This window comes from Pogona vitticeps, chromosome 4 (assembly GCF_051106095.1).
Source record: "Pogona vitticeps strain Pit_001003342236 chromosome 4, PviZW2.1, whole genome shotgun sequence".
Classification (NCBI taxonomy): Eukaryota; Metazoa; Chordata; class Lepidosauria; order Squamata; family Agamidae; genus Pogona; species Pogona vitticeps.
The window spans coordinates 107791234-107863322 of record NC_135786.1 but is presented as its reverse complement, the minus strand read 5'-3'; the positions used below and the strand labels follow the sequence as shown (position 1 = coordinate 107863322).

The 72089-nt window shown below is 42.0% G+C and overlaps 1 protein-coding gene and 1 long non-coding RNA gene across 2 annotated transcripts; one reads left to right on the top strand and one right to left on the bottom strand.

Moving 5' to 3' along the window:
- Positions 1–29972: 29972 nt before the first annotated feature.
- RGS1 (regulator of G protein signaling 1) lies at positions 29973–44282 on the top strand. The gene is made up of 5 exons (XM_020790466.3): positions 29973–30468; positions 31469–31555; positions 34478–34539; positions 41856–42019; positions 43645–44282. The coding sequence occupies exons 1-5, from the start codon at positions 30350–30352 to the stop codon at positions 43828–43830; spliced, it is 618 nt and encodes a 205-aa protein (XP_020646125.2). The 5' UTR covers positions 29973–30349; the 3' UTR covers positions 43831–44282.
- Positions 44283–48241: 3959 nt separating this feature from the next.
- Positions 48242–51416, bottom strand: LOC140706723 (uncharacterized). The gene is made up of 3 exons (XR_012086561.2): positions 51393–51416; positions 49028–49122; positions 48242–48468 (listed from the first exon to the last, which is right to left on the bottom strand). It is a non-coding gene; the product is annotated as an uncharacterized LOC140706723 (long non-coding RNA).
- Between the last annotated feature and the right edge of the window lie 20673 nt (positions 51417–72089).

Genomic DNA, 72089 nt, shown 5'->3' with positions numbered 1-72089 from the left:
ATGGCTATATATAATGTTGAGATTTCATTTATGGTGCTGAACTTTTTTCCCCTCGTCACAGCTGAGCTGTGGCGGGGCAGTTTTTAGTCATGAGAACCCTGGTTGGATGGAGTGAAGGTCATCCAAGCCTGGAGCATCCATAGATTGTTTCCCCCTATGGGAGTGGGAGACAGAGAGACCATATGCATCCCAAGGTTAGGGGCTGTTGCATGCACTTCACCCCCATGTGATAGGTGGGGCCATACAGTATTGTACATCCATGTTGCTATTCCAGGTTGGTTTTACCATATGCAATTATCAGCTGGCAGGTGGGCAGGACTATGGGGAATTCATGTTCCTTGCCAGCACCATGGTTATGCCAGCAGTAACCAATAAAGGTGTGCCCACTGTTGTTCCAATGTTGTGTGCTGTGTTTGTTATCTTGGGGTGTACCAGCCCTTGACACCTTAGCAGGCATATGACCCAAGCACATAACTTAGAATTTGTTACTTCAAGTTACATAGGTCACCACTGTGTCCACTTTAGAGGTGGGAAGACTGAGAGGTAATGAGTTACTTCACCCATACTACTTGCTGTATCCACAGTTTAAGCCTGTGTCTTCTGGGGCCATGTCTAATACTCAGAACTACCCTGGCTACTGTAGTAACAAAAATATTTATGGTATACTATTCACAAGACACTACGTTGAGGACATTGAGGGATTTCAAAGATCTTGTTATCTATTTCTACATGTTACAGTGAAATCATTGTACCAATATGTCTAACTAATGTAGCCGAAGTAACATCATCAGAGATCTTGTAACAATTTTAGTACAAGTATGAAAAGCAGAAGGGCATAGCCCAAATTACTTGTGGTTGACACAGCACAAGCCTATATATGGTGCTCTTGTAGGGTCTTTATTAAATGTAAGCCTCACATTTTTAAATAGGACTTACTCCTAGTTTTTTGGGTACAGAATTATAATTGATGTTCTTCTAAAAGCAAAGGAAGTTTCAGTTCAGTCTTAAACCTATTCAATCAGAAGCAAATCCAATTGGTTTGAACTGGACTCATTTTTCAGGCAAAATTTCATCTTTAAATTTGGTTTAGACATCTTGAAACATTGAACTGAACATTTTTATTTTCAGTGGTGACTCCAAAAGGGTTTAGCCACAAATGTTGGCTGCTTTAAGTGTTAGTATAAATGTTCATTTGTTTTCAAGTTGTGTTAAAATATTTTTGTCTATGTTGATGGAGCATTTTTATTACATGATTTTTCATATTGTTTCATATTGTTTGCTTTTTAAAATACTTTGCCTATGGTGTCAGGTGTTTTCGGCTTCCTTCAAGAGGGAAAAACATGGTGCACATAAATATGATTGTGGCAGATTAAATCAGGGCTAGGGACCCTGAAGACCTCCCAATGTCATTCTGTCATCCCTCACAGATACAGCATGATGGGAACTGGAGTCCAGCAACATCAGAAATAAGTTCCAGCACTGGTTTACTGAGACGACTTACCTTCATTCTAGTTTCCTTGTTCCATTAGTTCAGGATCCCCAAAACTCTGAGGCCCATTTTTAGTCAGTTAAAATTAGAAGCACTCTTCATTCTTCCAGCTGAACAAGGTCTACCCTAGCTTCAGAGGAGCCCCCCCCCATTTGTGTCTGCATGAGTCACTATTTTCTTTGCTGTTCTTTTTGGCCATGTAAGCCAGCTGCTGAAATAGCAACTGAATAATCCACTTGTTGCCCCCATAGCAGAGGAGTGGCAATGCTGCCCAAACTCAGGGAAGGCTGGTTAGAAATAAAGACAAGTGAATAATTCAGACAACAGACATCTTCCTCTGTGGGTGGGGATTTAATTTGTAGCTGGTGGCACATTAGCTGAAGTTACCTTGCAAAATAAAAAAGGTTATTATCCTAGTGCCAGTGGGGTTCCATCTCACTCCCAGCTGGGTAGTCTCTCACCAGCTACCCCTTCTTGTGCTCTCTTTTTCTTTTCTTTTCTTCTTTATTTTCTTTTGCTTTTTCTATTTATGCATAAAATGTGGTGTTACAAAATGCCCTCTCTGGTTAACAGCACTCGCACTAGTTATCTGAATGAATTTCCTGTACATCCGTGCGACAAGTTTCAGGAAACCACACAATATGTCATGTAACAGCAGGTGACATAAATGTGTAGTTTGGCATTCAAGTGTCTTATCATCTTGACTGACAGCCAGCACATCCTTTTGAATGGCATGTCAAAGACTTATTTTAAAGATTGGAGACTTATTGTAATTTGTGATACCATAACATCTTACTTGTGCATAGCCAATAAGATTCTATAAAACCAACATAAAATGATTCAATGACAAAAGAAATACAGTAAAGGAACTCATTGGACAAAGTCATTTTCTACTGAGGGAAGTCATTACTACTTCTCATAGAATTCTATGGATCAGTTTATAGCTGGTCTACATCAATTTCACATATGGTCAGCCATGAAACTGGTCCATATCCTTCTGCGATTTGGAAGCTGAATGAAATATCAAATTTTCATACACAACTTTCCCTTCCATGTTACTGTGTGTTTTTTATATCTCACCCCAATATGGGCCTTTATGTATGCACTTTTCTGAGGTGTGAAAATTGTATTCAAATATTGGGAGCAGTGTGGAATATGAAAGGTAACCCTGAACTAATCTGCGAATTAGCCTGGGACTGAATGCAATTTAAGTTGGTTTGCTTTAAAATGTGGATTATTTTTTAAAAAAAGAGAGCATTGTTGGATCTATCCAATCTTTATATCAGTCTGAAGATTTTTTTTTAAAAAAATATATAGCCCCCCCCCCAAAAATATCACATTTATTTTTGTACTCAGCTTTCCTTAATATACACATTATCTGGAGACCCACAATTTCCTCTCCACTGCTTAAAACAATGATAAACATTTAATGCCATGGGCTTAAGAAACTAGTCTACTAGCATGCCTTTCTGGGAACTACTATCCAAGAGAAGCAAATGCAGGTCACTATTATATAGTTGATATGGACAAACCATTCATGTTTTTTTCAGAGGGAAAGTGACACTCACAGTAGTCACTCCCCAAACTGGGTCTCTCTGCTTGCATGACCAGCGACTCCCAAACACTCACCCATAACACTAGAGGCATGTATGGTGGCCCATTAGGGTGGATTTCCCAGGACTGCAAACAACAGAGGGTTTTTCAAGCATTCAGAGGACCACAACAGCATGGTTCTAAACTTGTCCCTGGCTTAGCAGTCCACATCTGTTGCACAGGTTCAGATTATGGGAATCCACCCTTGGTTTCAAAGAAACCACTACATCTTTCATTTGCCCAAGAGGAAATGACTTTTCAGCTCACTCAAAGGTAACAACCGGGCCTGTGAGAATTTCCAGTTTGCATATAATAACCAAGACAATTTTGGATGCCTCAAACTTAATGTGCAGCTTTTGGGAACAGACAACGGCTGTGAATGTAACTGATTTCTTAGAAGCGCATGTCTGTTTTTCTGGTCTGACCTAAAAAGATAGCATATGAAATGGATGCTTCTTGAAGCAAAATGATTTAAAAGAAACAGAAACTTGTTTCATTCTTACAGGAAAGTACTCATTGAAAAAAAAAACATCATTAATTTCCAAAATGGCTAAAAACCATGGTTATATATGCAGCAGAATAAAGAATAGTGCTGGTTGAGATGCTTTTTTAAAAAAAAAAAAAAATTCCCTCCCTCCCTCTCTCTGTCCCCTCCTTTTTTTCTTTTTTTCTTTTTTTTTGGCAAATCAAAAGTAATGACGCAGTGGGGCAACATGGATCAGAATCCTATGGTGCTACTAGTGGGTCTTTAGAATGTGCATGCATGGGCATATGCATATGTGTGTGTAACTGCATGCATGCCACATACAAACACACAACCCCATATACAATGCCAGGGTGCTATTGAGAGTAGGACACATGGGGTGTCCTCAGCCTTTCACACAAGGCAATCTCAATCTGGAATGGGGCCACACACTTCCCCAACAGTTAAAAGGCAGAGATACATCTTTAGTGTAACATTTAGCTTGGCCCCATGTCTTCATTAGCAGAAGACAGACCTGTATTTGAAGGGCTGCCAGAGGGAGAACCTCTTTTTCAAGATGCCTTCTATATGAAGGGGTATCCAATCCAAGCCTTCATAGCCTTTAAGATTTAATGATAATAAGCAATAAAAAGGGAGATCAGGGATCTTGATGGGCCAGGAGAATGATCAGAAATGTGGCTCACCAGGTCTTCTCTTCTTGGTTGCTGGGCATTATAATTCTGTTTGAATTTTAAAAATAATTTCTCACATGACATCTGTATGTATAAATTGTCGTTTTGTTTTGTTGTTTCGACTCTTTGTGACCCCATGGACCAGAGCATGCCAGACCCTCCTGTCCTCCACTGCCTCCCAGAATTGGATCAAATTCATGTTGGTAGCTTCAATGACACTGTCTAGACCATCTTGTCCTCTGTCGTCCCCTTCAGGATCTTTTCCATCATCAGATGACAAACGTAGGAGACTCAGCTTCAGGATCTGTCCTCCCAGTGAGCACTCAGGGTTGATTTCCTACAGAATGGATAGGTTTGTTCTCCTTGCAGTCCAGGGGACTCTCAAGAGCCTCCTCCAGCACCACAATTCAAAAGCATCAGTTCTTCGGCGGTCAGCCTTCTTTATGTTCAGCTCTCACTTCCATACATCACTAATGGAAAAACCATAGCTTTGACTACGCGGACTTTTGTTGGCAAGGTGAGGTCTCTGCTTTTTGAGATGCTGTCTAGGTTTGTCATCGCTTTCCTCCCAAGAAGCAGGCGTCTTTTAATTTCATGGCTGCTGTCACCATCTGCAGTGATCATGGAGCCCAGGAAAGGAAAATCTGTCACTGCCTCCATATCTTCCTCTTCTATTTGGTAGGAGCTGATGGAACCAGTGGCCATGAACTTGGTTTTTTGGATGCTGAGTTTCAGACCATTTTTTGCGCTCTCATTACAAGGTTCTTTAATTCCTCCTCACTTTCTGCCATCAGAGTGGTATCATCTGCATATCTGAGGTTGTTGATATTTCTTCCGGCAATCTTAATACCGTTTTAGGATTCCTCCAGTCCAGCCTTTCTCATGATGTATTCTGCATGTAATTTAAATAAGCAGGGAGACAATATACAGCCTTGTCATACTCCTTTCCCAATTTTGAACCAATCAGTTGTTCCATATCCAGTTCTAACTGTTGCTTCCTGTCCCACTTATAGATTTCTCAGGAGATAGATAAGGTGGTCTGGCACTCTCATTTCTTTAAGAACTTGCCATAGTTTGCTGTGGTCCACATAGTCAAAGGCTTTTGCATAGTCAATGAAGCAGAAGTAGATGTTTTTCTGGAACTCTCTGGCTTTCTCCATAATCCAGCACATGTTAACAATTTGGTCTCTATTTACTCTGCCCTTCAGCTTGTACTTTTGGGGGTTCTCGGTCCACATACTCCTGAAGCCTACCTTGTAGGATTCTGAGCATAACCTTGCTAGCGTGTGAAATGAGTGTAATTATATGGTAGTCAGAGCAGTCTTTGGTACTGCCCTTCTTTGAGACTGGGATGTAAACTGATCTTTTCCAATCCTCTGGCCACTGCTGAGTTTTCCAAACTTGTTGGCATATTGAGTGTAGCACCTTAACAGTGTCATCTTTTAAGATTTTAAATAGTTCCACTGGAATACCATCACCTCCACTGGCCTTGTTGTTAGCCATGCTTTCTAATGCCCACTTGACTTCCCTCTCCAGGATGTCTGGCTCAAGGTCAGCAACCACACTATCTGGGTTGTCTGGGACATCCAGATCTTTCTGGTATAATTCCTCTTTGTATTCTTGCCACCTCTTCTTGATGTCTTCTGCTTCTGTTAGGTCCCTACCATTTTTGTCCTTTATCATGTCCATCTTTGCACAAAATGTTCGTTTAATATCTCCAATTTTCATGAACTGATCTCTGGTTTTCCCCTTTCTATTAATTTCCTCTATATCTTTGCACTGTTCACTTAAGAAGGCCCTCTTGTCTCTCCTTGCTATTCTTTGGAAGTCTGCATTCAATTTTCTGTAACTTTCCCTTATCTCCCTTGCATTTGGTTTCTCTTCTCTGGTATTTATAAGGTCTCACTGGACAGCCACTGTGCTTTCTTGCCTTTTCTTTGGGATGGTTTTTGTTGCTGCCTCCTGTAAAATGTTATGAGCCTCCATCCATAGATCTTCAGGCACTCTGTCCACCAACCCTAGTTCCTTAAATCTGTTCTTCCCTTCCACTGTGTATTCATAAGGGATTTGGTTTAGATTATACCTGAGTAGCCCAGTGGTTTTTCCTACTTTCTTCAGTTTAAGTTTTTCTGTAAGAAGCTGATGATCAGAGCCACAATCAGCTCCAGGTCTTGTTTTTGCTGACTGTACAGAGCTTCTCCATCTTTGGCTGCAGAGAACATAATCAATCTGATTTTGGTATTGCCCATCTGGTGATGTCCATGTATAGAGTCACCTCTTGTTTTGTTGGAAAAGAGTGTTTGTGATGATCAGCTTGTTCTCTTGACAAAACTCTATTAGCCTTTGCCCTGCTTCGTTTTGAACTCCAAGGCCAAACTTACCCATTATTCCTTTTGAATCCGTACTTTAGCAGTCCAGTCCCCTATAATGAGAAGAACATCTTTCTTTGGTGTCAGTTCTGGAAGGTGTTCTAAGTCTTCATAGAACTGGTCAATTTCAGCCTTTTCAACATTGGTGGTTGGTGCATAAACTTGGATTACTTTGATATTGAAAGGTCTGCCTTGGATTCATATTCAAATCATTCTATCCTTTTTGAGATTGTATCCCAGTACTGTGTTTCCCACTCTTTTGTTGACTATGAGGGCTACTCCATTTCTTATACAGGATTCTTGCCCACAATAGTAGATATGATAATCGGACTTTCCTTTCACTTCCAGTCGAATCCGCAGCTGAGACTCTTTTCAGTTTTGGCCCAACCACTTCATTAGCTTTGGAGCTACTTGTACGTGTCCTTTGCTCTTCCTCAGTAGCATGTTGGATGCCTTCCGACCTGAGGGGCTCATCTTCCAGTGTCATATCTTTTAGCCATGGAGTTTTCTTGGCAAAGATACTGGAGTGGCTTGCCAATTCCTGCTCCAGGTGGATCGAGTTTAGTCAGAACTCTCCACTATGACCTGTCCGTCCTGAGTGTTCCTGCACAACATAGCCCATAGCTTCTCTGAATTACTCAAGCCTCTTCACCAGGACAAGGCAGCAAGCCATCAAGGGGATATATAACTTAGCATATGCAGAATTATACAGATAAAAGACCTCCTTTGGCACCCTAAATTTGGCCCTGAAATGTTTTTGTTCAGTCTCCCATGTCATTCTCATCTTCATTCTGCTGCAAATGCAGATCAGGCCTGAGAGGGAGGACAAAGACTTTACAAAGTGAACCAGAAAATTGTATATATTTTTTATTTTACTTTCTTCTCCTTTTTTAAAAATTTTCTTATGCGTCGTGAGCAGATAATTAAGATATGGAAACATCTCACTCACATGATACCTTTAACTCATCCACACTTAACTTTTTAACTGACAACATTTTGGAGTAAACAAGGCTTTCTCTCTTTCACAGAAGATAAGTTGACTGAGATGGAAAGATGTGGGTAGGATTCCACAGAGAGTCTTCTGCTTGAAGTGGGTGTTTGCGTACATCTGCTTAACTATTTGAGGCCCCACACTCTCAGCATCACTGCTTTGAAAGGAACTATTGCAAAAAAAGTTCAAGGGGGGAGGGACTAGCTATATTATTATGTTGTTGTGAAAACAATTACGAGTCATGTAGTACCTTAAAGATTAAAAAAAACTATGTTTGGCAGTGAAAGGGGTCACCACTGGCACCCTGGGTGGGTTATCTGTCTTGCCCCCCCCCAGCCCCAGAGGAACCTGGGAAAGACCTTGGCTTTCAGGCCATTGGAAGGCAAGAGAGAGGGACAATTGGTGCCCACCAAGGAGCCAGCTGATAGGAGGCAAATGCAGGAGAAAACAGTGGTGGAAATAAAAGAGGATGAATGGGAGGACTCAGGGGCTTTGAGAGAAAGAGTGGGAGAGGTAGAAACCTTGGTGGAGGAAGAGGCTTGGGGAGAGGCCATAGAGGCTTGGGATCCTCACTTTTATACCTCTGGAGAGGTCAAGAACCATTGGGAAGAGAAGCCCAGGGACAAAGCCCCTGAGTTCTGCCAGTTGGACATAGAACGGGCTTGTGGATGAAGGGTCTCTGTACAAGTGCCTTCTGAAGCCCTAGCATCAGACCTTGGCATGAATGACAGCTGATGGGAGCAGCAGTGTGCACTTTGACTCAGCTGAAGCACTGGCTACAAAAGAGCCAGTGCAAAAGGCAGAGGAGACTCAGGGGGAAGAGGGGAGCAGAGCCAGCTACCTCTCTCCTGGTTATACTGGCTGTCACTGAAAGGATTGTGGCTGAGGTCTAAACTCATCCTTCCCTCCTGCCTCTCAAGGCTGGAATTCCTAGGGCCACCCAGACGCTAACAGGGACTTCTTTGGAAGAACATCCCTTCTGGTTTAGTCTGGGGAACTCAACCCCTTATGAAGATCATGGAGGGTATTAGAGCTACAGAATCCATCGTACCCAAACAGCAAGGGAAAGACTGTTTTAAAACATACTCAATGCAAGAATCTATCAGGGGGAAAAATAAACAAGAGCAGGCTTTCATTACATTCCTCCTTTAACTTGATTTTTCCATCCATCTTTCTCCCTGCCACTTCACATATCAATCATCTTGTCTGATACCATTGCCTGGACAAGTCCTGGTATATATATATACCAACTAATATACATAGATAGATACCAACTCACTCAGATTACTGGGCATCTTCCATTTCAGAACACATGCAGTGACTCAAGAGAGAAATATATACAGAAGTCGCTGAGATGAATGAGTGTTAATTGGTGGAAGGCAAATATGTGTAATGGAAAAAGAATCGGAATACCCAATGACGGCCTCTCTTTTTCACCACTGCCCCCTCACTGCTACCAGTTTCATGTGTGTTTAGTCGTTTAGTCGTGTCCGACTCTTCGTGACCCCATGGACCAGAGCACGCCAGGCCCTCCTGTCTTCTACTGCCTCCCGGAGTTGTGTCAGGTTCATGTTGGTTGCTTCGCAGACACTGTCCAGCCATCTCATCCTCGGTCGTCCCCTTCTCCTCTTGCCGTCACACTTTCCCAACATCAAGGTCTTTTCCAGGGAGTCTTTTCTTCTCATTAGATGGCCAAAGTACTGGAGCCTCAGCTTCAGGATCTGTCCTTCCAGTGAGCACTCAGGGTTGATTTCCTTTAGAACTGATGTACCTGCGCGCGCGAACGGCGCCGGGTAGCGCCGTTGAGCTCTGTGCGCCCCGTTTGCTCTCCCTGCCCGGAAGGACGCCGACAACAGCAGGGGCCACGTGATGCCAAGCCCGGGCTGTGACGCTATAAAAGAGCGCCGGCCCGGACGCATTTTCCCTTTCGATTTTGGCAGGAGAAGGAGAGGATCGGTGGCAGAGGCTGAGTCCGGTTTGAGGGAGTGGTTTGGGCGCTTTAGGCTGGATCGGTTCGGGGGGGGAATAGGAGAGTGTAGGAGTGTGTGTGTGTATGCGAGAGTGACTGGGGTTTTTTGGGGGGTGGCGAGCAGTAGTCGGGAGAGGGAGCGAGGGGGGATTGGCTTGCCTAGCCGTGTGTGTGCACGGCAGGCGGGCCTCGCCTGCAGCCCGACCATCAGCTGTTTGGCGCTTCGCGCTTAGGGAGCTCCCTCGCTACGCTGCTCAGGCAGCGTTTTTCAGCTGCTTCTAGGCGGCGGATTTTTGGCTGGTTCCGCTGGCGCCTCCCCCTCCCCTCTTTTGGAGTGTTTGAGACAACGAGGGGAGTGGGTTTGGTGGCGCGGGGGGGGTCGCTTGCGGCGCTTCTTCTTTTGGGGGGCTAGAGGGAATTTACACCCCCTCCTCCTGTTAGGAGAGCAGAGCGGACTAAGGGATTGCCCCCCTCCATGACAAAAAAAAAAAAAAAATTCAGTGGCAAGGGAATAAAGGAGGGTTTGGAAGAATTTCTGAAGGGACCTATTGTGGCACTTCCCCCTCTCACAACCGGTAATTTTAAAGAGGTGGTGAGGTGTTGGTGGGGCTGGTATCTGGCAGCCATTTTGTGCTCTTGTTGTTGGGGCCGCATGGTCTATTCTCGGCAGCCATCTTAGGTTCTTGGTTTCAATTTCATTTAAAAAAAAAATAAAAAACTTTAATTAATAGAGGAAAATTAGACTGGGGGAGTTAGTGGGGGCTATAAAAGTTAGCATAAGCAATAAATAAATAAATAAATAAAGAAAGAAATAGATTTAATAAAAAAAAATAAAAATAAAAAAAATAAAATTTAATTAGAATTTTTTTTAAAAAAAAGTTAAATATATATATATATATATATATATATATATATATATATATATATATATATATATATATATATATATATATATATATATATATATATATATATATATATATATATATATATATATATATATATATATATATATATATATATATATATATATATATATATATATATATATATATATATATATATATATATATATATATATATATATATATATATATATATATATATAGTAGTGTTGGCCAGGGGTGGCAGCTGCCATCACTGGCATATTACGCTGGTCTATTGTATAGTGGCTTAGGGTCTGTTAATAATTACGTTGAGGGTACAAAAGTATAATAAAATAAAGAAGTCAATAAGGGTGATAAATAAAGGAATACAGAATACTTTACAAATACTACCGCCGCTACTACTGCTAATACTGTTAACAGAAATAACAATTAAAGTATATACAATAAGACATAGAGAAAAGCACATGGAGTGGCTGATATATAGGTTGCACGGGCAGGATTAAATTTTATAGCATTCTGAAGGTCTTGGGTTTGCCAGGTATAATGCCACCGAAAAAAGGAGGTGGAAGGAAGAAGGGCAAAAGCCCTGCAAAGAAGACAGCTGTCCCCCAGGTGTCTCCGACTCAGTCTGAGTTTAATGAGGAGGCCTGGGCTGTGATTAAGGAATTGCAAGCCAAAGTAAGGAGCCTTGAGGGCAAGCAGTCTGGGGGACAGGCCGTGGGGGAAGGCGGGGTTACCCCACGTCGCTCGACCAGAGAAAATAAGGGACAACGTAAGTCAGATATGAGAGCTATGAATATGGAATTAACAAAGCGTATTAATGCCATTGAATCTGAGCAGGTATATGATCTCGAGGAACACAATATGGATGAAGAGTCGGAGACAACACCATTAGAGGCTTGCGGGCGTAAGCGCATGAGGCTGGATCCAGCAGTTGGTCAACAGCTGGGAGAAGGAACGTCATGTGGGTATGACCCTTATGACGAGCCTTCCTCGAGTGGTCAGGGGGCCGTGGCAGCTGCAGGACCAGTAAGGACAGTGTATGGTGAGTATGAGAGTTCGCACAACACAGGTAGTTCTGCGCCACAGTGGCCTTGGGTCGGATGTACACAGCAGTCTGTCACAGTCCCTAGTACAAATTCAACAACGGGGATAGCATGGCCGGGTGGTTTCTGGCCCCCGGTGGGACCGCAATGGTTCGGGTGGGGAATGCCATTCGCCACCCCGACGAAGACTGCGTTGGCTGACGATGGTAAGAGCATGGGCACACCTGTGTATCCATCAGTACCCAATACGGGTTATAACACAGTCCCTATAACAGCTATGCCGTATACTGACTACAGTACGCCTCTGGGAGACCATCTGACGCCGGCGGTTAAGGAGAAGATTTGGCGCGGAGATTTCATTGATTTTTATGAATTGCTTAACCGGGAATTTGAGGTCAAGGAGATTGACAAGGATGACGAGAAATTGAAGGAAAAACATAGGCGCAAGAGACCGGATAGGAATTGGACCAATTGGGTTACAGGATTCACAATATATGCTGGGGTGTTGGTGAAAATGCAGCCTTGGAAGGCCTCAGCTTTGTTTCAATATTTTGATATCATGCGTAGGGCAAAGGCAGAATTTGAAGGGCAGGCGTGGTTGAGGTACGATGAGGCATTCAGAATGCGGAGTGCGATTCGGCCAGAATTACGCTGGGATGAAACGCACCCTGGTCTATGGCTGCAGCATATGTCACCCGCCAAGACAAATCTTGGCGATAGATTTGATTGTGGACATCTAAATATAAAATATTCCGTTAACACTGGGGCCCGCCAAGGGGCGGGGCAGCTGGTTCAACCCCGGCTGCCCTGCTTTGAATTCAATAATAAGGGGTCCTGTAATAAGGCCCCATGCAGATTTAGACATGAGTGTATCTCTTGTGGGGGAAAGCATCCAAAAAGCAACTGCTTTAGGTCAGGAGGACAGCAGCAAAACAGGACGGGTGGAACCAATAGGAAGGCAGATGGGGGGCCTCCTGGAAAGGGGGCCCACACCAATTAAAATTGATGTATTACAAAAAGGTTTAGCATTATACCCAAAAAGGGATGATGCTGAATATTTGTATTTAGGTTTTAAGTTCGGGTTTAGAATTCCAGCTTTGGGAGTTAGGAGAGCGTTTGTGGCAAAAAACCTCAAATCAATACAAGGTTTGGAGGACGTGGTCTTGGAAAAAATCAACAAGGAGGTCAGAGGAGGTAGGGTCTTGGGGCCCTTTAGGGAGGCACCCATGGAAGATTTGAGGGTGTCCCCTTTAGGGATTGTCCCGAAAAAAGCTCCGGGTGAATTTCGGCTGATTCATCATTTGTCATTTCCGGAAGGGGAGTCGGTAAATGACGCTATACCGGAGGAGTTATGCTCAGTGCGTTATACCTCGTTTGACGAGGCAGTAAGAATGGTTAGAGCTTGTGGTGTGGGAGCTGAGCTGGCCAAGGCAGATGTAAAAGCAGCCTTTCGGATTTTACCAGTACACCCCGATGATTTTAATTTGCTGGGTTTTCGATTTCAAGGGCTTTTTTACATCGACAGGGCCCTCCCCATGGGATGTTCAATTTCGTGTTCAACCTTTGAAAAGTTCAGTACTTTTATAGAATGGTGGATCAGACAACGTATGGGCTGTAATAACGCAGCGCATTATTTGGATGATTTTCTTTTTTGTGGCAAAGCCAACTCAGGGAGGTGCCAGAGATTTTTAGAGACATTTAGGGAATTAGCTTCAGAGTTGGGATTGCCATTAGCGGAAGAAAAAACAGAAGGGCCAAATACGACTCTGACCTTCTTGGGGATTGAGTTAGATACAATACTACAGACTTCACGGTTGCCTCAAGACAAATTAGAAAACGTTAGGAACGTGGTGCGTACTTTGCTAACAAAAAAGAAGGTGAGCTTGAAGGAATTGCAAGAGGTGGTGGGCCATTTAAATTTTGCATGCAAAGTGGTAGCTCCAGGCAGGCCCTTTTTAAGACGACTTTGCAGCGCCATGTCAGGATTAAAGAGGCCATTTCATAGGACTAGGGTTACGAAGGGTATGCAAGAGGATTTAAGGGTGTGGGAGCACTTTTTGGATCAATTTAATGGGACATCATTCTGGAGGTCGGAAATCAGCTTAAAAGCGGACGTCCAGGTAAATTCAGATGCAGCTGGTACTCACGGGTTTGGAATTTATTTTAAGGGTAGATGGTGCGCAGGAACGTGGCCGGAGGAATGGCATAGGCAGGGTATAACGAAGGATTTGACGTTTCTAGAATTTTTTCCAATAGTAGGAGCACTGTGGCTTTGGGCAAAGGAGTGGTCCAATGCAGTGGTGCGCTTTTGGTGCGATAATCAGGCTGTAGTGTTTATAGTCAACAACCTGACGTCACGTTCAGAGAGGGTTATGAGATTAGTTAGAGCATTTACATTGAGGGCATTGCAGTATAACATCGTGGTGCATGCCCGTCATGTTCCGGGCATCGATAACAGCATAGCCGACGCTCTTTCACGCCAACAGATCCGGCGGTTCAGGGAGTTGGCACCGGAAGCCAGAGAGCTGCCAGAGGTGCTTCCATCAGAGGTATGGCAGATTGGCGTTCGGAGGCGTCGAGAGCGATAGGTATGGCACTTGCCCCGAGAACATGTAAGAAATATGGAGCAGCAAGAGCGGAGTTTGCGGAATTTAGAAGGTTAAGGCAACTGGAGCAGTTGTGGCCCGCACCGGTGGAGCACATTCAGCAATTCATTGTGGCACTGCGATTGAGGGGACTGATGCCGGGTACCATTAAAGGTAAACTGGCGTCCTTGAGCTTTTATGCTAAGGCAAATGGTATTAGGGATTTGTCAGGTGACTTCAGGATCAGGAAGATGTTGGAGGGTTGGTCTCGGGAGATAGGAATAAGACAGGACAATAGAACTCCCATTTCGCCGGCGATCCTGGAGCAGCTGGGCGATATATGGGGCACTCTGTGTAGAGATAGGTACGAGGAGGCTCTGTTTCATGCAGCAGCGTTGTTAGCCTTTTTTGGTGCCATGAGAGTTAGTGAGTTGGTGGCTTCAGGTAAAGGGGACGCATCGAAGAAAGCATTGCAGATGGAAGACGTAGCAGTCGAGGAGGGACAGGTAAAAATTAGGTTGAGAAGATCTAAGACGGACCAGCTTGGGCATGGTAGAATGATTGTTTTGGGGCAATGCAGCATAGGGAAAATATGTCCAGTAAAAGCATTGCGGGAGTTTGTGATTTGTAGGGGGATTACCAGTGGCTATTTCTTTCAGCACAATAACGGAATACCTCTCACTAAATACCAATTTTGGAAGATGACTGACATGGCGCTGGAAAGAGCAGGGATTAGGGATATGAGATTTGGTACCCATTCATTTAGGATAGGGGCGGCTTCAACAGCAGCTGCTCTGGGATATGATGTCGATAAGATTAAGCGGTTAGGGAGATGGTCATCAAATTGTTATGAAAAATATATCAGACAACTACCTAACGTGTAGGCAGTGTTTTTCTTTGTCTTTCAGATGGCGAGATGCTGGAGGTGCGGAGGAACGTCTTGATTATCGGCCATAGTTATGTATATTGGGCAGCGCGTTACGCTGCATCTTCCCGATGGGGAAGTGATTTGGGGCTTGGTGCCCTGGCATCTATATCCTGGAAGGGCATGCGGGGCATGCAATGGGTGCAATTTGGAAGATTAACCGCGTTTGGAAGCACTCCTCCAGACATCTTGGTTGTACATCTGGGGGGCAATGATTTGCCCCGATTGCCTGGAAAGGCTTTGATATTGGATATTTTGAGGGACCTGCGCAGACTGCACATGTTATACCCTGCCATGCGGATAGTCTGGTCAACAATCATACCGCGTTTAAATTGGCGTGGGGCAAGTAATGTGGATAAGGTTAACAAGGCTCGTCGCCAGGTTAATAAGGAAATTTGCAGAGGCGTCAGCAAATGCGGCCTCGGATCGGTGGTGAGCCACCGCAGAATCCATATATACAATTTGGAATATTTCCATGAGGATGGAGTCCACCTGTCGGATGCAGGTTTGGACATTTTTTTGGACGATGTTAGAGGGGGCCTGCTGTTGGAGCTTGGTTTGTCTGATGGGTACATGGGACATAGCTGACGCTAGTCCTCATGCTTTGGCGGGTAGTGCGGGAATAACTGTCACGGTGTCTCCCTTTGGTAATTATCAATAATCAACAACGCTTCAGTCCTGACGGTTTCTGCGGATCGTGCGATTACAGGACCGAAGGCGACTGAGGTGCTTGTACACTTGCGAACCAAAGGTCATCAAATACGATGGCTAGAGGTTCGGGGTGTTTTTTAGGCCTTATAGGTTCCTCCGGTCATCAGACAGCTGGAACCTGGGGCCTGGGACTCGCCCATTGACGATAAGGAAATATTTGGAGTTATTTCCCCGCACTACCGCAGGCCCCCTCAAGTTTTGGAACTGGTTCGTTACTGGTTGAATTAATTTGGCATTAATAAAGTGTGGCCCATAATTTAAACCCAATTTAGTTGTCTGCGTCGTTATTTCCGGGCTTGGGGAGCAAGTACCTGCGCGCGCGAACGGCGCCGGGTAGCGCCGTTGAGCTCTGTGCGCCCCGTTTGCTCTCCCTGCCTGGAAGGACGCCGACAACAGCAGGGGCCACGTGATGCCAAGCCCGGGCTGTGACGCTATAAAAGAGCGCCGGCCCGGACGCATTTTCCCTTTCGATTTTGGCACCCACCCACCCACCCCGACTTCTAGTGTGATTTTGGTCGCCTTATTGGGGCCGGATAGGAATTTTTGACCTCTATCCTGATTGGCTGTTGGATGGGGGGATTTTTCGCCTATCCCACACTGGAAGGGGGTGCTTTGTTTGGGCAAAGTTTGATGGTGGTATTTTATATTCGGTCACACGGGCGGGTAGTGCGGGAATAACTGTCACGGTGTCTCCCTTTGGTAATTATCAATAATCAACAACGCTTCAGTCCTGACGGTTTCTGCGGATCGTGCGATTACAGGACCGAAGGCGACTGAGGTGCTTGTACACTTGCGAACCAAAGGTCATCAAATACGATGGCTAGAGGTTCGGGGTGTTTTTTAGGCCTTATAGGTTCCTCCGGTCATCAGACAGCTGGAACCTGGGGCCTGGGACTCGCCCATTGACGATAAGGAAATATTTGGAGTTATTTCCCCGCACTACCGCAGGCCCCCTCAAGTTTTGGAACTGGTTCGTTACTGGTTGAATTAATTTGGCATTAATAAAGTGTGGCCCATAATTTAAACCCAATTTAGTTGTCTGCGTCGTTATTTCCGGGCTTGGGGAGCAAAGGTTTGTTCTCCTTGCAGTCCAGGGGATTCTCAAGAGCCTCCTCCAGCACCACAATTCAAAGGCATCAATTCTTCGGCGGTCTGCTTTCTTTATGGTCCAGCTCTCACTTCCATACATCACGACAGGAAAAACCATAGCTTTGACTATTCGGACTTTTGTTGGCAAGGTGATGTCTCTGCTTTTCAAGATGCTGTCCAGATTTGTCATCGCTTTCCTCCCAAGAAGAAGGCGCCTTTTAATTTCAGGGCTGCTGTCTCCATCTGCAGTGATCATGGAGCCCAGGAAGATAAAATTTGACACTGCCTCCATATCTTCCCCTGCTATTTCCCAGGAGGTGATGGGACCAGTGGCCATGATCTTAGTTTTTTTGATGTTGAGTTTCAGACCGTTTTTTGCACTCTCCTCTTTCACTCTCATTACAAGGTTCTTTAATTCCTCCTCACTTTCTGCCATCAGAGTGGTATCATCTGCATATCGGAGGTTGTTGATATTTCTTCCGGCAATCTTAATTCCGGCTTGGGTTTCTTCCAGTCCAGCCTTCCGCATGATGTATTCTGCATATAAGTTAAATAAGCTGGGGGACAATATACAGCCTTGCCGTACTCCTTTCCCAATTTTGAACCACTCAGTTGTTCCATGACCAGTTCTAACTGTTGCTTCCTGTCCCACATATAGGTTTCTCAGGAGACAGATAAAGTGGTCAGGCACTCCCATTTCTTTAAGAACTTGCCATAGTTTGCTGTGGTCCACACAGTCAAAGGCTTTCGCATAGTCAATGAAGCAGAAGTAGATATTTTTCTGGAACTCTCTGGCTTTCTCCATAATCCAGCGCAAGTTAGCAATTTGGTCTCGAGTTCCTCTGCCTCTTCGGAATCCAGCTTGTACTTCTGGGAGTTCTCGGTCCACATACTGCTGAAGCCTACCTTGGAGGATTTTGAGCATAACCTTGCTAGCGTGTGAAATGAGTGCAATTGTACGGTAGTTGGAGCATTCTTTGGCACTGCCTTTCTTTGGGATTGGGATGTAGACTGATCTTTTCCAATCCTCTGGCCACTGTTGAGTTTTCCAAACTTGCTGGCATATTGAATGTAGCACCTTAACAGCATCATCTTTCAAGATTTTAAATAGTTCAACTGGAATGCCATCACCTCCACTGGCCTTGTTGTTAGCCAGGCTTTCTAAGGCCCACTTGACTTCGCTCTCCAGGATGTCTGGCTCAAGGTCAGCAACTACATTGTCTGGGTTGTCCGGGATATCCACATCTTTCTGATATAATTCCTCCGTGTATTCTTGCCACCTCTTCTTGACGTCTTCTGCTTCTGTTAGGTCCCTCCCATTTTTGTCTTTTATCATGTTCATCTTTGCGCAAAATGTTCCTCTAATATGTCCAATTTTCCTGAACAGATCTCTGGTCTTTCCTTTTCTGTTATCTTCCTCTATTTCTTTGCATTGTTCATTTAAGAAGGCCCTCTTGTCTCTCCTTGCTATTCTTTGGAAGTCTGCATTCAAGTTTCTGTAACTTTCCCTATCTCCCTTGCATTTTGCTTCCCTTCTCCTCTCTGCTATTTCTAAGGCCTCGTTGGACAGCCACTTTGCTTTCTTGCATTTCCTTTTCTTTGGGATGGTTTTCGTTGCTGCCTCCTGGACAATGTTACGAGCCTCTATCCAAAGTTCTTCAGGCACTCTGTCCACCAAATCTAGTTCCTTAAATCTGTTCTTTACTTCCACTGTGTATTCATAAGGGATTTGGTTTAGATTATACCTGAGTGGCCCAGTGGTTTTTCCTAATCTCTTCAGTCTAAGCTTGAATTTTGCTATGAGAAGCTGATGATCAGAACCGCAGTCAGCTCCAGGTCTTGTTTTTGCTGACTGTATAGAGCTTCTCCATCTTTGGCTGCAGAGAATATAATCAATCTGATTTCGATATTGCCCATCTGGTGATTTCCATGTATAGAGTCGCCTCTTGTGTTGTTGGAAAAGAGTGTTTGTGATGACCAGCTTATTCTCTTGACAAAACTCTATTAGCCTTTGTCCTGCTTCGTTCTGAACTCCAAGGCCAAACTTCCCTGTTGTTCCTTTTATCTCTTGGCTCCCTACTTTAGCATTCCAGTCCCCTAGAATGAGAAGAACATCTTTCTTTGGTGTCAGTTCTAGAAGGTGTTGTAGATCTTCATAGAATTGTTCAATTTCAGTCTCCTCAGCAATGCTGGTTGGTGCATAAACTTGGATTATTGTGATGTTGAATGGTCTGCCTTGGATTCGTATTGACATCATTCTATCATTTTTGAGATTGTATCCCATTACAGCTTTTCCCACTCTTTTGTTGACTATGACGGCTACTCCATTCCTTCTACGGGATTCTTGTCCACAATAGTAGATATGATAATCATCTGAGCTGAATTCGCCCATTCCTGTCCATTTTAGTTCACTGATGCCCAGGATGTCGATGTTTATTCTTGCCATCTCCTGTTTGACCACCTCCAGCTTCCCAGTGTTCATAGATCTTACATTCCAGGTTCCTATGCAGTATTTTTCTTTGCAGCATTGGATTTTCCTTTCACTTCCAGGCACGTCCACAGCTGAGCGTCCTTTCGGCTTTGGCCCAACCACTTCATTAGCTCTGGAGCTACTTGTACTTGTCCTCCGCTCTTCCTCAGTAGCATGTTGGACGCCTTCCGACCTGAGGGGCCCATCTTCCAGCGTCATATCTTTTAGCCTTTTGTTTCTGATCATGGGGCGTTCTTGGCAAAGATACTGGAGTGGCTTGCCATTTCCTACTCCAGGTGGATTGCGTTTAGTCGGAACTCTCCACTATGTCCTGTCCGTCTTGGGTGTCCCTGCACGGCATAGCCCATAGTTTCTCTGAGTTACTCAAGCCCCTTCGCCACGACAAGGCAGCAATCCATGAAGAAGACCAGTTTCATAGCCTAATTTTTTTTCTTTATGTGACTTGACTATTTCTTCTGACTCTTGCATTCCATAAGTATGTGGTGTCCTCCCTCGGTTCTTTTTGTGGACAGTTGCCATTTGAGTTTTTTAGAATGTGAAATGGAAGCTTCAATTAATATCTGCTGCCTAGACTCTGCATTTTTATTCCTGTGAATAAAATGGAACTGCAATGAGCAACACTGGACATAGATATTAGACCTACTGTATGCATATTGATGTATGAGAGCACACTCCTCAATGGCTGCAACTGCCTTGCATTTTAAAATGTTAAATATGCTGTGCTTAACACAACATGTTCAGAAAAAGGTTTCTTGTGAATTAAAACTGATTGCACTTTGAGAAGTTTTTTTTCATGTTTGTGTATTGGGAAAAGCACACTTTCCCCCTCATTACAGAATAATGTGCATGCTTTACTATGAAAGGGTAATTATTACTTCTGGACACTTAGCAACATTCTGAAAATGTCCACAATTTGGAAGGATATTTTATCACAAAATCCTGCAGCGTAAATCTCTGAAGGATGTATAAACTTGTAAATGAAGCATTGCTGAAGTAGGCATCATATCTTCTGGGCTTGTTAACATGACAGCAAAAATTCTCCTGGGGCCTGTAAATTTAGCAGCTGACATGGCTTTTTCCTCTTCTTACTGAAACCAGTGTCTCTGCTTCCTTGAGCTGCTTCTCTCTTTTGCAACCAACAGTCTTGATTTGTGCATATGAAATGTCATCCTGCACTCAGGGAGGTTGGGGACTTGCATTTCTGAACTCTAGTTTCAAGTAAGAAAAAACCTCAAAGGTCTTTAGAATTCAGACTCCCTGATCTAGAAGATGAGCCCCATTTGTTCAGAAAAAGAGCAGTGGAAGGAATAGAGAGAATCTGTCTGTCTTGATGACTCAGCAGTAGCAACAGTTTTACAGTATATAATGAGAGTAACCCTGAAGTGACAGGAGAGAGGTATTGTGTACATGCACGAAGCTATTCTTTCCTCTTTAATACGGTTTTTGTGTTCTCTAAATCAGGCATTCTCAACCTTTTCTGAGCCTCACCCATAAACACAATATGAAGGAAATATAGGCCAAATCAGAATTGCATAAGTTGCATGACAAGCCTTATAAGGTAGTGTGTGAAGAATTATTTCCCATCTATGGCCTCCCTCAAATGTGCCAGCCCCCACCCCAAGAGGGCCATGTGGCTGCTCTAAATCAGTGGTCCCCAACGTTGGGCCTCCAGATGTTCGTGGACTACAACTCTCAGAAGCCTTCACCACCACCTCTGCTGGCCAGGATTTCTGGGAGTTGAAGTCCAAGAGCATCTGGAGGCCCAACGTTGGGGACCACTGCTCTAAATGATTTCCTGGCACTACAGTGGTGAGATTTCTGGTCATAATGGCAGAATGTGATTTTTCCAACCAAGCCTTAACATTGTGCCACAATGGGAATCCTATTGAACATACATAAACATTAAAAGTACTCAAAATGGTACTAAAATAAATTGTCAAGTTTTGCTGCTCATGACTTATTAAGTCACAGACAGTATCAGATGCATGCCCATTGTGATATTTCTTGGTCCAGTCAGTCTACACAGAGCTATTTAATTATTAACAGCCATTGTTACTGTTTTATGTTGTCACAGCACTTCCATCTTAGGGCAACTGTGTAATTATCTCAACAAAGTTCTACCATTTACAACCCTGCTCAGATCTTGCAGCCTCAGGGTTGTGGCTTTCTTTATCGATCAGTTAACAACTTTAGACATTGGTTAATGGGAGCCACTGTCGGAAGGACACCAACAAATAGTCAAAGATGTTGAGGAGAGGGAAAAATGTGTCCTTTGCCTGTGTCTTAGGTCATGTGGGAGAAAAGATCTATAGCATAGTATCTTGGGGGTTACAAAATAAATTGTAAAGAAAATGAAGAGCTTCCAAGGATTGGATTGAACTCAAAGGCTTCTAGTTGCTCCCCTTCTTCGCATAGTAGAGTTAATAATGTAGTAGTATGATTAACTAGTATTCTTTTTTTTTACTTCTGAGGCATGTGAATACATCTAAACAACTCCGTCTTCCAAAAACAGTTAACTGAACATATCTCATGTCTTCTGAACACATTTCAGTTCCCTATAAAAGGGGATGAAGACGTCTGGTTAATAAGCCTGACTTTGTGTGGTTCCTTGTTTACCTAACAATATCAGCACAGACTGCACCGACAGGAAAGCCACCAGACAGATGACATATATCACAGCAACTGTTTGGAGAGCCACTGTGTTCCTGTGGTTGAGCACATCTCAACACAGATGTACTCATAGGATAGCTTTTACATAGTTTTGTGACCGCAGTGTCTCTCCAGCTGCCAAAGTTGAGATTTTCATTCATAAGGTACCTCAAAACCGGATATCATTTCTATAGGTTGGTTATAGAGGTAGTAATAAATGAGTTCTCTGTTATAGATTAGCCAGTGTTATATCCAATCTTTCCCCTTTTGTTCTAACCGAAAAGTTCAGAGGTACCCTGAAAAGAGATGAGGAGGAGGTGGATGATATGGATAGATGAAAGTTCTAAGGAAAATATATTTTCCCAGAGCAGTCATTTCCAAAGCATTTCTCAGAAGACGTTTTGAAATATTTAATAAACAATCCCCCCTTTTTTTGTAAAGGAAGTAGCAGAAGCAAAATCAATGTCATTGCCACAAATAAATTGGTTTGGAAGTAAACTCTTTTAGTTTTCAGTGGAAGTTGGTTCAGTGGAAGGTCTGTTTGGCTGCATAGTCAAACAGTTACTTGTATGGGCAGCTTTTGTTGAAGAAAAATAATAGAATCATAGAATAATTGAGTTGCAAAGGGCCTATGCAGTCACAGAGTCCAACCCCCTGCTCAATGCAGAAATCCAAATCCAAATCTGGTTGTTCAGTTTTCTCCTGAATGCCTCCAGTGCTGGAGTTCTCAACACCTCCTGAGGTCATTGACTCTATTGTTGTACTGCTCTAACAGTTAAGAAGTATTTCTTGATATTCAGCGCCTAAATTTGACCTCCTGTATCCTGAACCGATTATTATGTGCCATGCAGTCTGGAATGATAGATAACAGATCTTGCCTCTCCTCCGTATGACTGCCTTTCAAGTATTTAAAAAGTGCTATCCTACGTCCCTTTAGTCTTCTTTCCTCAAGGTTGAACATGCCCAGGTTTTTTTTCACTCTCCTTATAGAGCTTGGTTTCCAGCCCCCTGATCATCGTTGTTGCCCGCCTCTGAACTTGTTCCAATTTGTTGCCATCTTGAAGTGTGGTGTCCAGAACTGGACACAGCACTCTAGATGAGGCCTAACCAATGCTGAATAGAGGGAGACTAGTACCTCACAGGATTTCGAGACTATACTTCTGTTAATGCTTCCTAAAATAGCATTTGCCTTTTCTGCAGCCATATTACCTTCTTGCCTCATATTCAGCTTGTGACCCACAACATTTCCAAGATCTTTCTTGCTTATAGTGTTACTGAGCCAAGTATCCCCCATCCCTAATAGGTATTCCAGTACTGGGAGACAGATATTTCCCTTCCCTTCCTTTCTTTTTGTTCCTGACTGGTTATATTCCACAGCAATAGACAAGACGTAGGGAGACGTCCCCTCATATGTCATTTCTTGACAAAGAGAAAGGATTAAAAGTGGAGAGAATATTCCTAGATCTACCAATTTTGTCCTTGTGTGTAATGTCTCAAGAACATCAAACTACAGGGATAGTTTACATTTAACATTACATCACAAAAACCTAAAAAGAACTAGATGAAAGGTTGAGACTAATCCTTTTCCTATGGTAGGTGTGAACTTTGGTACTTGAGATTTTTGTAGGACAATTCCCACAGTCTTTTATCATTGGGAATAGAGGCTGAGGATTCTGGGAGTTGTAGTCCAAAAAATCTGGAGTGCAAGAAGTTCACGATGCCTCACCAGTAGGAACCCCACAAGTAGACTATGAGAGCAATTCATCAACATGGAATCTACAATACAGAATCCTGTTTATGCAAAAGCAGCCAATCTACTTTTCTCTTTTGTGAATTGATAGAGAGCTCAGATCATAGACTGAAGAGTCATTCATTCATGCTGCTCAACAAACTGCAGATACAGTAATTGCGAGTGGAGCAGGAATCCCTCGATTTAACCACATATTAACCTAAGCCCTACGAGACCCAAACAAAGAATCAAAGCACAATTCTTGGAATGGAATTTTGTTTTGATTATAGGAAAATGCAGGCATATAGCAATCTGTTACCATCACAAAACCTGTGGCCCTCATAAAATGTTCCGTTTATGTGGGCTTGTCCCTGTAGTAAATTACGAACCCCTACAGAGCCCATTCATTACCTCCTTGCCAAAAGTCCTCTCTCCCATGAGCCCTATATGCCAACTTGTTGCAAACGTATTTCACAAAGTGACTTACAATATTTTTTTTCCAATTCAAAACATTGTGCTTCCCGAAGAACAACATAGCTGCTAAGAAGAAAGCAGAACTGGCCATTCATCAGTGTTCTATTATAATTTTAGACATTTTCCTTGCCTATCTTTGGATATAGTTGCTAGGCAACAACCAAGCCAAAAACAGAGGCCAAGGTCCTACTGCTACTCCCAGCCACAGCAGACCTGCTAAATCATTAATTAGTTTATTCATCTATTCATCTTGCCTTTGCAGACCCAAGAGAGATGGATTGTTACACCATCCCTATCTGCCTGAATCAAAATACATCATATCAACAGCCACAATTTATTGAAGATGAAGATTAGGCGTGGATGGTAAAAAGGTCACAGCTTCTTTAGTTACAAAGTGCAGCATGAGGAGCAGATCCAAACATCAGATGACCCACCTGTCCACTGATTCTCACCAGCTCACCCTGATATTAGGCAGCCATAGACTGACACCTCCTTCAGAATACAACCCCAGATGTAAGAGCACCAGGAGAAGCAGTTTAACAGGCTGTGGGGCCTGCCTCTTCCACACCCCCACTCCATCGTCTCCCATGAAGGGAGCAAATTATTATTATTAGTTTTATTTATATGTCGCTTATGCACAAAAAATGCTCTGCTACCAGAGATGCTGTGACAGAAAATAGCATTGCCTTTACAGAACATATCCCAAGCATGAATCTCCCACCCTATTACCTAATAATAACAGAAAACATCTTCATATACAATAAATACAGAAATGTTATCCACATGCACATGTCTAATGAAGGGAAGGGTAGGTAAGTGGATGAAGCCCTGAGGAAGACTGCTGTAGAGGAGTCCAAGCAGTTGCTTATATACTTGGAGGTCCAGAGATGAGTTTCTTCAGTTTGACAGTCAAGAAGCTCCTCCTTCTCCTCTGGCTGTGCTGCTCCAGAAAGTGAGCACAGAAGAAGTCCTCAAGTGCAGCCACCTGGGAATAAAATGGGGGCTCTGAAGGTGGTGACTGCTTTTTCTCCTCCAAGGACTCACTAGGTAACAAACAGGGCCTCAGAAAGGTCCTGCCATTAACAACAAGAATATGGTTCACTTTATTGAGTCAGTATGCCTCATGTTCAGGAATTTCTCTTTTACTTTGGCCTCCACATTTTTGTCTTTTCCAGAGATTCCTGCCACCTCAGAATTTGTACAAAGTATACAGCAGCATCAGTTCTCTCATTTTTCCTTCTAGTGAGAGCCCATGCCTATTTTTTTCTTTAGAATCCATCTGGATCTTTCATAAACAATTGCAGTCGTACTCAGTCTAGCTCCTGTTAGTACTGTGCAGAAGATGGTGATGATAAACTACTTCCAGATGCTTTATATTTAGAAACCACTATGTTAAGGCTTCAACATTAAAAAAAAACTAAGTTCATGGCCACTGTCCCCATCACCTCCTGGCAAACAGAAGGGGAAGCTAAGGAGGCAGTAACAGATTTTACTTTCTTGGGCTCCATGATCACTGCAGATGGTGACAGCAGCCACAAAATTAAAAGAGGCCTGCTTCTTGGGAGGAAAGCGATGACAAACCTAGACAGCATCTTAAAAAGCAGAGACATCACATTCCCGACAAAGGTCTACATAGTCAAAGCTGTGGTTTTTCCAGTAGCAATGTATGGAAGTGAGAGCTGGACCATAAAGAAGGCTGACCACCAAACAATTGATGCTTTTGAATTGTGGTGCTGGAAGAGACTCTTGATAGTCCCCTGGAATGCAAGGAGATCAAACTTATCCGTTCTGAAGCAAATCAACCCTGAGTGCTCACTGGAAGGACAGATCCTGAAGCTGAGGCTCCAGTACTCCGGCCATCTAATGAGAAGAAAAGATTCCCTGGAAAAGAACCTGATGTCGGGAAAGTGTGAGGGCAAGAGGAGAAGGGGATGACAGAGGATGAGATGGTTGGACAGTGTCATCAAAGCAACCAACTTAAATTTGACACAACTCTGGGAGGCAGTGGAAGATAGAAGGGCCTGGCGTGCTCTGGTCCATGGGGTCACGAAGAGTTGGACACGACTTAACGACTAAACAACAATGATAAGGCTATGCAAGAGCATGGTAGAAAAGGTTTTAAAATATGCAGCATCTCTATTAATTCCCTTTCCTTGACAGCCAATTGGTTATCAAGTTCCTGCTGGAACAGAAATGTCTTTGCCTGCCAATAGACTGACAACAAAGCGGAGTCTGGCCTAGTCTTCCTCAGGAGGAAATGTTGAAGCCATGATGAAGCCATCTGAAAGGCCCTCATGAAATATACTTTCTTAGTATGACCAAGGAAAAGATAAAATCTAAAACACTTAAAACTTGGAGAGGCATATGTAGGGAGATGTATATGGGCCCAGATTATTTTGGGCATTAAAAATCAAGCCAGCACTTAGAAATTGAGTTGGGAAATAGTAGCCAGTGAAGATGTTCCAGCTAGGAATTTTGGTTCTCCTTGTGACCAGCTCCAGGCAGCAATCTGGACTCAGCATATTATACCTACTAATAACTTTCCAGAGGCAGCCCACATAGAGTGCATTACAGTAATGCACACAGGATGTAACTAAGGCAAATGTGACCATCGCCAGATTAGTCAACTCCAGAAGCAAATATAGCTGGTGCACTAGATTTGACTTTAGATATACTCCAGACCACTGCTGAGAACTCAGTGTCAAAGATCAAGGTGTATACCCAACTTCCAAGCGTGAGTTTTCAGGAGTGAGTGTAACCGCCATCTGGCCATCACTGAATTTCTGTTCCTTAGACTGCCTTTCATCTGATTAGGAGCATTTCTATATTGCCTGGATTAAGCTTCATTCTTTTTACCCTAAAGCAGTCTGTTACTGTTATCCGTGCCTGGTTCAAAGCCAAAACAACTTCCTCAAATATAAATGAAAAGATGAAATGGAATTTGGTTTTATCAGGATGCTGATGGCGCTGAAATCCAACTCTCCAGACAATATCTCACATTGGTTTCATGTAAATGTTGGATAGCATGGTAGCAAAATAGAATCCTGATGATGTGAAAGCCAATGGCCAAGGTATCAAACATAGGACCCACAAGAGTACGTTCTGAGCTTATCCTTCCAGTAAAAATTAAAGGCAGTACAAAGAAGTGCTTCTAAATTTATTCCAGACTGACTACTAGATGGTGGATAGTACTGAAAGACACTGAGAGATCCAGAAGAATTATCAGGAAAGCATCCATTTTCTAGAATAAAGTATCCCTCTGATTTGTCCCTCGAGGTGACTAAAGCTGTTTTTGCTCCATTAACCAGGCCAAAAGCTAGACTCAAATGGATCTAGATAACGCATTTCATATAGGAACCACTGAAGGCATGAAGTCATTATGCTATCCACTACCTTGCCCAAGAATGGAATAGTGGGTTGTGGTCAGTAATTATCCAGCAGTTGGGTTGAGGGAGGACCTTTAAGCATAAGTCTTATCACTGCCTCTTTAGGCAAGATGGAACCTTGCTTTGCTATGAGGAGAGCAGAACTCCTGTACTTAATAATTAGAAGAGTGTGGAAGAGTGTATTTCAAAGATGTCACTTGCATGATAAGATACTCAAGAAATTACCTCTTCCAGACAACTGTTCAAGGCACAGATAAAGATAAAAACCCTGTCCTTTTTTTATATGTGGCCTTCCTACCAATGGCACAAACATGTCTCTTTAAAAAAAAACTTAATTGAGCATTCTTCATAATAACACGTTAATGGACTATGTGGTGTCAGATCAGGGTCTGTGACGACCTTTTCATTTTTAAAAAGTGTAGAGTTAAGTACTGTTTTCATTCCACCCTAACTACTCATCCAGGAGACTCTTATATTAAAGGCATCAGACTCCTTAAAAGTTTTCACCATCCTGGACAAGGAGAAGGTTGTAGGTTTGCATACCACAGTTAGCTGTTAGGGGTCATCTTCTTTTCAACTTATAGCCCTCAGTATTCTGTAGCTTCTGGAGGCTATTCAGTTCATATTTGACTATTATTTGCCCCACTTTTGTTTTCTTTTAATTTAAGACAGATTTTTCTGCGTCATGAGAAACCACAACAGTGTGCATCAATATGCTTGCTGAGTGATAAGCATACATTCATTATTAGGAGGCATAATGATAAAGACAGTGATAGATGTGCCATTTAAAGAGAGGAAGAGACACATTTTATTCCCTAGAACACTTTTCTCCGGAATGATGATGTAACACATATTCATCTTCTTACTTCTATGAATAGCAGGAGAGACAGATTCAAACAGTGACACCTTGATGACTGTTCAAAATATTGTGTACGAGGATAGAATTATGAATAGGCTATCCCTAGTATTTGGTTTTCTTTTAGATTTTTAAGAGCAGACAAATATTAATATCTGAATATGTACTTGAGGGTTAGTTTGACATAGTGTTCAGTTGTTGTTGTTGTTGACCACCTTTTTTCTGATTTTTTTTATTTAAAATATTTATAACCTACCCTTGTCCTCAAGAGGAACTAAATATTAGAACAGATAATATTAAAACTTAAAAACAAACAAACAAAAACCAAGCAGCTCTGTTTTTAGGAATTCCCTCTTAATCACTGAGGAAAAGAGCCTAGTGAAGAGAAAGGACTTAGTGTCATTTGCAGTCTGTGGGGGAAGAAGAGGTTGGGCATGATCACTGAAATGTGAATATGTACCTAAGTTCTTGCAGCACCAACTGGATGTTGCTTTAAACATCATCAACTGGCATCTAACTTATGATGACTATGAATGTGTGACTATGTCCTATGATTCAGTGGATGGTTGTTTTTTGCCATGTTGTTTTTCTAGAATGCCACCTTTGTTTGGGAGTTTTCTTAGGGAGAAAAAAATTAAAAACAAAATGGCAGCCATCACCAACCAACTGAAGTTCTAAGGCCTCTGGTGAGCTTGTCCCAAAGTCAAAACAAATAGAGTCCAAATTATCAGTCATAAAGCCATTGTGCAGAAAGTTATAAAACCAGCTGGAGTACCTTCCTTTTCTAAAAGGTAGTCAAGATTAAATAGGAACAGTTTTCACTGAAATAAACTTTGAGTGGAAATGCTACAAAAAATAATAATAATAAAGTTTTATGTTCAGTTCCAGTGTGAAAAGAAATGCTATTCTCAAATTTTGAACTATACAGAAAGAATAGGATAACTAAAATTCAAGAACTTTTATCTAACCCATACTGTTTTCCTTCTTTTTATGAAAACACATTGCTCTTACTTTTTTGTATTTTTTTAAATAAAAATTTATTTCCCAAATCTAGGAAGGGTGCATACTGAAATTATACTTTTCTAGGAATCTACATTTTGTATTAGGGATCAGATCTGTCAAGACTGATTTTCCTCATGTTTCCTCCACTAAGCTCCTGTTCCAATTCCTTGAGAGGGGGGAAGGGCATCACAGACACCCATGCACATTTTTGTAAATGTTTTCATTTCTGTGTGCCTTTTTTTAATTGTATGAATTTTTAGACTCATGCACACATTGAATGAAACACGTCCATGAACATTTTAGAAACATGCACATTTTTCTTTGCCATGTTTAAACATGTGCACAAGTTGCCAAGCTAAGAATGCAGTCTAAGTCCAGATTTCTGAAGCCAGATCGCACTCAGGTCCACACTCAGCTCTGTGGGGAACAGATGAATTTAATATCAAGCAAACAAATACCCTCAACTTCATCTGTTCCTCACAGAAACCTATTCGGATCCTATCCACCTTTTGTGGGGAGCAGGCACGTGATTTGGCAAAAGTTAAACATGTGAAACTTTTCTTGACATCGATGGGAGAACACAAGCAGTTCTTTGATTAAGCCAAAACCATAACAATTCAAGCGACAATTGAACTTGAAGAACCTGTCTGTATTTAAAAAAACAGCAACAACCCAAACCACTTATCTTCTGATATGTTTCTGTCACCCAAGGAACCTGTTCCCATCCAGATTAACCACAACCTCAAGACAGTGTTGTCTCTTTTTTGAAAACAAAACTCTGCACACGTCATTCAATAGCGAAAGAAAAAAAAAGGAAGTTCCTCCAATGGAGTGTGACAAACAGATGTCTTTCGCTCAGAAAGTAACTGACATGCACCAGTATATAAATCCATCCTTGGACGATCATCCAGTCAAATCCATCAGGGCTGTAGCTGTAAAAGGCTGGCTTTCCCATGACAGAAATGCAAAAAATGCCTTGGCTATTCTTGTGGTCAGCTAATTCAACTAAGATGAAAGATGAAGACCATGAGGTTACAGAAGGCAAGGATCATAAGAAGAAGCACAAAGCTTTGTAAGTACACTTGCCCTTCGGAAATGGGTTGTAGGCAACATAAATGTGCATCATCTTCAGGCTGAGGAATAACTTCTTATCAATACAGTTCATTGGGTGGAAAATATACTCTGTGAAGGATCTACCACTGCTAAGCTTAAGGCAACCTAGGATATAAAACATTGATTTTTAAGGATAGGCAGAGTTACAAAATTGTGGAGTTTATGGACTTTGAAAAGCACTGTAACATGCTCGTCTGGATACTTTGAACTAACAGCCATTGAAATTATTTATGGATAAATATGCCTAGGTTGTAATGCTGGAAGTGGTTGAGTGTGTGCCTCACATGCTATAGTAGATGTGTTAGTCTTGAAGGTGACATGGGACCCTTGGTTGATCTTGCTGCTACAGATGGATTTGGTTACCTCTTTGGATATTGTTTCATGTGTCTATCGATGGGGGGATTTAAAATAGTTTTTCACAAGCCTGATAAATGAATATATGATGCTTTCTGAGAGCATTAGTGCATTCTTCTCCCTCCCTGACTTATGAGCAGAGCAGGGTATGAATGTGCTGCCTCAACCAAATCACAGAGTGAAAAAGACCCTGGTTCCCTCGGTTGTACTGAATTGCAGTCTGGAATAGCTTAAATTTGTGTCGTGAAGATTACTTTGACAGATATTGGAAAACATTTTTAGAATGTGAATGTATCTCCAGGGTATCTAAGGCAGAATGTATTAAATCATCTTGCATAGGGAACGAGGCACTCTCCATTCTGTGTTTCACGAAAAGTATTCTAAGATGTAGATGTGGTTGCCTTTTTTAGCATATGACGTGCATGTCTATGGATGGTCGTAAGAGTAAAACATGTCTCTCTTAGTCATCTTCACCGTAAATATATATGGCTGGGATATACTGTATGTCTTTTGCTGGCATACCTCTACAAAAGGTGATGTACACAAATGGTACTATACAGCTATGGTCAAACAAATCGCTAAATGCTATTTTATCCTGGTTTCAGAGGTGTAGAACTGAAAAACTATTTGATGTCACTGGTGCCACACATGGAATCAGCTGAAATAAAATATTCTATCTCCAAAGATGTAATGTAAGTATTACATAATATTGTGATATAAGAACACAGAAACTTATGGATTATTGTTCCTCCCTTACCTCTAGGAAAGGAGATTTTTACATGGAACACATTGTTCCATGTGAACACACATGAGGATTGGAATTTCTATTCATACTGTTATGCTTAAGTAAACCCTGTTAAATTAATCAAATTCATCTTTTGGTGCAAAGAGGAAGCTCTAGGAAAGCCATATCAGTAAGACTGAAAAGCTATTCTCTTAAGAAAGCTGGATCGCTCAGGGGTTTGGAGCTTGATTTCCCAATTGGGCTTCCGTGACAGGGGCTGGAGTCAAATGATCCATAGGATCCTTTCAGCTTTGCAATTCTAAGATTATTATAAGATGTAAGGTCAAACCGATATTAAATGCTATACCTTCATTGATGTCAGAATGGTTTCTTCTTCCTTAATTAACTCCAATGTGAGGACCTTGTCCTGGATTTAAAGTAAGTCCTTTCACCACCACCCCTGTAATACTGAAAGAAAGAAAGAATCTCTCCCCTGTACACCTGGGCTGTAAATAACAATAAGGAAAATAAGCCACTGTTGCCATCTGTGACAGACTCTTCTGTGGTCATTTCCAACACTGGACATTTTATATGTATACTGTATTTATACGTATATGTATATTTTGAGGATCATCAACCTCCACACAAAGCACCACATGCTGTGATCTCAGGTTCCCCCTTCCACTTCGTTTGATGGGATGATGATGGGACTGACGTCACTTCAAGTGACACACTTTGACATCATGTCTAGCTACACCCACAGTCAAATACTTTGTGTTAAAGCTGTACAGTAGTAAATCTGCAATAGAAAAAAATTGTTCTAAGTCCCTCCCTTTTTTTTTTCTTTAAGTGTACATGCTCAGCAGCTTTGCTGGTTTTGGTGTCCTGGAAGCTGTGATTGAATACTGTAATTTCTTCTATCTTTGAATAAAATATTGTTGTCATGTTTGACCAGGCAGCAGCAGCAGTTCAACAGCCAGAAATTCAATACTTTGCTGCTTTTCTGTCTGTCGTGTAGCTTTCAAAGGTATCAGAAACAGAAAATTAAAAGATCGATATTATGTCCTTTCTAACTTATTTAATCAGGGCATCCTGAGAGACAAGTAGAGAACAGAGAAACAAGAGATGGTTTCACCATCCAAACTCCTACCACTGCACTGTGCAACCAGGGGAATTAAAAATGTCAACGGATGTACATTTTTCCATCGTTCCAGTTTTGTGGAAGGGTCTTTCCCACTCCGGACAATCTGTCACCTACTGCTAGACATGATACGGATCATTTCAGCACATTAATTCATTCAAACTTCATATCGTTATGAGTCAGAGAACAGAATCACTTTCCAGATAAGGCAGCAGATCTTCAGAGCCTAGTCATACTTCATAGGAAGTCAGAAAAGGTAGTCAATACCATTCTAGTACATATTGGCCAAAGAGTCAGTCAGTGAATAAATAGTTCCTCTTATCTGGTTTCCCTTTTATGCATAACTGTGCTCATTTGATTCACCTCAGTTCATAATATTTCTGTGTCATGAGGATGACACTGCAATAAATGGACTGTGGAATTAGAACAATCCAGTTATGAGTTCAAATCCTCACTCAGCCATGGAACTTAGCAGAGTAAAACAGAGTCAATAGTGAGTATAGACCATTGCCAAAGGACAAAATAATAATCATCTTAGTACTGCAGAGTCAGAAGGGACCCTATGGATTGTCAAGTCGAGCCCTTGTCAAGGAGCTTCAGTAGGAAGATGACACTTCAGTTGAGATGAAGAGTTTCATTGCTTTCCTCATGCCTGCTATGTCTCTGATTTTAAAAAAATCCTCCTCCTCCAGATAGTCTTGGTCCTGTGGCTTCCAACATCTTGTTTCATTGTCTCCTCCTTTTTTTAAGGAGACCCAGGAAAGAATCTGTTACTCACCAAAAGAGATAATAGCTAGCTAAATAGACCAATAGTCTGATAGGCAGCTTCACCTAATTTTTCTTAAAGAAAAGGTGGAATACACTTACAAGGGAAGGAAGAAGGTGGTAAGGTAGTAGTGCTGTGCACTCAATTTAAACAATATATTAATTCTGAATTCAGCCTACCTAATTTGAATCAATCTCTATGAAGTCTCATTTTAACCAGAATGGCCCAGATTCAGTTCTGGAAGAAAACAAAGCAAATTCACAAATAGTTTCTGATTTCAGAAGACACATTGAATTGGATAGAGCACCCTACAGGCAACTAGGGTTTTCAAAGCAAAGTTTAAAGGTGTCTGATATACTGGAAATTAGCGATCTGAATTTTGTCAGACTCTTTAAGGTCTATCGCCTCTTCTGATTTCATATACATCAGTGCTTTTTTTTAAGTTGGCCATTTTGGTTTTCCAATGCAGGGGCTTTACAATTCTACACATTTATTTGGATCTGAGCCACAAATCTAATCATGGAGGCACAAATTTCTCCAGACCAGCTAGAGATATATTCTGCAACCCCAAAATGGCCTACAAATCAAATTGGGGGATCCATGTGCAGCCTTAGGTAAACAGAGATTAGACTGGCAGAGAGGGAGGTGGACAGAAGGAAAAATAGATTTTTTTTAAATGCTCAGATTATTTTGATATTTTGTGTTCCATATGCATGGAACTAAATCCAACTATTGTTCCTAAACAGGGTTGATGTAATTACTGAAACTTGCATAAGTGTTGAATTGACAAGTGCCTTTCATTCAGGTAGTGCAGCTGGGATTAACAACTGTATTTAGCCCATGATTCATACGCAGGCATCAATACATTTGGGGTGGGGTTGGAATTCTTCCCTCCCTTTGAAGAAATAAAAAACAATTGAGCAATCACTTTTTCCAACCCACTGTAATATACTGCAGCTCAGTCATTTCTGTTGTTGTTTCAGGCTTCATGAAGAAGAAGTTATACAGTGGTCCCAGTCTCTAGAAAAGCTTCTGGCAACACAGTGTAAGTACTTGACTATGGCAGTATCATGAGTTGGAGTACAAAATCTTGAAAGGAGAATCTTGAACAAAACAGTAGAACTGTCACTTTCAGAAGAGATAATTTGGATAAGTAGCATCTTTCCTGGCAGCCACACCATTATTCTGAAACTCAAAGAGTAAACCAAATATCCTGTGCAGTGCATATTTAAAGCAGGGATGGTGCGTGTGCAGCCCTCCAGATGTTTCTACACGCCTGTCCTCTCTCATCATCAGCTATGATGGCTGCAGTCCAATAACATCAGGAGGGCCATTTGCCATCAGTGCAGTGAAGGATGCCTTCTAAACTGTATCCTAATCTTGGAGATTAGAGATGGCACATGTGACGAACACGGGTTCGAAAACACGCGTGTACGCTTGGACAGAGAGCAATCAGGAGTTTGCACATGCTAAAATGAGCTGAAAGAGTCCAATTCAGCCAGCCATGCTACAACACTCCTTCTCACAAGTCTGCCCACATAAGAACACCCTGGTACTCTCAGATATTATTGTGAAAAGGTCAAGTGGGCTTTGTAGTCCTTAGACTTAACTTGCACCACTGACAGGACTCTAAGTAAGCTAGGCCGAGGCAGCACTCTCAGATGACCTTATGGCAAGTGTACTGTTCAGGAAACCAAATGAGTTTTATAATCTTTATTTTATTAAAGAAAAAGCATGTTACTAGATATTCAAAGCCAAATTAAACCAAAACAAATAAACTAGCATTGTGCTGTTTAGTTACAAGGATGTAGTGAGGCAAAGAAAACATGAAAAATAGAAAAGTATTCAAAAACCCAAAAAACCATTAAAAAGAATAAAAACAGTTCCAGTCCAGGAAATCATTAGTAAACAATATAATCCAAGTTGGTTATAACAAGGCTATAGTCCTCAGTGATACTATAGAATAAAAATCCCTAAACAAAAGTAAAAATCCATTATATGTCCCATAGTCCTTAGAAAAGAAAAATCCAGTAAATATTCCATAGTCCTTACAAAATTACAAGAGCATAGTCCATATGGAGTATTCCAAGAAAAGAAGTCCATAAAGAATATTCCATAGGTAACAGTCCATAGAAAATAGTCAATGCACAGTCCTTAGGAAAATCCCATAAGTCCATAAGTAATCCAGCAAAGCATAGAAACCAGTCCATGTAGGTAGGCCACCAAACTCTCTCTCAAGACATCAGGGTAAGTCCCATACGGCTGAAACGTAGGTCACGAATCACTGAAAGGTCGGTCTTGGAAAGACAAAGTCCATAGGTAAAAAGTTCCTTTTTCAAGAGTAACTGGCAAGGGCCTAATGCACCTTCCCACGATGTCATCCAATCAGAGTTCGTTACTAGGCACACAGTCCTGTTACATCACATGAATTCTTTCTCATACACTGCAGATGTTATTTGGGTTTATGGTGGTTTCTCAAAGAGTCACAACAATTTCCATCTATCTTATCACACAGAGTCCTTCTCAGGCCTTCAGAATAACATGCTCTCTGCTCGCCTAGAAAACAACTTGTCAGCATAGCACAGATATTATATACAAAGAAACAAAATGGAACCTCTCTGGCTCACTTCATAATTACAAAACCCATATGCCTTTAAAAGATTTTAACTTAAAAACCCATCTCATCACAAGCCCCCTGAAGATTAACAAAATTCCTAAACAATTTACGTTTTAATTTTGATAACTGAATAAGATGAGATGTCATAATGAAGCATTAACAAAACAGAGAAAGATATTAACATGAGCATAAAGTAATACATTTCAAATATGATTCTAAAATAGCAAAACAATTGATACATGAGAACTATTATAATTACAGTATTTACCATACATGAGAGAAATTTGCGTTAGACACTTCTACTAGTCTGAAAAACAGAAGAACAAACAAGTTAATATACTTAATCAAATACATCACTCTGCATATGCTCAGATAATACTATAGTCATCAAACAGTAAAATAGTGAAACAAGGTTTAACATCATAATAACTTGACAAACCAATATACTGATATGAAGTAATAATAGTGAAAACACTCTATGTATGCTCAGGAACATTGTCATACAGAATATCAAGAAAATCAAACATCAGAGCTTTATCAATTCTAGCCATTTTCTCCCCTTGCATCTGCACTAAGCACTCGAGATAAGCAATGGGGAATTAAAGCCTCTTTTACTGGTAGATGTTTAACATCAAAATCATATGTTTGCAATCTGAAATACCACTGCATTAATCTTGGGCTTCGATGTCTCTGCTTCTCTAAGAATGACAAAGCATTTTGGTCTGCTTGAATTGGATCAGGGCTGTAAATTACAAGGTTGCCTACATAGCCAATCACATAATATAAATCACCAAACAATTCATCAACCAATTTCTGAAAGGTAACATAGGTATTTTCCATTCCAGGTGCTAGTTTTCTGAGTTGGTAAATTCCCTGAGGGCAAGTAAATGATGTATAAGGGCGATGTTCCTCTTTAATTAAAATCTGGTAAAGCCTTTCAACAGTTCCAGACACTAAATTGCCCTTAGACCCTTCTAGATCTACAGGAACAGAAACAGCAGTAAATCCTTCATTGACTGTAATAAAAAGTTTCACCACATCAGTTTCTCCCGGTGAATTCGAGAAGACGTTTTGGGGTTTAGCAAACACAGGCTCCAATATCTGTCCTGGGCCAAATTGATCAATGCCTTCACCCCTGGATCCCTGTATTGCTGAATTAGCTGTGCTATCAGGTTTGGTCACAAGAGGCCGCTGTTGCAACAAAGTTCCCTCGGGAGTACTCTGCATAGCCTCAGAAACAGTATCAGTCTTCTCACCACTTCCTTGGAAAATAGGCTGTTGAAAATAAGAATGGTCCCAAAACTCTGCCTTTCTTTCTGAAGATCTTTCTGAGAAGATTAACTGTGGTACTGGGCCAAATTTTTCAGATATGATTTCAGTCTCTGGAGAAACATCAATACTTTGTAATCCCAAAAAGTTAGCGCTTCCCCCATCGTTGGTTGTGTTAGGGACAGTCTCACAATGTGAAAGTCCATGCTGCAAAACCGCTCCACTATCACCTCCTATGGCCCTTGGCAAAGACTCTGAGAAAACCTTCACTCCTCCAGTTTCCTCAGCCGACTTTTCCGGTACCTTGAGTAGGCCACCCCCTTGGTATTTTTCTTTACTTCCGAACTGCCATGAATTACATGGGGTCTCTGCCAACCTAACAGGGTCTGCTTTCGCTGTTCCCTCTGGGCTAAGAGAAGGGGGGTTGTTTGAGATCTGACATGCATCAAGATCTGCTGACACAAGTCCTGTTGCTTCTAAGCTCTCAGTCCCAGCAATTGCTTTATTACTTTGGAAAATCCCTTGCTCTCCTTCTTCTAGCAAACTCATAGTCTCCTCCCGAATTATTTCAGAACTTCTCACCTGTCCTGTGCTCTGAAAAGGAGCTGAAGATGGTTCTGAGCTGAATTCCAATGCACTGCCATTCTCTGAAGCACTGCAGTTTTCCCTTGGGTCGGCCGATGTTATTCCCCGGCAAACTTTCTCCTGCATTACTCTCTCTGCGCACGGCTCCAGGGCCTGTAAATCCTCTGTTTGGACGGACGATGAATCGCTGTCTTCTCTGGAATGCTCCTTAGCATTCCACTGGGCCTCGTTAACTCTTTCCACACAGGAACCCTGCTGAACTTGGAAAAACCTTTGCATCAAGCCAGGTTCTGTGCTAAGAAAACGTTTTAAAAGGATGTTCTCCTGATAAAGCTCACGTATCAGGAAATCTCTTTCCCTAATTTTCTGCTTGGCTTCCTCGAAAAATCCTGAAGCCATTTCTAAGAGTAAATCCACGGTTTTAGACTGATTTTGCTCCTCCATTCCTGCTGGCACTCTAGCCTAGGCTAGGTCAGCAATAACAAACAAAAAGGAGAGAAAAAAATTTAAAAATCTCCTCTGCACTTCTGACCAACTGCTGTCCCTTCTGCTATCCTAAGATAGGCGAGAGACCAAACAGCTGCCAAACCAAAATAAAATTAAAAATGTCTTCTGCACTTCTGACCAACTGCTGTCCCTGTGACCCTAAGGTCTGTGAGAAGACAGACAGCTGCCAAACCAAAATACTGAAAAATCCAAAAGGAAGAGAAAAGAAAAACTGTGATCACTCTGTGAACCCTAGAGTTACAGAGATGATCAATGACTGAACCAGGTGCAGATAGATACCTCTAGGGCCAGGTCATCCCGACAGATGCTGAGATCATAGGGCATGACTCTAGGCCAAGCCAGATGCAACTAGGTACTCCTGCCAGATCCTAAGATCATATTGGGGAGACCCAGAGCTAGACTGGAACACGGCCAAGTGCTCCGGCAAATCCTAAGATTATAGGAGTACACTTAGGCCAAAAACAAAAACAAAATACTTGGATGCAAGTTCCAAAACAACATAGCCAGAACAAAGTGGCCAGAGTCATTTATGCAATCCTAAGATTGTGAAATGACCTGCTCAACTTGGGTGCAAGCACTCCAAAAATAAAGGACATGCATCTTGGAATTTCTTCACTACAACGTTGTAACAACCTGCACATGCCTACTGCTTAAATTCAATTGTTTCCTAACAGTTTGCTTGTCCCACTGGGAATCTCTTTCTTAAAAGAGCACCCCAGATTCTAACACACATTACCACAGCCTGAAAATTTAACACCTCTCACCACAGCCTTTAGATCTAACTGCTGGCAAACAGTGTTTCCTAGGAAATTACTGTTTACACCCAGGGAAGCACCTAGCTCCTTGAAGCCTCAGTGTCCCACTGCAATCAAAACTTAGCTTGTGGATCAGAGTCACTCAAGCTGTTAGATAGAACAAAAATTGGTCATCCTGAGGTACTACAAAACCCAGCACGTGGTCCATCGCGCAGCTGCCACCATGTGACGAACACGGGTTCGAAAACACGCGTGTACGCTTGGACAGAGAGCAATCAGGAGTTTGCACATGCTAAAATGAGCTGAAAGAGTCCAATTCAGCCAGCCATGCTACAACACTCCTTCTCACAAGTCTGCCCACATAAGAACACCCTGGTACTCTCAGATATTATTGTGAAAAGGTCAAGTGGGCTTTGTAGTCCTTAGACTTAACTTGCACCACTGACAGGACTCTAAGTAAGCTAGGCCGAGGCAGCACTCTCAGATGACCTTATGGCAAGTGTACTGTTCAGGAAACTAAATGAGTTTTATAATCTTTATTTTATTAAAGAAAAAGCATGTTACTAGATATTCAAAGCCAAATTAAACCAAAACAAATAAACTAGCATTGTGCTGTTTAGTTACAAGGATGTAGTGAGGCAAAGAAAACATGAAAAATAGAAAAGTATTCAAAAACCCAAAAAACCATTAAAAAGAATAAAAACAGTTCCAGTCCAGGAAATCATTAGTAAACAATATAATCCAAGTTGGTTATAACAAGGCTATAGTCCTCAGTGATACTATAGAATAAAAATCCCTAAACAAAAGTAAAAATCCATTATATGTCCCATAGTCCTTAGAAAAGAAAAATCCAGTAAATATTCCATAGTCCTTACAAAATTACAAGAGCATAGTCCATATGGAGTATTCCAAGAAAAGAAGTCCATAAAGAATATTCCATAGGTAACAGTCCATAGAAAATAGTCAACGCACAGTCCTTAGGAAAATCCCATAAGTCCATAAGTAATCCAGCAAAGCATAGAAACCAGTCCATGTAGGTAGGCCACCAAACTCTCTCTCAAGACATCAGGGTAAGTCCCATATGGCTGAAACGTAGGTCACGAATCACTGAAAGGTCGGTCTTGGAAAGACAAAGTCCATAGGTAAAAAGTTCCTTTTTCAAGAGTAACTGGCAAGGGCCTAATGCACCTTCCCACGATGTCATCCAATCAGAGTTCGTTACTAGGCACACAGTCCTGTTACATCACATGAATTCTTTCTCATACACTGCAGATGTTATTTGGGTTTATGGTGGTTTCTCAAAGAGTCACAACAATTTCCATCTATCTTATCACACAGAGTCCTTCTCAGGCCTTCAGAATAACATGCTCTCTGCTCGCCTAGAAAACAACTTGTCAGCATAGCACAGATATTATATACAAAGAAACAAAATGGAACCTCTCTGGCTCACTTCATAATTACAAAACCCATATGCCTTTAAAAGATTTTAACTTAAAAACCCATCTCATCAAACTGACGGTTTGGCGGTTCGTGCCAGTTAATTTTTTGGCTGAACAGATGTTTGGCAGTTCCCAGCCCCACCTCCACTGGCAGGTGCCCACTCAGCTTTCTGGCACTTTTATATTCAGTCAGAAAATACCTTCTCTGAAGTTTAGGATGCCTATTTATTACTGTAAAATACTGGAGAGGGATTCATCCCATCAAGTTTCAATCTCCTGCCTTTGATCCTTGGCTGGGTTTTTGTGAAGATCCGTTCATGGTTTTTTGTATATCAGATTTTTATTCAATCACTGATACAATTGCAGCCTAGTGAAACACCATCAGTTTAAAACAACCAAACAAACAAAAGCTGGAGAAGGATTCATCACATCCAGTTTCATCTCCTGTCTGATCAGTGATTTCATTTTGATGATTAACACAACAGGTGATTCTTGCGCCAGTCTGGTGGTGTCATGATGGTATGATTTAGAGAAGTCTAGGGTCATATTCAGCAGAATGAGTAGAAGGACCTCCAAACAAGATAGACTTGGCATTCTACATTTGGACATAAGAAAATAATGCACAGTATCATCCAAATTTGGGATGGGTCAGCTTTAGCCCTTCAAATGCTTTAGCCCATAGTTTCTGCTGCCTTAGCTTTTTCTTCAAGGATTTGAAATCCAGCTCTTCTGGGGTGCTGAGCGTTGCCCACCCTGATTTAACAAGCTCCAGCTCTAACATGATCCTTCAGCGGAAACTATTCCTATAGCATATGGGGTGAATATGATGTGTGGTTACCTTATTTTGACTGCCTTGAACTCCTCGGGCAAAGAAAAAAGATATAAAAAACATTTTTAAGAAAACCTTGTATTAAAATGTGTAAGTTTTAACAAGCCCCACAAAACTGAGCAATGAATTGATCTGGTGGGCCTTCCTGGAGGGGGAGAAAGAGGGTATTCTATAACCATAATGTCCCTGCTGGGGAAGTCCAGCCCCAGTATCATGAGACCTCAGCAACTGGTAAGTTACTGCTTTGAACAGCACATGGTAACTGATTCAACTGTAGTGCCTTTCTTTTTTTTATTTTGACTTTCCTCATTTAGGGCAAGGGCTAAAATATTTTTTTTTCCATTGGCTTTTTTATTCCAGATGGTAGAGATGCTTTCAAAGAATTTCTGAAATCCGAATTCAGTGATGAAAACATTGAATTTTGGCTGGCTTGTGAGGATTACAAGAAAACCCAGGCCGATCATTTACATGGCAAAGCAGAGAAGATTTACAAGGAGTTTGTTCAGTCAGATGCTGAAAAGCAAGTGAGTTGTAAATTCTTCAGGCAACCTCTGGTGCATATAATCGGGCTGCTACGGGTTTTTTGAACTAGTAGAATCAGTTTCATATTAGGAATGTGTTTATTTAAAAGCACCCAAACTTATTTTTATAGCGTTGTAGTGTTTCTACTGCTCCCCTCCTGAATCATAAGATGATATGGTTTCTGATTAAGGACTATGCCACATAATTTTGTTTTGCTTGGTACTCATTGCATGTAAAATCTACTTCATTGAGGGACTCGGCAGAGTGCTGACTTTGCTCCTTCTCCCTCTTCCGTTTGCTTCCAGAGCTGACACTCAGATGGCTTTTGGAACAGTGACTGGTAGCTGTAAAGTAAATCGCAATGTTCTTGCCAATCATTGACAAGACATATTGGAGAATCCCTTTTCCCCTTTCTGTTGGGTGGGAGGAGGCAGAACAAGCAGATTCTTCATGGGCAAGTCTATGCCTATAAGCCAGATTTTCAACTCCTGACTCACATGGAGAGTATGCATGGATAACAGATCCACAGCTCTCCCTCCTTAGACTCTTCATCCACCATATATGGTAAGATGATGAAACCAGAGATGGAGGGGGCAAAGTTAAACTGCTTTCTACTCATGTTCATAACATGTAAGAGAAGGTCATTCATCTCCAAACAATCAGGACAATGCAGTTGATATGTACCAAGGGCAGCTTCATCAGCCATAACATCTCTTCAGTATGGTCCTCATGTGACCATAGGGGGCCTACCCAAGTACAGCAATGAATTGAGCAACCAATTTGAGATGCCAAAATTCCAGTGGGATCTCTCTCACCTATGTACATGTCTTTGTTGGAATGGGGCAGAGAGGGGGGTATATTGCTTTCCATATCTGCCTATGGGAGATGAATAAAAATGGAGAAATATTTGTTCTTTCATATTTGTTGGGATCTCTGGAGTTGACAAATATGAAGGGACAAATATTAAACGAATCAGTGATTTTTAACCAATATCGCAATTCAGTTTTTTATTCATTCCCATATCAGAAGTATTATTCTGTATCTAAAATCCTGTTGTGCATGATTGCTGTACAGCAGCAATCATGTCTTAAGCAGTCACAAATCACCATTGATGAAAACCTTCCTTTGGTCATTTCAAAGAGGACATGACTTTGTCACATTGTAGACAAGTCACATGCACCTCAACATCTCCTTTAAGCAGTGGCAATTCGCTGCCAATGATTATGCAATCCCTGTTGTACATATGGAGCTGCAGAACAGGATTTCTACCTGTGCCTCGGTATGTGTACAGTGAAATAATACAGAAATTTAGGATTGGGGAAGCAGCAAAAAAAAAAAAAACAATAAAGTGGAGCCAACCATGGTTTCCTTTACATTAACAGTTATATGTGGCAAGTGTGCTTGCCACCTGAAGTGTGAAGTGATGGTATTCTTGGAAGATACATATGTTCCATAGAGTTCCTTAAAATGAATGGAAAAAATGGCAAGACTTAAGAACTCTATCAGACATACAGTAGTAACAGTTGCTTAGCGGTGGTTAAAATGGAATGGAAGCCTCTTAAAGCATGGGGATGTCAATGAGATGTATTTTTTAAAACTCCTAAAGCCCTTTTTCCCCATTCCCTAGGTAAACATTGACTTTCACACAAGAAAAAACCTAGCTGAGAAGGCTCAAGACCCAACACCTTCCAGCTTTGATGAGGCCCAGAGACTTGTGTATGTGCTGATGGAAAGAGACTCATACCCAAGATTCCTAAAATCCAGATTCTACCATGATCTGCTAAGTAAAGGTGAATGCAGCGGTCTCAAGTGAAGATGCCAAAGAGAATCAAGAATGGCTCTGAATCTTCATTGGCACTAAAGGCAGTTCAAGTGTGGCTGGGTATCAGCACAGGAAATGGGACAGTAGGGACTGGAGAACAGAGGGGAAGTTGGAAAAATCAGACCATGGTCTTGTCTGCCTGAGATACCCTGTGGAGGGAAAATACATACTGCATGTCTTTAGGCACCTGTAAGCTAAAGATTGCTGCCATCATTATGATCTCTTCCCTCTCAACTTGTCTTGACATTCACATTTGGCAAAGGTGCTGCCATATGGGAAGGATGAAAACTCTTAATGCTGTTGCTGAAAGAAGATTGTGTGTACCAGTGAATATCAACAGTATTTCTTTCTTTCTATCACAGACTGTAAAAGCAAGGAGCTTGTTTACTATCTAATAGGTTGCAATACAAAGGTAGTAAAAAATAACAATTGTATACTGTCAATTCTGACTTGTGGCAGATCTTTCTAGGGTTTTCTAGATAGATAATGCATTGAAGTGGTTTACCATTCCCTTTTCCTGAGGGCATTCTACAGCTTGCCCATGGCTACACAGGCTGGCTCTTCTGCTAGGAGGCACAGTGGGGATTCAAACTGCCAACCTCTGGCTGCACAGCTAGATGAACTTTCCAGCCAGTTCACATAGCTAGTAGATTGTGTTCAATTTAGTGGGCTATATAATGTGTGCACCCAGTGATAGCTTATGATCAGGGCAGAGGACAATCCTTGAAAAAATTCTGGAGTGAAGCATTCTTCTGTCATGGTCCATGATCTGCCCATACCTGCATTCAATACATGCTTATTAAATAGTGCTACTGTGGTTTTAAGAGGCTGTATCTTAAGAATAGAACCAAGGCATGTTCAAATCTACCTTCAGAACATGATTCAGGTTCCCATTATTGTAGCACTGAGATGTGACCAGGCTATAAAGAGCTTCTTGTCAGTTGCTGGATTCTGATCTTGAAGATATTTGACTTCTCCAGGATAGACAAGAGCGTATGAGGAGCTTTGCTCCTGATGCTGAGCTACAGATGCTTCTCACTCAGCCATGACTTACTTGGTATTTTTAACATTGACTGAACATCTGTAGCTATACTTTCCACCTTCTGGAGGAGGGAAACTGGATTTGTTTATGATCTGCCCCCATGAGGCTTCCTGCGTTTTGGAGGAAATTATGAGGAAGTAATAGTGTTAGAGCTTTGAATCGATCTTAATTCTCAGAAGATTGTTTACCTCAAAATAAGGTGGCAAGGTCTGTAGCACCAGGTAAGGATTACTTGGAGGAACTCCACCAGCACCACATTGGGCCTCTATGATCATTGCATGGAAGAATCCCTAAATTCATCAGGTCAGAGTTTCAGTTTAATACAAGAAGCAAAACTGACTGTTCACACTGACAGTCACTTTGAAGCTAAAACAAGTGAGTCTGAGGATGTAAAAAACTGCCTCCATCCTGTCCCTTCTTCCTAACACCTGTGCATCCCCAAAGCCTCTACACAGTTTCTGTATCCTTGGAACAATGTATGAGAGGGCATGGATGAGGACAATCACTCTAAACTGGGTAAACCTCCACCCAATTTTGGGAAAATTCCCCCCTCACAAGAGATTTTAGCTCCCATTCCTTTTTGTTCAAGAGGGCCCTCTGATCCTTTGGAGAGATGATGAAGTGTGGTGGCAAAAATATACATGTCTGCATGGAGACCTCTTTACATTTATTTATTTTAGGATTCAAAGCAGTATGTTTCAAAATCGCAAAGCCCATCAAGCAAAGTGGTGATTGCTGCTCCAAATATAAACCATCTGTGATAATTATGCTTTAAGAAATGTAGAGCTTTAGGAGACTGAGTATACTCTGTGTTTCTTTCAATCCCCCAAAATTAGAATCCTGTAAATAAAAGGTAGCAAGTTAATTATTCTATTTTAGTGGTTTGTGACATAATAATATTTAATTTATTCCAAATTGTAAATTAATTGCATTAAATAGCAACTATATAATAAATGTCTTCCATTTTTGTGACTGTTTTCTCCTTATCAGTAGCAAGTATTTTGAGGGGAGGTTTGAAGCACCTGACATCTGCTATGGTATAGTGGATAAAGTGTTGGTATAGGACTCAAAAGGCCTGGATTCAAATACCGTTTGGGGGATAGCACTGGTAAAATCACTCCTTAAATATTTCACAAACCTTGAAACTCCTACTAGAGTTACCATATGTTGGAATTAACCACATATAACACATTAAAAGCACCTCCATAACCCTAAGTCTGGAAATGCTCCTTTTTGGTTTGCAATCTCTAGACTCCCATGACTAGAAGTAACATATAATCGTCACACCCTGCTTGAGAAAGTAACAAGGTTCGCCTAGAGTGGACGAGTCGCCCAGATAGGCGGGGTATAAATCAAATAAATAAATAAATAAATAAATAAATAAATAAATAAATAAATAAATAAATAAATAAATAAATAAATAAATAAATAAATAAATAAATAAATAAATAAATAAATAACAACAACAACAACAACAATACTACTACTACTACTACTACTACTACTACTACTACTACTACTACTACTACTAATAATAATAATAATAATAATAATAATAATAATAATAATAATAATAATAATAATAATAATAATAATAATAATAATAATTTGCAAAAGGAACATCATTATGCCTTGTTACCCCAAGAAGTAATGTTTCACAGGTAACATCATTGGCTGTTGCATGTTACTTTCAAACTCTGGTTCAGACACTTTCATACTGATGCTTCATGACTGCTCTGCTACCTTCTTAAACTTCTGGTATAAACAGTTTGAAACTCAGGCTGGGATTTTTTAACATGAGGGCAAATACATATGTGCTATTTTTAAAAAAAATGTGAATTCTTTTATGCTTAAAAGTTTAACAAGCTACAGGTGGTAGTGTTGTTGTTTTTTAAGTCCTGTCTCTGGTCTTCAGCTTCCCTAGAGACTACGAACACAAGAGTGTTGTCAAGCCTTTCTGAGCACAAGATATGTTGTTGATATGTGTGTGGCTTGGTGGCTCAGAAGTAAAGAAGAAAGGCCTTCTGTACAACATAACAAAACATAACAAAATCTTCTCAGCTGATGAGTTGCAGGGCTCACCTCAACTTCACAGCCACCATTCACATGTTGTAGTGCTGAGTTGTTAAGGTCTCCACCACAGGGTTTATTTATCAAGAATGACAGTAACTGGTGAGACTGACCAGCAGGCCAGCTCCACACTCCCATGGTAGAATTTTTCATAGAAAAGTGGAGAGTAATTTACAATGGCAACATAAGCATGAAAGGGCAGTTTACATTTTTGGGTTGTTGTTTCATCCTTTCAAGTTAACTTTTGTATTACTCTGGACGGCCTTTGCCAAGATGGCTCACAACGTCTGAGTTCAAAACTACTCAAAATTTTGGCATAATAATTGTTCTTGGACTCCCAAAGTCAAAACTATGGAAGGAGTCACATGGAGTTAGAATTACTGCTGTTGCAGTTGTCAATCTGAGCACAGACCTTTAGTTAGTGTTATTTGTAGGCTGCCTTTCTCCTGATAAGTGGACTCATTTATGCTTTTTAAGAAGTATAAATAATAATGAAGACTGTTGTTGATCATACCTTCCTCTTATCCAGACAAGAAGTTTCTTTTCACACTCTCAATTTTCTCTTTTAATTCATGGTGTGTGGGGTTTTTGCTTTCTGTTTTTGTTTTTCCCTTCTCAAGTTGGAATCTTGATTCGTTTCTATCTACAGCCATTAGTTTCAGCTTATGAGCCAATGTGCAAACTGGATCAAGTAAATTTGGGGGCTGACACATGGGAAACAGGGAGTGATCTTTGGCAAACTTAAGGTCTTTCGTCTAAATCCAATTGCTAGTCCCAACAAGAAAAGTCTCATTGGTGAAATTCAGTAGTAAGTCACTAGAGTAAGTCCATTGAATCAATGGAACTTACAGGAGTTGATTCACTACATTCTCACTGATTCAATAGGCCTACTCTAGTTGTGACTTACTGCTGGATTCCAGCCATTCAAACTGTGGGAATTATCATACATTTTGAGTTACCATTCAACAGTAAATTAAGCAGGCCTATCATAGATGGGACTAATAAATAGATTTGGGCCATCATCTAAAGACATGATAAAAATCAAAGGATAAGGTAGGAAATGCAGACCTTGAATGGAATATGACATGGATTATACCAGGTAGATAAGCAAAAATAGAGTAGAAGTAGAGTTTGGAAAAACTACTTTTGACCTGCAATGCTCAAAGTTTTCCAGCCAGCCACTAGTAATCCAAAATAAACATTTCCAAAATATGAAGGAAAACAAGGATAAGGTAATAGTCCAGAGAAGAACCTGGTTAGATACGGGGAACCTCTTCTTCTAAAAATATGTTTTAAAGTCTTTGGCCTTACTTTCTGTACTGCAAATGGTTCATGTGATTTAGAGCCCTCCTGACTGCCTTATGTCTATGGTATGCAAAGTGGGAGGCAATGTTGATGACACTTAAAGCAACATCAATTTGTGATATGAAGGCTATAGCACAGTTCAGTATCTTCAGATCTTGGTATGTGTCGGTTATGCCGTTGCTTCATGCTAGAGGCAGTGGAAGATGTTAACACTGAAAGTCAAAGGAAGAGAATTCAAATGTAATTTTGAGCAAAATAATTTCCAAAATAAGGGGAATAAATATTCTTCCCATATCATGGCATGAACTTGATAACATTAATGGTCTGTTGTTCAACAGCACTAATCTTAGGGCAAGACAGGGCATTTGCTTTCCACAATGTATCTGACTGGTAATAGAAGTTACCAATAGTTTACCCATCATCCATACAACACTCCCCCTTTCTTTGGTTACAGCAGTGACATTTTCCATGATTTCCTGTGTCTTTTTGTTTCTCCAAAAGGCATTGTTCATTTCTGGTCCCAGTTTGTTCTGAAGGGAATAGTTCAGCACCATGATACTTCACATGCAGTTTATTTTCACATTCATCCTCTCCCAATCAAGCAAACATCAATCAATCAATCAATCAATCAATCAATCAAACAAACAAACAAACAAACAAACAAACAAACAAATACTGGGGGAGGAAGTTCCAACAGGATGGGGAATTCATGCATATTTATGGAACGCTTTCTAAAATTGTGTGGGGAAAAATTGGTTGTCAGAGAAGTACCTTATTAGGGCGAAGTTTGGAAAACCATCGAAGGATACTCTCTGCTCTTTCATGTAAATTAGCTGGGAGAAACGGGTGTGGAATTTTTGTCCCATCTGAAAGGAAAACACATTTTATTTTATACAACATTTTATAAATATTATGGAGTGAAAATTCTTAGGATAAAAACACCTGTCCTGGTCTGCTGGACAGACACAATCCTTTCTAACAGATTTCCAGAGTTTTGAAATGTTACCTTTCTGGACTCTAAAATTTAGAATCCCCTAGTCTGTAGATGGAAGAATCTGGAACTGTGGTCCAAAAAGGTAACTTTTCCAACCTCTGAGGTTTCCTGTTATAATTAGTAAAACATTAAACACAATATTGTTTAAATACACGAAGATTAATGTGTTCTTAAGAGGCAGACATAACAAATTGCATCAAAACTACCCAGTGAATTCTTGGTAGAGCAAGGATTTGAATCTCAGACTTTCCAGTTTACAGTTAGTCACTCAAAGCTGGCTTACTTATTTCATCTTTTAATTTCATCCTTTTTCCCACTGCTACTGCTGCTATGTGAAATACAATAGAATATTTATGAGAATACCAGGTTTTCTCATAAAACCATTTTTCAAATCATGAAAAGGGTGAGATCAGTCCAATTCATTTTTCAAAACTGGTGGCATGTGATATTAATTCAATTTTTAAAAAGTCCACCGTCAGCTGGTAACTGAAGTTAGTTATGAAGTCATGTTCAAATGCCTGGAGAAACCCTAGAAATTAGTGATATTTAATTGTGCATCCCCTTTTGGCACAAATTGCTTTGTGACAAACATCTCGGAATCTTTCAGCTATGATGCATTAAGACGATGAGAACAGGGGCAGAGTCACCTTTGGAAGCCAACTCACTCCTGATGCATTCCAGCCTCCTTAGCAACACTATTGTGCTTTGTTGAAAATTAAATGTAATCTCCATCAGCCTGCCATTATATATACTGTTGCTATAGCAAGACAATACAAACCAATACAAAGTCAGAAAGGCTAGAAGCGCCAGGATTTAAAGTTATGCACACATAAATATATTGAATTCATTGGTGAGAGGATGAGATTGACATAAAGCAGCCAATGAATGTGGTTGAATTGCCAATGGCATATGAAGAAATAACAGCAGCATGTTGAATTTCTTCCATTCCCAACCCTATTTGCCCCAGATGGTAATAAAACACACTGATTTTCATCCTTTGTAGTTAGTATTATGGCAGTGGTACATGGTGTTGGCACTGGAGAGAAAAGAAGTAGTCTTTTACCCATACCTTCCATATTGGACTCTTCAAAAACATCCTGTGAACTATCATTGCAATGGTGTTAGTTTCACACCATGTTTTATAACACACCATCATTGTTTTGAGAAACAACATCCAAAGTCCATATAGCCAGGATGACATCTCTTCTAGGAGAGAAGGAGCAGGAGAAGATGAAAAAGGAGAAGAAGGTTTAGCATCATAACCTTTGCCATTTTCAAGAGGCTCAGCATCATAACTTCTATTCAATTCTTAAACATCCAGGGATGTTAAGGAATCTTGCCAGAATGTCATTTATGACTTTTTTAAAAAAGCTATTTCAACTACAGCAGACTAGTATGTTTCAGTGGCATCTGTATGTATATCTGTTTGTTATGGAGAACTTTGGGAAATGTCCATTTTCCCTGGTGCTGCAGAACAATTTAAAAACCCCACTGCCTCTCCAATGAACCATAAAGCGAGAGCTGAGGATTGTCAGAGGGTGGGAATCAAAGGAAAGGGTTCCGTGGGCTGTGGTGCAGATCAAACCCCATCAGATTTGGAGGCCAATGGGAACACTGGCACCAAAACAATCAGCAGTCTCTGTGTCACCATTTCATTCAAACAGAAGTGCAAAATACTGTAGTCACAGCCACAGAGACATAGAATGTGTTACTCTGTTCCAACACAACCAACCAAGGACTCTTTTGTCACCTTAAAGACTAACACATTTTATTTAGCATTAGCTTTTGTGAACTATAATTCACTCTTTCAAATGTATCTGAGGGAGGTGAGCTGCAGTCCACAAAATTGTGTGGCCAATAAAACATCATAGTCATGAAGGTGCTACTGGTGGGGTAGCACGGGGGCAGGGGGACAGGGCAGTTGTCCTGGGCGCAAAATTCTTACAGGTGCAAAATTTCAAAAGAGAAACAAAATTAAGTACTAATAAGTAAAAGAGAGAGAGAGAGAGAGAGAGAGAGAGAGAGAGAGAGAGAGAGAGAGAGAGAGAGAAAATGCACACCCTCCCCTCACACAGAAAATCTCCATCTCCTCCACCGCCTGGTCCTAGATAGGCTGGTGGGCTCGCTTGCATCCAGTCCCACCTGTGCATGCAGATGTGGTCTGCCTGTTTCTCTTTCACTTCTTCTCCTCCTCCTCCTCCTCTCACCCATGGGGCCCAGCTTGTTTTGGTGCGGCTGGTTTGTGGGGTTCCTCCTCCTCAACAGCCTGGCCAGCATACTCTTGGCACTGCCCCTGAGCCAGCTTCTACTGCCCCTACACTTGGGGCTGGTACGGGTACTGGTGACAGAGCTGGCCAGACTGCTGGGCTTGGCATGCAGCCTCCTGCTCCTGTTCCTGCCCTTGGGCACTGCCTGCTGGCTGCTTCTGGCCCAGGATGCACCAAGCAAGAAGATCCTCACCCAGGGCAAAGCAGTCCTCATCACCGGTGAGGCCTGAGTCAGATATCTGCTGAGAGGGAAGGTCAGAGCGGGATCCGGCTTAAAAGGAGGAGGCAGAATGCTGTGACAACTCTCTTGGGCATGTAAAGAGTGCTTGGGAACAGGGTGGGCCCAGAAGGACATGCTAGAAGAGCAAGGCAGGTGGGGTGGCCATAGAACTGCTCGCTCCGTCTGGCCTGGCCACTGAGAATGGCCACTGAGGAACCAATTTGTCCCATTGGAGCATCACTCGAGGACCCAAGGAGAGCTGCATCGCTGAGCTCTCCTGCCAGCAGGTTAGCATCTCTTGCTCAAGGGGTGCAATACTTACCTTGCCCCAGGTGCTGGCAACCCACTGGGTACCACAAGGCTCCTGGTTGTTTTTCCAAAGGCACAGTTACACTACAGAACAAGTGACATTCTTCTGTGATAGAGTACAAATGTAACATATAAATGTTAATAAAATGTAATAAATAAATAAATAAAATAAATACTACATTTATACTTTCACAAAGAATTCATAGCATAGTAACTTGGTACAAGTCATTTCCAAACCCCGGTCATGTACTACACAAATATGAGCTAGATCTTACAGTTCTGGTATAAGATAGAAATATACCGTATTTTTTGCACCATAAGACGCACTTTCCCCCCTCCAAAATGTGGGTGGGGAAGTCAGTGCGTCTAATGGTGTGAATGCAGCAATTTCGTCGCTGCTGGCCCCGTGGGGGGGAGCGTCGCAAGGGTCCGGGTGAGCCTTCCAGGACCCTTGCGAGGCTCCCCCACGCCCCCACGGGGCCAGCACCGGCGAAATCGCCAGCTTCCAGGTGGGGGGACGTCGCAAGGGTCCTGGGAGCTCACTCAGATCCTTGCAACGCTCCTCCCACCCACGCACCGGCCAGCACTGGCAAAATCGCCAGGTTCTGGGAGTGTTTTGAGGCTTCCCAAGCCTCAAAACACTCCCAGAACCTGGCGATTTTACCCCCCCTGGTCCCATGGGGGGGGTGGAGGGTGGCAAGGGTCCAAGGGAGCCTCCCAGGACCCTTGCCACCCTCCCCCCACCCCCCACGGGGCCAGCCCTGGTGAAATCGCCAGGTTCTGGGAGTGTTTGGAAGCTTGATAAGCCTCCAAACACACTCAGAAGCTGGCGATTTTAAACACCCCCCCGCTCCGTGGGGGGTGGGTGGACGGTGGCAAGGGTCCAAGGGACCCTCCCTTGGACCCATGCCACCCTCCCCCCACCCACCCCCACGTGGCTAGGGGGGGTAAAATCGCCAGCTTCTGGGAGTGTTTGGAGGCTCCCCAAGCCTCCAAACACTCCCAGAACCTGGCGATTTTACCCCCCCTGGTCCCATGGGGGGGGTGGAGGGTGGCAAGGGTCCAAGGGAGCCTCCCAGGACCCTTGCCACCCTCCCCCCACCCCCCACGGGGCCAGCCCTGGCGAAATCGCCAGGTTCTGGGAGTGTTTGGAAGCTTGATAAGCCTCCAAACACACTCAGAAGCTGGCGATTTTAAACACCCCCCCCGCTCCGTGGGGGGTGGGTGGACGGTGGCAAGGGTCCAAGGGACCCTCCCTTGGACCCATGCCACCCTCCCCCCACCCACCCCCACGTGGCTAGGGGGGGGTAAAATCGCCAGCTTCTGGGAGTGTTTGGAGGCTTGGGGAGCCTCCAAACACTCCCAGAAGCTGGCGATTTTACCCCCCCCGGTCCCATGGGGGGGGGTGGAGGGTTGCAAGGGTCCAAGAGAGCCTCCCAGGACCCTTGCCAGGCTCCCACCCACCCACCCCCATGGGGCCAGGGAGGTTAAAATCGCCAGCTTCTGGGAGTGTTTGGAGGCTTGGGGAGCCTCCAAACACTCCCAGAACCTGGCAATTTTACCCCCCCCCGGGTCCCATGGGGGGTGGGTGGAGGGTGGCAAGGGTCCAAGGGACCCTCCCTTGGACCCATGCCACCCTCCCCCCACCCACCCCCACGTGGCCAGGGGGGGTAAAATCGGGAGCTGGCGATTTTACCCCCCCTGGTCCCATGGGGGGGTGGGAGGCTCCCTTGGACCCTTGCCAGGCTCCCACCCACCCACCCCCACGGGGACAGCAGGGGCAAAATCGGGAGCTTCCAGGACCTTTTCTGAGCCTGGAAAGGCTCAGAAAAGATCCTGGAAGCTGCCTATTTTGCCCCCTCTGTCGCCCGGGGGAGGCAGGGTGAGTCTCCAAAGGGTCCTAGGGTGTGTTCTAGGACTCTTTGGAGACTGACCCTGCCTCCCCTGGGGGCCAGAGGGGATGAAATCACCACCTTTGGGGGCTCTTCTGAGGCTTGGGAAACTTCAGAAGAGCCCCAGAAGGTGGCGATTTCACCCCCTCTCGCCCCCGAGGGAGGCAGGGGGAGGCTCCAAAGGGTCCTGGAACACACCCTAGGACCCTAGGGTGTGTTCCATAAGATGGACCTCTCCATAAGGCTCACCAAATTTTAGGAGAAGAAAGCAGATAATTTTTTCCTGTTTTCTTCTCCTAAAAATTTGGTGCGTCTTATGGAAAGGTGCGTCTTATGGAGCGAAAAATACGGTATCTTTCAGTTTTCTTCCACAAAAATAAAAGCTTCTCAGTCATTCTCAGGGAAAGGGTGAAATGAAAAGGAGACACAGAAGCTTTGGTTTATTATTATGGTTTTGAGACACCTTGTGATTTTTCACTAAGCTGCCTCCCACATATCAAGTCACTGAAATATGACCAAAGTTCTTCCTAATTTCAGACACCAGGGGAAGCATGTGACCCCCCCCATGACGTCTTCCCACACTCCAGCAGAAAGAGAATTCAATCAGCAGCATGGGCCAAAAGTGAAAGAAGAAGTGGTGAGATAGAAGCAGAAGCAGTGGAATGATTTTTACTGCAGCTGGATAGCATTCTTTGTGTTTGCAAAAAAAATTAGACCTGCTGCTGAGCAGCCCACTGGAGGAAAATCAGACCCCCGTGCACTCCAGAATTATTTCCCGCTCACTATTTCCAGCGACAGTCCTGAAAGCATCTCAGATCTTCTCGTTGTCCTGAATCCCTTGTCATTTTCCAATCTCTCCCCCTCCCCACTCAGGATGAACCTAGTTTGATTTCAAGAAATAAATAAATATGAGTAATTCCAAAGCAATGAGACAGGAGAAAGACTTCGGGACACTGCATAGGTTAACTTTTTGCCTCCATTATGATTTCTTTAAATTAATTTTTCTAAAGTTACCTCTAGACCAGAGTTCTCCAAACTTTTCAGTGTGAGGGTCACATCATATATTTTACATATTTTTGAGGACTCAAGGAGGGAAGCCTGACAGAAGCGATCCCCCACCCCTGCTGTCTTTGCAAAGGCAGTAGGGGTCAGGGATCGCTTAGGTACCCCTTCCCTCTTTGTCCTATGCCTGAGCGGGGTTAGGAAGAGGAGCAAAGCCTGATCTAAGCAATTCCTCCAACCCCACTGTCTTCCCTCCTCTTCCTATGCCCGGGCTGAATAAAAAAGCACAGCCCACAGTAAGTGGCCTGCCGTCCATAGTTTGGAGAACCCTGCTCTAGACAGCCATTAGGAGATATATCCACTCAAAATCTGTATTTCATAAATACAGAATGCCTATATTTTCCACATAACAGTTAATTGCCACTACAGATGAATTGGGATTTAAACTGAGGGATCAGTATAGGGGCATAAAGTTGAAAAACCCCATATTGCAGCTTGAACCTACCTCCTACCTCCAAACAGGAAATCTGCTTGAATGAACTCCTACATAATGTTTGGGGTTTGGCTCTCAGACACTGGTTCTTCATGTTCCTCATAGCTGGATACTGGTGGCATAGTGAATGTGCTCCGTGTATTAATCTGAACTTCACAGGATCTACTCCAGGTGCTGAGACCTATGCCCAAAATAAAGTCAGTACCTTGGATAGCTCTTTTAAAGTTTAGGCTATAAATGGAGTATGTTCACTATTTCAGTGACATTGGAGCCACCAGATTTCAGGGGGGGAAATCACCACAAAATGCCTTTTCTTTTTCTACATAGAGCTGTCTTGGTCCTGGTGTGCATGTTTGTGTGTGCGGTTCATCACTTCACTAAATGCTCAGATTGGTGATATTGTTATTGGGTTGTAATTTGTGTTCAGCATTTTGAGTGAAGTATACACTACTCCTAAAGACATAATATAAGGGTTATGGATATATTTTTGTCAGGAGAGGAATAAATGGTTTCTGTGGCATGGGACACTTTCTGTCTGCTTAGGTTGATATGCCAGTTATGTCCATACCTCAGCAAGAAGAAGCTTGTCTCTGTATTCCCTTCTCTGGCAGTCTTTCTTTTGGATTGCTGCCACATGATGAATATGGAGCTGCTCTCCAGAAACTATTAGTCCAAAATAGGACTATGGAATTTCCAGATGAGAATGGGCAATAAAAAGTTATTACATGAATACGGAACCAGTTCAAAATGCCAATCACATCTTCTACAGTGTTCATTAGTTTAGGGTCAGGATACCTTTAAGATTATATCTTTCTATATTCCCACCCCAGTCCTTAGCTCTTCTTCAGAAGCTTTCCCCTGGTTGGTTCCTGTCCCCATCAGTAAAGTGTGGCATGTGAAAGAGAACTGGTGGCACCCTGGTTAATGAATGCCTTCGCCGGAGGAGCTTACCTGCCACCTGCATTGTTACACTTTTAGCAAGAAGGAACATTTTTTTCTATTTCCCAAAGGCTGTTCAAATCTGTTCTGTACTTTAACTCTGTAGTAGGTTCATTGTTTTATTTCTCACCATGACTAGAAACCTATTCAAGCTGTGAGCCCCCACTAGCAGAAATCCTCTAACTTCCTCCACCACCATGTGGGGGGACAGAAGAAGAGGAGGAGGGAGTGAACATTTATTTTGAGGTCATCCACATAAGCCCTGGCTTTGGAAGTCCTTGGACTAAGGTGCTGTGGGAGGGGTGACCAGGGCAATATTTTTGCTACTATTACCACTGTGCCTTGATCTTAAGAGCCCATCAGCCAATACACCACCACACTAAGGAGGCAAACAGGTAGTGAAACAAAACATGCCCATCCATGTCACTATGTTGAGTAGGCAAATAAGATATCAGCCATTGTGGTTTAGGCTGCATTGTTTATTATTACTTTATGTTTTGCCTTGAGTTTTTGAAACATGATTTATTTTGATATTGGCCATATGGATAGCCCATATACATGTTGTAAGTAAGTCTATATATTATTTTTTATACATACAACTGTATGCAAAACAGAGAATCCAACACTCATTCCTTTCCTATGGAGTGCATTGGGATTTCTGACTCATCTCTCAGCTATTGCACTAATACCAAGTGGAAGACATTGAAACTCTAGCATAGATGTTGTTGTTGTTTAGTCATTTAGTCATGTCTAACTCTTTGTGACCCCATGGAGCAGAACATGCCAGGCCCTCCTGTCTTCCACTGATTTCCTGAGTTGGGTCAAATTCATGTTGGTAGCTTCGATGACACTGTCCAGCCATCTCGTCCTCTGTCGTCCCTTCTCCTACTGCCTTCAAACCTTCCTAACATCAGCATCTGTACATCAGTACCCCTTCATGGATTGCTGCCTTGTTATGGCAAAGGGGCTTGAGTAATTCAGAGAAGCTATGGGCTATGCTGTGCAGGGACACCCAAGACGGACAGGTCTTAGTGGAGAGTTCCGACTAAACACAATCCATCTGGAGTAGAAATTGGCAAGCCACTCCAGTATCTTTGCCAAGAATACCCCATGAACAGAAACAAGCATAGATAGGGAATGCAAATAGAACAGTGAAGGTCTCAATCAAATGAGCGTCTCACAAATCCTCTTACTAACTCACCAGCCATGAACTATTTGCACTCATATTCTTTAGGATTTTCACATAACCTATTAGGAGGGAGGGGAGTAGATGGTCTTCCTTTCAGCCTCCTTTGCAAGACTCTGGGGTTTGAGCAGTTTCTGCAGAAGCCCTTTTGGAAATGAATGAAAGCTGGGCTGTCTCCATTCTCTACTCCATATACTAATACATAACCCTGAATCAGCTCTTGATTTAATACGATAGTGTAATCACACCATCAGTCTGAATTGTTTGTTTTACAAATTCAGCCTATTGTTTTACAGATGCAGCCTATTCACCTTGACCCAATTTATGGGTCATTCACCACAATTTGTATGTGAATATTTATTTATTTATTTATTTATTTATTTGTTTGTTTGTTTGTTTGTTTGTTTGTTTGTTTGTTTGTTTGTTTGTTTGTTTGCCGCCCATCTAGACATGGTCTACTCTGGGCGGCTCACAATATTTGAAAGTATCTGTAGGTATTTGTATGAGTCTGAACAGTGAGAAAACATGAAAATGGGAAAATCTTCTATCCAGAAAGCTATCCAGTCACACAGACCTAGATATGACATTTTTTTTTACATTGGCACATAAAGAGTGATAAAGAATATCAGAATTTTCCAATGCATACTTCATTAAAGAAAAGGCAAAAACCAAATGAGACAAAAAAACCACCTCAGTTTAATCTGTTATATTTTGCCACTGGACGCTCTGGAGGAGTACATTTTTGTCCCAGCCAGTGTATGAACAGAGTCAAGAAATGTTCCATGCTATGGCTGGTTGGTTAGTTAGTTTTTATGGAACCAAGCAGCAGAAGTGGCTTGTTCTAGTTGTCAGTTAGGGCATGTGTCTACCTTTTGGGCATTGTTATCAGTCACATTGGTTCAGAGGGTGTAATTGCTTGAATTAATGCAATGAGTGACCAGGAGCAGGTTTTATGCACTTCCTTGTTTAAGGGGGGGGGGAGAGCAAACAAGCACTCACAGTTGTGTCAGTTTCCCTCATCCATGCATTCCTGTGTCTCCTAATCATTTTAAAAACTTGGTGCCAGCACTGGTGTTCTAGGGCAGCCGGAAACTAAGGTGGGGGGAGCAAGTAAGAGAGGAGGAGATTGGTAGCCAGTCCATGTTTGCAGCTTGTTAAGGTAGTTCTACTGTTGCCCTGCTTCTTGCAAATCTGGATGGCTACAGTTGAGCAACCTTAAAAAGGTGTAACGAGTTCAGATTGGCAATTTCCTCGGCTCTCTCTGCTGAATTGTGTCTGATGCATCAAAGCAAATTCACTCAGGGAAATCCAACTTTCCAAGGGAGACTTCACAGTGGACCACTTTGCATTTTTCATGCTGTGTAGTTGCAACATTAGTTGACCATATTCTGGACAATTCTGGGGGAATTCTCAGAGAATTCAGAATATCCTAATCCAACCAACATTGCACTTCACTTTGAATTAGAAAATACCCCAGAGGTCCTTAAACTGAAGCTTGTAATTTATGTGCATGAGGGTTATTTAAAAAAAACCCAAATAAACATTTCAAGAAATTCTGAATTTGCTTTCAGATCTGGGTCAGGGAAGAAGCTCCATTCATGGACAACATCTGCCAAAAGTACTTGCCACACCTGGTTTTTCTTATAAACTTACTTTACAGGAATGCTTATTTGCATTTCAAGCCTCTTTCACTTTTCTTCCATACTAAGAATGACTAGATGTTTACAATGTGTGAGGTGCTAAAATGGAAGTTGAAAGGTCAAAGTATGCAAAGGTCAAAGAAAGTAAAAGGCTACAGATAAACCCAGCAGCCTCACACTGAGGTCTCTGGATCTGTAATGTTGAGCCCAACTTCCTCCTTGTGCTGTTGTCACTGTTCTGTACTATTCATCAGCCTTGCTGCACATTATTATTTGCTGTTGACATGAACAGGAACAATACCATATAATAAGGATATGAATCTCATGGATTCTCACTCTCAGAGAGAAACTGAGCAGAGAAAATCATTCTTCTTTCCTCACTGGGAGATTTCTCTCTGTGTGGGTTTTATTTCCCCTGAGAAATCTCCTGGGAGTTTTCTCAGAGGTTTTGCCATCATAATTCCCCCCCTCCGGCCTGGAAGAAATGTCAAGCTTCAAAAGAATTGTTACATTTCCACACAGAACATCATCTTTCCAATAAACAGGATTTGACCAGAAAGAGAAAAAGAAATACTGAATATTTTTCCCCTGCACATGATTGTCTTAATTCTGGCAGAATGGCATCTTTCTTGCCCAGTATTCCTTTGGAGAGGGCAAAAGGATGCCAGGCTGCATAGGATGACTACAAGTTCTGTCATGAATGGCATCTTGACTATTTAGGGTTTACCTGGACAGGAGAGAAGAAACACCCAGCTCCACTTGACTGTCACATTTCCTGAGCAGAATGGCATCTTTCCTGGGCAGGATTCTCTGCACAGGGCATTGAACCGAGGATAATTTGGCAGTTTCCTGGGTGTACATACAAAAATGGGGAGACAAGGAAGCTGAAAAATCTTGTTGATCCAGGGCAACATCTTGTGGGGAGATAGCTCTGTGGTGTAGGTTTCTGGCCTCTGAGTCAGAGGTTTCCCCATTGTGTCTCCTTGAAAGGGGCTGGACTTGATGGTCCCTTCCAGCTCTACAGTTCTAAGACAACAACGACAATGATCTTAGCATGGCAAAACTCAGAAAAATCACCAAAATGAGAAGTTTTGCAAGTGCTCATGGTATTCCCACCACCTCCAAATTAGGTATTCCTTTATGCCATATCTATGACTGGCAACACACTGGAGAATTTCAGTGTTCTTTTCTTCAAATTCATATGTCTAACTTTACACAATTCAGAAGGAGGAAGAGAAGCGGAGCTGGTCTAAGATATTGTACTAATTGAGGCAGGGCTGTAACAAACAGTTTTGGCTAGACCATAGATATAATAAGTTACAAGTAATGAGTTAAAAAGGAATTATTTCCATTTGGCAATCACAATCACAATGGATGTTCCTTTTTTCATAGAAGGAATTAGGTCCAAAGTGCCTTGTGTGTGTGTATGTGTGTGTGTGTGTGTGTGTGTGTGTGTGTGTGTGTGTGTGTGTGTGTGTGTGTGTGTGTGTGTGTGTGTGTGTGTGTGTTTGTATGTGTGTCTCTTTCTTTCTTTCTTTCTTTCTTTCTTTCTTTCTTTCTTTCTTTCTTTCTTTCTTTCTTTCTTTCTTTCTTTCTTTCTTTCTATTTAAAGTTGAAAACAATAAGTAAACAATGGTGGTTAACGGCATTAAAATATGATATTTAAAAACAAGGAACAATGAATAAGGTCTTACATCATTGACAGACAATATTAAGGCAAAGATCAATAACTAGACAAAAAAATTAAAAATCCCACTCTGAGAAATAGAAAACACAAAAATAGAAAACAGAAGTAGTACCAAAAATCCAGTCAAAGAGGTAATACATAACAATCTATTTAAAAATCACACACAGATAGCTAGCTGTTCTTCTTTACTGAGAGAACTGTGCAGTATGGGAGTGGATTTAAATCGAAGAGAGCAAAAGTCATATGAATTTCAAGAAAAAACAAAGGAGGAGGGGATGGAGGGAAGGAGAAGCCAGCTCTCATCAAGGGAATGGCTGTAGCCCCTTTGGGTTCCAGATGTGAGAGGCCTTTGGAGGGATGTGTTCTCAGCATTGAATACAAACCTACAGATATGAAGGGAATGAGAATTTGTTACTAATGCACCATGGCTCAAGTTCCTTTTAAAAAGTAACATTCTGAACTTTGGTTTTGGTGATCAAGACTTTGCTGCCCTATTGACGAAGCTTGAACCATGTACAATTGGTATGTGCACGGAGAAGACAGAAGAATTAGGAGGAACACCTGAACCTGAGTATGCAACAGTCAAATTGCTTCCATATAGGTAAAGGTAAAGGTTCCCCTTGACATTTTTAGTCCAGTCGTGTCCGACTCTAGGGCACGGTGCTCATTTCCGTCTCCAAGCCATAGAGCCAGCATTTGTCTGAAGACAGTTTCTGTGGTCATGTGGCCAGCAAGATTAGACACGGAATGCTGTTACCTTCCCACTGGGGTGGTACCTATTTATCTACTTGCATTTGCATGCTTTCGAACTGCTAGGTTGGCAAGGAGCTGGGACAAAGCGACAGGAACTCACTCCGTCATGTGGATTCAATCTTATGACTGCTGGTCTTCTGACCCTGCAGCACACAAAGGCTTCTGCAGTTTAGCCCGCAGTGCCACCACGTCCCTATTGCTTCCACATGGCCCACACTTATTTTGTGTTTCTGCCTGGAAAGCAGTGGTAGTTCATATCCTTCTGGCAGTGGATACCAACTGGTAGGTTCATGTCCTTTCAGCAGCAAACTTTTGCACCCTTTCAATTTCAGCACTTTGCGTAAAGTTCCACTCACCCCACTTGAGTTGCAGCTCTGACTTGAGGCAGAAAAACAAGATGATGTCTCCCATCCTATTTCATAAATCTGAATAGACTGGTAAATTCTTTCAACAGCAATGGTGGCCAGTGTCCTCGATGCACCCAAAGCCAGCTTGCTAAATTAAGGAACACAATTCTTTTCACCAGTTCCTTACTGTTGTTTCCCTGCTTCTACTGCCTCACCTTGTGACCACCTCTCACCTTGTGTTATGACAGGGTCAGGCCTGGATAACAGAAAAGTCATTGACTTTTGAAATTGGTCTTATATGTCCTTCTTTGATGTTTCAGTATCATCAGTCATAAAAACACAGGCTGTCCTCCCATATCTTCATTTCAAGGGGAATAGGGTGAGCATACAAGACAGAATAAAGGGACTGATGTTCCCATGCAGATTGCATGCAGCTGCATTCTTTGAAAAGTTGTTTCCCTGAGGTCTAAGTGGAAAATGCTCTCAATATTGCTTTGAGTAATAAAGTGTCACATTTACTTTGTTGACCAAAGTGTTATTTTGTATGGCAGGTTCCATGTGTGTTTTACGATGGTCCGAACACGCTGTATCAGAACAGAATGGAATTACACAGTGTCATTTCAAGTATCTAATAATAGATGGTACATCTGGTCAGCCACATGTTCTGTTTGAAAAAAAAGATAGTGAGAAGAAAAGATATGCTGTAGGTGAGACAGAGGAAAGATAAAGATTATCCTCCAAGTATTCCGCTCCATCACAAAAATTACACTACAGTGTTTAGTAATATTTTGACAGTGAAACGAAACATGTGCATTGCACAGAACATCTCTACAAGGTCTGAATGCAGGCCAGGCCTGTTCTAGAGATGTAGTGGTCATGACTAAAAGAAGATAAGCAATCCCCCATCTTCAGCACCATTTTAAAAATACATACAATTCTTAGGGTTCCTTGCAAGACATCCATGATAAATAGGAACAGTTTTTTAATTTATGCTTGCCAGTCCTTTCCTCTTAAGAAGGAAGGAAGGAAGGAAGGAAGGAAGGAAGGAAGGAAGGAAGGAAGGAAGGAAGGAAGGAAGGAAGGAAGGAAGGAAGGAAGGAAGGAAGGAACGAACGAACGAACGAACGAACGAACGAAGGGAAGGGAAGGGAAGGGAAGGGAAGGGAAGGGAAGGGAAGGGAAGGGAAGGGAAGGGAAGGGAGTGCTGCCTTTGAGCAGTATGGAGAAAGATTAAGTTTTCCCCCACACTTAATGCTGGCACAGATAGAAAGAAATGAGCAACACATGCCCTTGTGTCATCTGGCATTACAATTTAACAGTCAGAAGAGTGAAAGTACAGAAGAGAGAAAATACGATGTAGGAAATTAGAAATAAAAATAAATGGCTGGCCAGCAGAGCAAATTTCTCCCCTGTGTGAGGCAGGACTTCTGTGTCCTAAACTAAACCTAAATATCAGTCTTGGGCTCCACGACTCTTCTGGTGATTCCCTTTGCCCAGCTGGGTTTAGGGCTAATCTGTGGACACAAACAGCATAGTCGGCATGGTGGGTAATAACAGTCCTTAGAAATGCCTTAACATTTCAGCCAGCCAGCCTCTTCAGTGCAGCCTGTTTCTCTGACTCAGCTAATGATTTCAGATATGCTGCAGTTCAACAGGAAGACAGAAAAAGAAAAGAAGGTGCTATTGTGTGTAGAATTCAATTTCCTATAAACGCATGCACTGAAGGTAAAGGGTGTGAGGAGATGCCTGCTGAAGTCTTAGAAGCTGAAAAGCCTTCTAAAGCATGGAACTGGAAATACATACACAGTGCCCTCATCTTCTTTGCCCTACTAAACACTGGCAAGATAGCCTGATTTGGATTGTGGCTATAACATGGAAAGAGAGGTGTACACCCTCTCAAGTCAATCCTTGATGGCATCTTCTCTGAGCTGCTGTTAGCACTAACCGAACAGGGTATCCGTGTAGCTGTTGTATCCTCTCTCTCTCTCTCTCTCTCTCCCTCCCTCCCTCCCTCTCTCTGATTTGTCTCATCTAATTTGATCCTAAGACTTAACAGATTCTGGGCAATGCACTGTGGGATCAAAATGTACCATAGCTTCCATGGGATCAGCAGTTTCTCAGACCCAAGTCTTGTTCCGGGATACAAAGGACCAAAAGATTAGACAAGACTAACGTAGACAAGGCTTGCACCGTATAAACATATTCCTTCCATTTACCCACCTCTTAAGGAAGAAAGAAATGGAACACTTAAATGTTTGACTAACTAAAGCAAATATCATAAATTTCAGGAGTCTGCAGACCCCATTCCAGTTGGTAAATTTAACCATCCACTTGAAAAGAGAGATACACATTTAGTACTTTGTTGGAAGAGTCTGAACTGTTATAAAAATAGTAATGTACCTGCCCAGGCTGCAGTTTTTCATTACTGAGATCCTGGTATCCAAAGATCTGTCTGAGGAATACTGCAGTCAACAGCTGTTCTCTAACCAAATCTATCAAAGAGCTATATTTTAAGACATTACACTCCATGTTATACTGCAGTTGACTCCTTGCATTTACCATTGCTGCCCCAGCCCAGCAATAAAGATAGTTTAACTATTTAAACTAAATCCCACAAGTACAAGGGGGCCTAACATAGTGTGATATTCTTCCAAATCCAGACCATTCTAGAGCAGGGTGAGCTCCTATTTCTGTGTCATGCTGTCCACTGTACAGCACACCTTCAGGTGCTCTGTGATTAGGGTACCCCCCACTGTCTCAGCCCACCAAGCTTCGTGACCCTAAGTGAACTGTTGGCCGGGAGGTCCCCCCATGAAAAATCACCTCTCTTCGGATGCCCAACTGGGTCCACCTGACAGAGAGATGGAATAATTTTGCACCACATGTCCTCCATGAACTCATCCTGACTCTTTGCATTACCCACCATGGTCTGGGGCTATTTATATGCCCCAAGCTCACCACCCAAGCTGAAAATTTTGGAAAAGAAAAAGACCCATACCCAAATCAGACAAGTGAACACCATCACTTCTGTACAATTCTTACAATTTTTTAAATTTTTCTTAAGCTACAACATAAGCATAAACATAAAATGCATAAACCAAAATACAAATCAACTGTGTTTCCCACCACCATAGTTGGGACCTCTTGCAGTAATGCTCTTCTTCCTCTATCTTTCTTCTTCTTCTTCTTCTTCTTCTTCTTCTTCTTCTTCTTCTTCTTCTTCTTCTTCTTCTTCTTCTTCTTCTTCTTCTTCTTCTTCTTCTTCTTCTTCTTCTTCTTCTTCTTCTTTTATTGTCCTCTTCTCCAGAACTGCATTGATTCCTGATCTGGAGCTTTCCCTTTTCCTCTTGTTAACACATATTCAAGAGGGCTACAGGGACGTGGTGGCGCTGCGGGCTAAACCGCAGAAGCCTGTGCTGCAGGGTCAGAAGACCAAGCAGTCGTAAGATCAAATCCACATGATGGAGTGAGCTCCCGTCACTTGTCCCAGCTCCCGCCAACCTAGCAGTTCGAAAGCATGCAAATGCAAGTAGATAAATAGGGACCACTTCAGTGGGAAGGTAACAGCGTTCCGTGTCTAAGTCGCACTGGCCATGTGACCACGGAAGATTGTCTTCGGACAAACACTGGCTCTATGGCTTGGAAATGGGGATGAGCACCGCCCCCTAGAGTCAAACACGACTGGACAAAAATTGTCAAGGGGAACTTTTAACTTTACCTTATTGATTAAAAAGCCTTATAATATTCTGATCCCATTCCATCAAAGCCTGGAGTTTTACCATTTTTTAGTTTGTTAATAACCTCTGTAATCTCTTCATCATTTATTTCTTTTAGAATTCTCTTTTATCATTCTCTAATAGTTTTTACATTTTCTTTAATACAATTTTCTGTATCTTCTTTCGATGTACTATTACCTTTATATAAATTTTGGTAAAATTCTTGTTGTTGTTTGTTGTTTAGTCGTTTAGTCATGTCCAACTCTTCATGACCCCATGGACCAGAGCACGCCAGGCCCTCCTGTCTTCCACTGCCTCCCAGAGTTGGGTCAAATTCATGTTGGTAGCTTTGATGACACTGTCCAACCATCTCATCCTCTGTCATCCCCTTCTCCTCTTGCCTTCACACTTTCCCAAAATCAGGGTCTTTTCCAGGGAGTCTTCTCTTCTCAAAAACGTCTTGTAATACCTTTAATTTTTCCTTCATTAGGCTACAATTCTTTCCTGTTTTATCTCTGATACAACTCCTGTACAATTCTTGCCACTGATCTTTTATGTCAGGATACCATATCACTGTCCCGAGCCCAGCCCTCATAGCTCAGCTCACTTCATGATTAACACCATGCCTTGAACAGTCAATACATCTAGGATCGCAGTCAGCCTTCCACACCAGCCTTGGTACAATGTTTGACCATATCAGTTTCATTGTAGGAAAATTAGACTTCATGGTCTGCAAATCCTGAATCACTTGTAATATCAAAGACTTGCCTGTTCTCATAGTCAAGTCATTTCCTCCCAAATGAACAACAAATACATCTGGGGGTGTATCCTTAATATTCAGGAAGGCTCGCTCTAAGAGCTCATCCCAAAGCATACTCCTCTTTCCTTTCCATTCCATTGTGGCCAGAGCTCACAGGCCTAAATTACAGCCCCAACCAGTCCGCAGAACGTGTTTCACTGCCCAATGAGCCTAACTGTGCCCACAGAAAACAACTCACAGCTGGGTGGTAGCCATTCCGAATCCTGAAAGAGAAAACAAACACATCTATTGCAGGAGAGTTTTGAACCTGTACAAGGACCACCATCCCACTTTCTTTATTTGCTCCTTACCATAATGTAATGCTGCAGCTGTGGATACTGCACCTATTCTAAAAGAATGGGTGCCAAATTTTCAACCGACAATGGCTGCCTCCTGAAAGCCATGGGAAGTAACAGTCAAAAACTGGTATTTCATGAGGGCTGAGCCTTCACTCATCCCTCTGCACCTCCCCACTCCCAAAAGACTAACAAAAATGGGGGGAAGGCTCTGTCCCTCCACCCCTCAGGAGGTGGCATCATCAAGCTGTGATGCTGCTCTCTGGGCAGGAGAGTAAAGTGTCCCCACCATGGTGACTCAACACCATGGTGGAGCGAACATTCTTCTAGTTATCATAATGATTTCCAGTAATCTCAGAGCCATCATTGGCTGTGGCAGTTTTGATTTAAACAGTCCAATAGATCATAGCATACACAAACATATGCATGTGGCAGCTTAATTATTCGTACTGTTCTGGAAAACAGGGAGGAGAATAAGTTATTGGAGGAAAAGGGGAGTAGGACAAAATAAGAACCAGGCTGGCCTGCTCAGTTTTTGCTTCTCACTGCAGCTTGCAGGGCAGAATTCAGCACATGGAGTTTTTTGCAGTGTGGTGATAAGCACAGGATGAATAGAGATGACTAACAAGAACAGCCCATTACCATTCAAACAATCACATACTTTAGATAGGACTTACTTCAGTGCTGACAACGTCTGATTATCAGAGTGGAAATGTTTCACATCCATAGCTTACAAATTAGCTTATTTTGGTTTGTGATTGGTTATCTGGAGGTAAGTAGAAGCTTTACTTGCATGTATGATTCCTTGGTCATCAATGTTAGACTCAGGCTTGCAAACTGATGGAATCACTTCTTTGGAAAACTAACAAGATTTCAGTGTATATTGATTTGCTGTCAGTATCATATGGTTTGGCCCTTAGAGGACTTAGGTTGGAGCAGAATTCTCTCTTTATTGGTTCAGAAGATATCTGGAGACCATGAGGTTCTAGTACTCCCACAGAATACTCTAAATATATAAGGAATTTTAGAGACAAGTAAAGTATTTGATCCAAATCCCCTAACCTCCTCCTGGGTCGTAGGAATGGTTTAACCATCATAATCTTAGAACTGCAGAGTTGGAAGAGACCCTATGAATTGTGGTCCAGCCCTTTTCAAGAAGGCACAGTGGGGAATAGAACTCCCAACCTCTGTCTCTTCAGCCAGATACATAAACTGCTGAGCTATCCAGGAAATATTAGATATATGTCTTCCAAATAATATTAATGGATGGATAAATCAGGAAGAAGGGAAATTCCTATAGTCAATGATGCACATGCTTGTGTCTATATACAACAGGACTACTTTATGAAAACAATGCTTATTTGTTTGTTTTTGAAAGAACAAAGAGAGGCCTGATACCAATCTGCAGCATATTTTTGAGTGTGGCCTACAAAATAAAAGGTACATGGGCAGTAGTTTGTGGTAAATGGGAAATGTATGCAAGTAACACAGAGAGAAACATTAAGAGTGAACCAACCTACAGCAGAAGGGAAAAGGCCATGAGAAAAGGACAATACAGTGGTGACTTGACTTACGAACTTAATTGGTTCCGGAAGATGGCCGTAACTCAAACTGGTCATAGGTTGAAGCACAATTTCCCATTGAAATGCACTGAAATGCAATTAATCTGTTCTAGCTAAAGAAAAAAAATCACCAAAAAAATACTGCAAGACTCATTGGAAATGTGATTAATTCCTTCTGGATGGGGGGGGGAGAAGAAAAGCAATCAAGCATGCAAGACCCATCAGAAATACACAGAAAACAAAGGGATCATGTCAGAAATGACAGAAAACAAAGGGAGCAGGTCAGAAATGCACAGAAAACAAATGGAGCAGATTGGAAATGCACAGAAAACAAAGCAAAAAGCAAGGGAAGCATGCAAGATCCATCAGATAAACAAACAAACCCCCAAGACCCATTGGAAATGGGGAAAAACACTCCAAAAACCAACCAACCAACCCCCCCCCAAGACTCATCAGAAATGAAAGGAAACAAAAAACAAACAAACCCCCCAAGACCCATCGGAAATGGGGGTAAAACACTCCAAAAAGCAACCAAACCCCCCAAGACCTATTGGAAATGGGGGGAAAAACCCAACAAACAAACAAACCCCCCAAGACCCATCACAGCACAGACCCATAACCCCCCCAGCCCAAATCCACATTGCAGAAACACCCAGAACAGTTTTTAAAAAGCAGAAAACAGCACCTTACTTTACCAGTCAGCCTCCTCCAATTGCACACTCTCTAACCACTGAGGCGAAGAGCTACAAAGAAGCACCTCGTTGCCACCTACAGTTAGCAATCTGAATTTCCATGTTTTTCCCCTGCCTTTTTCTGTTCGTAACTGGAAGCTCCGGCTACAAGTCTAAGCAAAATTTTGCAGCCGGAGCTGGTCGTAACTCGAAATGGTTGTAAGTAGGGACATTCGTAGGGGGCATCACTGTATAATGAATGAGAGAAACTATATTCACGAAGGCTTTCACAGTCGGGATCTAATGTTTGTTCTGGGTTTTTCGGGCTCTTTGGCCGTGTTCTGAAGGCTGTTCTTCCTGACGTTTCGCCAGTCTCTGTGGCCGGCATCTTCAGAGGACAGCAACCAGAGCACAGGTTGCTGTCCTCTGAAGATGCCGGCCACAGAGACTGGCGAAACGTCAGGAAGAACAACCTTCAGAACACGGCCAAAGAGCCCGAAAAACCCAGAACAACCAATGAGAGAAACTGCTAATAGAGAATCACAAAAGGGAATTAGTACAAGAAGCTAACTAGAGTGTATGTTCTGTTTCAAAGTTTGTGATGCTCAAACAATTGCAAAAACAAAGGGAAATAAGTAAGGAGAAGACTTTGATATAGGCATAAACAGTTGTTTCCATGGCCATAAAATTGGAGCAAAACTGCTTCAAATTCTATAGAACTTACATGTGGACCTTCTTTGTTACTGGCCACAACGTAACTACCAAAACCTGGAAATAATTTGCTACATTACTACCATTACTTGTAACAACATACAGTACTGGGAATAATAAAACACAGTCAATGTGGTGTGATAGATACTGTGTCAAAGCGTTTAAACACAAAACAAAACAAAAGGGGAAAAAGACCTTAAAGACTAACTCCTATATTTTAATATAAGCTTTTGTGGAACATGTCTATTTCAAATAACATAAGAATACGGGGACTATATGGCAAAACAAGTCTAAAATAAAGGGACAGTGGTGTTTGGTTCCATTTCATACCTAGTAATGATTCAAGATTCCTGTTTGGCATTCAGTTCTTTTGAAACTTGATTCTTTAAACAGCAACAATGATTAAAGGAAACAACAGCAAAAATATATTGTAGGGAATGGCAGACTTTACCTTTGAGGTTTTTTCTTAAAATATGAGTGGTTAGTTGGGAAAGAAAATAACAGTAAATAACCGCAGAATTGCCACATTTGGTAATGGCTATATATTTTATTTCAACTGTGTCCCTCCAGATTCTTGTTCTGTAATTTTTCTTCTCCAGAATAGCAACTTCTACTGTATATTTTGTGCAGAATATCCTGATAGTCTGTAGTGATTTGAGACATGTTTCTGTTTATTGTAATTTCTGATGTCTGATGTATGCCTACAGTATTGATTCTTTTGCATAGAGATTGTCTCGTTTGTCTTATGTAGAGTGCAGAGGGGAAATTTTAGCAAAAGATGGCATAGATCATATTAGTGAAGGAACAAGTAAAGTGCTCTTGACATTGTGTGTGACATTGTTGGGTCATGTGATCATGTTGGCAGGGTAAATGTGGGGGCAGAGGGGGCATCTGGGTTATAATAATTAGGGGATCATGAAGAGTTGGACATAACAACTAAACAACAACAATAATAATTAGACTTATTTTTAAACACAATGATGTTGGTTAATTTTCATTTTATTTTATTTTATTACACATCAAATACTTTTCTAACTTGTTACTTGTAATGGGGCCAGATAAATGTTCCTTCCTACCTCAAGGATGAGGTGGGTCAAGGTTACTGTTTCTTTTCTCTTTTGGAAGGTTTAAGCAAGGGTTAATCCTGTTGCTTCTTTCCAGTACAAGTACTGTACAGTGTGATATGATGCAAGAAGTATGGCCAGATGCCTGCATTTCCTGGGCCACAGGGAACAAATGGAATTTGCAAGAACAGCTTTGGAGGGTGATACATTGTCAGGCTGCACTTTACTCCTCTCTTCTCCAGCCATGCGTAGGGAGAGCTGGCAGCTGGCCATAGCTTCTGCACTGTGTTTTGCTCTCATCTTACTGGAAAGAAGGAAGGAACAGGATCCTGCTCTATTCTCTAGTGCAGGAAAATTGTTGGTGTGTATTAAAATATAAGGAAAAGCAAAACCACATGTGTCATTAGAGTAAGAGGGAACCCTTCACCCCCAAACAAGGAAAGCAGAATGTTACCTGCAAGTTACACAGAACATTGGCTTTTTTCCTACATTGATAGCACACCAGAATAAACAGGAAAATGTTAAAGTTAAGATATACAGAATCACATGTCTCAAACTGAGCTATTGGAATGATTCCCTATGCCTCCGCTCATTTATCTTCTATATAACCAAGTATCAAATCGGAACATGCCAAATTAATAGACTTGTTCCTCCTCTGCACCACTAGAGCAGATCTCCATAGTGAGTATCCTATGTTTCTTTCCCTAGGTAATGCAGAGGTGGAAGCTGCACAATATGGTATATACACTTACCCATAGAAAATTCAGGGATGGACCAGAGGAGAAACTTATGACAAGACGTCCTCTAAGACTAGCCTCCCAAAGGCAGTCTTTTGCCTAACTGGTGTTTATCAATTTTGCAATGCCTAATAAAAGTAGGAGAACGCCAAGTGCCATCTTACAGATTTCAGGCGGAAGTGCATTTTCTGTGAAGGCTGTGGGAGCCACCATAGCCCTGGTAGAATATATTGTAAGGTTATTTGGCCAAGGAACCTTTGCAGGTCTGGAAGCCATTATAAAACACCTGGCTATTGGACTGCCTTATCCTGCTCTGCCATTTAGTGAGAAACTTGTAAAAGTAGGTGGTTTCAAATACTGTAACCAGTTTGAATTAAGTCACAGTGGCAAAACTCACCAGGAAATTCAGTAGGTACCCTTGCACCTCAATAGTTTTCATTCTGCAGTTGAGAATAAGTGATTCCTCAGAGAACAGAAATTAACTGCAAACAAAGCAATGCCAGAAAATAATATGAATGTGTGATTTGTGAGGACACCCAAAGACAGCA

What these genes read in the sequence shown, in the direction of transcription:
- RGS1 (XM_020790466.3), top strand. Translation starts at nt 30,350, where the DNA reads ATGACAGAAATGCAAAAAATGCCTTGGCTATTCTTGTGGTCAGCTAAT. An exon ending in AAGAAGAAGCACAAAGCTTT is followed by an intron (nt 30,469 to 31,468) that starts GTAAGTACACTT and finishes TCCTGGTTTCAG; the next exon opens with AGGTGTAGAACTGAAAAACT. An exon ending in AAAGCTTCTGGCAACACAGT is followed by an intron (nt 34,540 to 41,855) that starts GTAAGTACTTGA and finishes TTTTTATTCCAG; the next exon opens with ATGGTAGAGATGCTTTCAAA.